Source organism: Nansenia antarctica, assembly GCF_963989245.1.
Source record: "Nansenia antarctica genome assembly, chromosome: 8".
Taxonomy (NCBI): Eukaryota; Metazoa; Chordata; class Actinopteri; order Argentiniformes; family Microstomatidae; genus Nansenia; species Nansenia antarctica.
Genome location: NC_137678.1, coordinates 13,753,433 through 13,811,832, shown reverse-complemented (window position 1 = coordinate 13,811,832; position 58,400 = coordinate 13,753,433). Strand labels below are relative to the sequence as shown.

At 43.0% G+C, this 58,400-nt stretch overlaps 2 protein-coding genes and 1 pseudogene across 3 annotated transcripts; 1 reads left to right on the top strand and 2 right to left on the bottom strand.

The window, feature by feature from the left end:
* Positions 1-8,846: 8,846 nt before the first annotated feature.
* Positions 8,847-10,764, bottom strand: LOC308163890 (thymidine kinase 2, mitochondrial-like; annotated as a pseudogene). Its single transcript has 5 exons — positions 10,721-10,764; positions 10,530-10,618; positions 10,077-10,164; positions 9,881-9,961; positions 8,847-8,933 (listed from the first exon to the last, which is right to left on the bottom strand). The product of its transcript is annotated as a thymidine kinase 2, mitochondrial-like (transcript).
* A 6,257-nt stretch (positions 10,765-17,021) lies between these two features.
* Positions 17,022-34,486, bottom strand: LOC308163672 (endoplasmin-like). The gene is made up of 18 exons (XM_080537853.1): positions 34,358-34,486; positions 33,233-33,341; positions 32,387-32,528; positions 32,044-32,160; positions 31,152-31,483; positions 30,352-30,463; positions 29,710-29,847; positions 29,184-29,300; positions 28,768-28,905; positions 21,437-21,514; positions 21,282-21,347; positions 20,486-20,755; positions 19,931-20,176; positions 19,652-19,788; positions 19,009-19,087; positions 18,469-18,624; positions 17,602-17,742; positions 17,022-17,181 (listed from the first exon to the last, which is right to left on the bottom strand). The coding sequence occupies exons 1-18, from the start codon at positions 34,404-34,406 to the stop codon at positions 17,155-17,157; spliced, it is 2,454 nt and encodes an 817-aa protein (XP_080393979.1). The 5' UTR covers positions 34,407-34,486; the 3' UTR covers positions 17,022-17,154.
* Positions 34,487-35,695: 1,209 nt separating this feature from the next.
* On the top strand, positions 35,696-53,555 carry LOC308163889 (putative tetratricopeptide repeat protein 41; the record flags this gene model as incomplete). The annotated part of the gene is made up of 15 exons (XM_080538067.1): positions 35,696-36,500; positions 36,724-36,901; positions 37,027-37,244; positions 37,601-37,764; positions 38,350-38,824; positions 39,152-39,391; positions 39,837-40,026; positions 40,192-40,370; positions 40,427-40,590; positions 40,957-41,206; positions 41,700-41,850; positions 41,991-42,140; positions 42,486-42,622; positions 42,940-43,066; positions 52,928-53,555. The coding sequence occupies 15 exons, from the start codon at positions 35,696-35,698 to the stop codon at positions 53,553-53,555; spliced, it is 4,056 nt and encodes a 1,351-aa protein (XP_080394193.1).
* Between the last annotated feature and the right edge of the window lie 4,845 nt (positions 53,556-58,400).

The window sequence follows — 58,400 nt, the reverse complement described above, 5'->3', positions numbered from 1 at the left end:
AATCATAATTTAATTATGTAGTCATAATATTATTTCGGCAATATTAAAAAGATCGGTTTTTAGTCTTGACTTTAACATATTTGCTGAGGTTGCATCCCTAATGTAAACTATTTGATTTAAAATGTAATAATGTGAAACATTCAATTATTCAACCCCAATACTTACAGTGTGATCAAAAGGTAGCCCAATCTGGCAACACTGACTGTAGTTTGGACTGTGTAATTGTTTTTACATACTGTTATTTGGCAATGACCTACTGACAATAACATAATGTAAGAACTAAAATGACTATTCCTTCAATTTGTATGGACAGTAGTTGTAAGATACACCAGCACTATCAAAAGAAACAGTTGATGGCAGTATACATGCAGCAGCATATCTTCTTCTTCTTCTTCTTTTTATTTGATTGGCGGTTGGCATTACCGCCACCTAGCGGACTGTGTGGAACCAGCAGCATATCTCCCTTCCCCTCTCCGGTGCGCAGTGTGGGCATGCAGGTATGTGAATGGCCCTGTGTTGTATTATTATAGTCCACTAGAGGGTAGTATTTGCTCAATGTACGTAATAGGCCTAGAACCTAGATGATGAAAAGAAATGGTTTGCTTGAGCTAAAATTGTATGTTGTTGGTGTGAAACAGGCATAATTGTGTTGATTATCATGACTTGAAACTGAACAACGTGATGTATTTTGCTATGAATAAAAAGGGTGGAGACTTGGAGAATGAAATTCTAAGCAGAATTCATGACACAGGTAAAAAAAAACAATCAAAGCCGAGATTCCCTTTACAGAAACATTTAATGGTTCTCGTGACAGGAAGTCCACTCTCCATAACCGGGTCAGTTATATTAACATATTTACAGTCATGTGGAATGTATAAAATGTATAAAATGTTCAATGTTCAATGTTCAATGTATAAAATGAACAAAACAAAAAAAACTGGTATGCGCTCCGATACGGTCTCAGGTACGGCTGGAGAAGCGTCACTCAACAGAGAGACGGAGACGCGGCCGCTCGCAACGCCCAGCGGCCCCGAGGCGGAGCTGAGCTGAGGTACACGGAGCCTCAGGCTCTCCCTCAGGCTGCTGACATAGCCCTGGAGGGGGAGGGAGGAGTTGTAGAAGCTGATGTACTCCGAGAAGGGCAGGAGAGAGAGGTGGACCGGCGCCTGGGGCTGGGGTCTGGGAGGGGGGCTGTAGTGGTGGACACTCTCTCCCCGGAGGAGGGCCAACATCTCGGAGGAGAAGTCACTCAGCTGGTCTTCCACGACACGGTCGACGCCTCGGGGAGGGGAAAGAAGTAGCCTAGTAAAAAGTAGGCTCAAAGCACTTTTATCCCAATGCACTTTTTTGTTGTAGGCCTACAAAGATTTTCTTTCAGCAGCTATTCAGGGAAAACAAAAACATTTAATTTGACTGATTTATTTTATTTATTGTGCTTTGTTGGTATAGACTGATGTCTGCTGGAATGTTCAATAAAAGTTTTTTCAATCTCAATTTCTTTCTTTGAGAAGCATGAATAAAAAGCTAAATGTATTTAGTTTATGCAATGATAAAATTAAAAACTGCCAATACACATTCGGTATTCGGTATTCGGCCAAGTGTTTCCTTAAATTCGGCTTCGGCCTCGGCCAAGAATTTTCATTTCGGTGCATCCCTAGTTCAGAGATATTGAGCGTCAAAGTTTTTACATTCCATTATGTTTTGTGAGATGGAACCTTTGTATTTTATGAATTACTGACAAAAAAATGTCAACATTTAAAAAAAATAACACCACACAGGCATTAATAAACACCTAATGGATCAGATTATGTAAAAAAAAACTCGATTTTTACAAAAATGGAGATAGAACCTTATAATTCTAACGTCACGATGTCAACAGCCCTACCGGTGTCAGGCACGGTGGTCTCCTCCATCGCTGTCCCCTGTGGTGCCTCAGACTCAGGCTCGGGACATTGGGTAGACACGCTGCGCGTTTCTTCCTTCGAGCTGTTAATATTTCATACATTTGCTAAGTTAGACGGATGGTCGACAGATAATCACTGTAATAACGTCGATATCACTGTAATAACGTCGATATATCACTGTAATAACGTCGATATCACTGTAATAACGTCGATATCTCACTTTAATAACGTCGATATCACTGTAATAACGTCGATGGCGAGAAGTTATCACAAGTCTGCTAGCTAGTCGGCTAACAGCCGCAGCGAGGCTCGCACAACGCAGACATTTGAAACATGACAGAACTTACCTCAAACTCATGTTTGACGACTGAACAACTTGGTCGCTAGGTATTACGCTGCAAATACCTGTCGAACACTGCTCTTAATGTGAAGCAGTAGATGTCGTTAGTTATAGTTATATAGTTATATATTTTCTGCCTACAATCGCATAAACTCCTGACTACAGCAGATTGCCTCAGGACGCATGCACTGACCTGTAGAGGCGGGGCTTCAAGAATTCGCGCCAAATGTGGAAGAAACCAAACAAATGGATTAGGGGATGTCGATCTTTTTGCAGTATATAGCTTTATTTTTGGAGCGGGTGTTGTTCGGTTGCGGATAGATAGATATCTTTAACAGTATTATGTACAGGATAAAACTATATTTTTGTAATAGTGCATTCAAATAAAATATTCAACCAATACATTAACCATACACCCCTATTAGGATCATATATCTAAAATCCATCTAGTTAACTCTTTGACTGCCAGCCATGTTCAGAGCGGAGAGCGCCATACTGCCAGACTTTTGGGGCATTTTCGCTGAACTTTGAAGACCCACCAAATATTATACCAAAATAATCTATTTACATGTGTGTGAACTATTTACAGGTGTGTACGTGTGTGTGTGTGTGTAAACGTATTTACAGATGTGTGTGTATGTGTGTGTAAACATATTTTTTTCCTTCTTCTGTGTGGTAGGCTTTGAAGCACTCTCCTGAGTGCAGGGGTACATGGCAGGACCTGCACCACATTCTGGTCTCGCTCCTTTTACCCCTTCGAATGCAGACCCTACATGTTCTTGCTGGCTGTGTGTTATTGCTGGTGGGCCTTAAGCGTTCCAACTCATGCCTGGCCATCCGGCCATCCAGCCTGCTGTCTGGGTCTCTGTCTTGCTGCCCTGGTTTGTCGGACCACCTCCCCCCCCCCCCCTCCTCCTCTCTCCCCCTCCCCCCCCCCTCCTCCTCTCTCCCCCTCCTCCCCCTCCTCCTCTCTCCTCCTCTTCCTCCCCCTCCTCCTCCTCTCTCCTCCTCCTCCTCCTCCTCCTCCTCCGCTACATAGGTTTTTTCAGTCCATGACCTCGCCACCCTCCTCATGAACTCCAAGTGTGTTTTGCACTTCCCCGGGTTCCTGGCCTTGTACAGGGGGTCCGTCGTATCGGAGTGCAATTGTTGAAGACGTGATTGGATAATAGTCCATAGACAGTCGCACCACCTGACGTGGGAGGTTCAAGGAATAAAGGGGAGGTGACATTGACCGAGAGTGACAGAGATCTCCTGCATACCAAGTAGCCATGTGTTACTAGGTGCCGTCTATGGCTTAATCACTGGTACAAACAATAACAAACTAAGCGCCCTCACGGGACCAAATCTGGCTCCTACACATGTTATTGGACTGATTTTCCTGCTTGGAAATACAGCTTATTTGATCAAAAGTATACTTGTGCTTTGTCTTTTCCTAAATGCCATTTATTTACATTTATTCACATGTTATTGGACTGATTTTCCTGCATGGAAATACAGCTTATTTGATCAAAAGTATACTTGTGTGAGAGTGCTTTGTCTTTTCCTAAATGCCATTTATTTACATTTATCATTTCTATCTTTATTAAGGCCCTTATGACTATTGGGAGGCTGAAGGCTGACCACGGCTCCAGGCTGCCCATGGCTGGGATAAACGCAGAGGACACATTTCTTCTGTGGACACTTGCATGCGTGTGTGTGTGTGTGTGTGTCACACTGTGAGACAAATAAAGTACCTGTTCCTGTTCTGTTCTTCTTCTGAAAAGTAGTTAAATATTTCTGAGGCTGGTTCTTTAATATTTCTATTGCTATTTATGCAAAAAGGTCTGATATCGTTGTACTATAGGTACTTACCTGCAAGTAATCTTGCACTTTATATCTGTGTCCCTATTTTTAAATAAACAAATATACCCCCATTGTTGCATTCATTCATATTCCACTGTGGAGCCATCCTAGCTTCTCATCTTTGAAAATATGGCAGTGGTGGGATTTGAACCCACGCCTCCGGAGAGACTGGAGCCTTAATCCAGCGCCTTAGACCGCTCAGCCACACTACCCCTTAGTCCCAGGAGAAGAAAGTCAAACTTCTTTCTGGCTTTAAGGATCTGATGAGGAAAGGGACTAGGCCAATAGCCTAGCAAGACGGGGGAGCTGAGTTTTTAAGCTGGAGAAGAATACTAAATTCTATTGATGGAGATCACAGTGCTATTAGTTATAAAATGCATAGCTGGTATTGGGACAGCTTCTCTAAAGATGGCAGCGGTGGGATTCGAACCCACGCCTCCAGAGAGACTGGAGCCTTAATCCAGCGCCTTAGACCGCTCGGCCACGCTACCTGACTGTAGGCCTTTTTAAGCTGAGCCTGCCACTCTCCCTTTTAATGGACTTTAATGGAGTCGAGAAAAGAGTTTGGAGATTTGGAACAAGGTCAGAATGAGATGGTATTCTGTCCTCTTTCGCTGTGGAGCCATCCTAGCTTCTCATCTTTGAAAATATGGCAGTGGTGGGATTTGAACCCACGCCTCCAGAGAGACTGGAGCCTAAATCCAGCGCCTTAGACCGCTCGGCCACACTACCCCTTAGTCCCAGCAGAAGAAAGTCAAACTTCTTTCTGGCTTTAAGGATCTGATGAGAAAAGGGACTAGGCCAATAGCCTAGCAAGACGAGGGAGCTGAGTTTTTAAGCTGGAGAAGAATACTAAATTCTATTGATGGAGAGCTGTGTTGGTCAGAGGGACAGGTGAGCTGTGTTGGTCAGAGGGACAGGTGAGCTGTGTTGGTCAGAGGGACAGGTGAGCTGTGTTGGTCAGAGGGACAGGTGAGCTGTGTTGGTCAGAGGGACAGGTGAGCTGTGTTGGTCAGGGGGACAGAGGGACAGGTGAGCTGTGTTGGAGAGCTGTGTTGGTCAGAGGGACAGGTGAGCTGTGTTGGTCAGAGGGACAGGTGAGCTGTGTTGGTCAGAGGGACAGAGTGAGCTGTGTTGGTCAGAGGGACAGGTGAGCTGTGTTGGTCAGAGGGACAGGTGAGCTGTGTTGGTCAGAGGGACAGGTGAGCTGTGTTGGTCAGGGGGACAGAGGGACAGGTGAGCTGTGTTGGAGAGCGTGTTGGTCAGAGGGACAGGTGAGCTGTGTTGGTCAGAGGGACAGGTGAGCTGTGTTGGTCAGAGGGACAGAGTGAGCTGTGTTGGTCAGAGGGACAGGTGAGCTGTGTTGGTCAGAGGGACAGGTGAGCTGTGTTGGTCAGAGGGACAGGTGAGCTGTGTTGGTCAGGGGGACAGAGGGACAGGTGAGCTGTGTTGGTCAGAGGGACAGAGGGACAGGTGAGCTGTGTTGGTCAGAGGGACAGGTGAGCTGTGTTGGTCAGAGGGACAGAGGGACAGGTGAGCTGTGTCTGTCAATTTCAGTGTCTGTATCCATAATAATTAATTAATAATAATTAACATCAATTAACTCTCTAACTGCCAAAGAATTCCAGAACACTCACAACCTAGAGTGCTTTATGCACCACTTTAAAGTATGTGGTAAGAAATAATAATACCTTGATTGGCTACAAAATGAAGCATCATAATTTATGCATTTTTGGTGAATAAAGTCACCTGTGGCACTCTGATTGGACAACTTCAGCATTAAATGATTATTTTTTAATATTTTTTTTCAGCATTTTTTTCAGCACTGTCAGCATTAAATGATTATTTTTTTTTACATTATTTTTTTTATGTGAAAGAGTCAGAGGGACAGGGGAGCTGTGTTGGTCAGAGGGACAGGGGAGCTGTGTTGGTCAGAGGGACAGGGGAGCTGTGTTGGTCAGAGGGACAGGTGAGCTGTGTTGGTCAGAGGGACAGGTGAGCTGTGTTGGTCAGAGGGACAGGGGAGCTTTGTTGGTCAGAGGGACAGGTGAGCTGTGTTGGTCAATTTCAGTGTCTGTATCCATAATAACTGCCAACGAATTCCAGAACACTCCCAACCTAGAGTGTTTTATGCACCACTTTAAAGTGTTTTATGTGGTATTTGCCTAAAAAGATTATAATACCTTGATTGGCTACAAAATGAAGCATCATAATTTATGCATTTTTGGTGAATAAAGTCACCTGTGGCACTCTGAAATGTTGACAATTTGGACAACTTTACTGTCAGCATTAAATTAGTTAAAGACATACAGCAGTTTGTTAGCGTTGTCATTGACAACCAGCACGAGTATCTTGTAGGTTGCTACTCAGGAAACGTGTAGTACGTTGTTTGAGTCAAATTGAAATAATCACACATCTTTAGCCGCTGATCTTTAACAGCTTAGCTAGCTAGCGTCTCGTTTTTAGACCCCAGATCGAGACGCACGTACCTCTCTGTTCCTTGTTCTTCCTGGGGATCTGAAAAGACACCGTCTTGGTGGGGTTGTTGGGTCTCATTTTAGACCCTAGGCTCAGCCTCCCTGGTCCTCCAGCTGGATCAGAGGCTCAATGTCTTTCGTGCCCAGATTGGGACTCGCCATCTTGGCTCAACGGAAACGTGCTGCAGAAAGCCAAAACAAATACATTAACAGCAAACGCGCTGCAAATACAGAAACGATACAAAGTCAAAAACACATACAACCCCCGACAACACATGCAACAAGAAAACGCTGCAATAGGCTAGGTGCACGATCTCCCTACTTCCTGAAAGGCTGCTGGTATGAACATATCCTGTCTCACTCTATTGGTTTAATTGATTAATCAGCTGTGCGGTAAACTGTTGGAACACACAGTGCACAGCTGATTAATCAATTAAACCAATAGAGTGAGACAGGATATGTTCATACCAGCTGCCTTTCAGGAAGTAGGGAGATTGTGCACCTAGCCTATTCACTTCACAACACAACGGAAGTGTTCTGACAACGGAAGTGTTCTCACAACGGAAGTGTTCTCACAACGGAAGTGTTCTGACAACGGAAGTGTTCTCACAACGGAAGTGTTCTGGGGGGGAACGATAAGTGGAACGGACCGGAGACGTATTTGAACCATTATTATGATTATGTCATGTCATGGTGAAATAACTTTACTTATTGTAAAGTTAATGGTCCACTATGTAGATTGTATCTTTAAACTAGTGCTAATGGCCATGATAAATCGGTAACCATCAAGGAATGAGATCACATGATGAAGAACGGTACATGAAGAGTGCTTTATTGGTCCAAACAAAGTGTTTTCTAAAATCTGCTGTAGGGAAGGACACTGGCCTTTATGTGTCTATTATATGTTTGGTTTGTTTATAAGGACATGCACTTTGAACTGCATTTCATTGTCCTGTACTCTGCAATGACAATACAGTTGAATCTAATCTTATGATCATGTCATTATGCCCCCTTATTCAGGTGACTTGAAGCTACCAGAATAATATAGCCAAAAATGTATCCCTATTACTATTGTGTCAATGAAAGCTATTTAAAATAGACACAATACATGAAAAGTCATGAACATGAAATATTACCTCCAAGGCATCTCATTCCCTGACAGCTACTGTTTAACTATTACAACCATTAGGAAGCTTTTAGAAAGCTGCACCTTTAATGCTTGGAGGTTCATTGTCTTCTCTTGCCTGTGAGCATAGTAGAAAGACATGGGACATAATGTTAATGTTAATGTTAATTTTTATTTATAATGCGCCCCCCATCCAACTTTTACATCGGCCCGGGGCGCAGCCCGGGTAAAGGAACAGATAAAGACAAGGACAAGGACAAGGAACACAGAAAGCAAACAGACACAGACTACTTAAACGAACATCTCAAGGGATACAATTTACAACAAATAGGGAGTAGACTTAGGGAACATCATTGACGAAGAGGTGGGTTTTTAACTTGGCTCTAAAGGAGTCCAGAGTGTGGGCAGACTTGATGGCGGAAGGGAGCGCGTTCCACAGGGTCGGTGCTATCACCGCAAAGGCACGGTCACCCTTCCTCTTGAGGTTGGTGCGGGGGACCCTCAGGCTGAGTTGGGCGTCGGACCTGAGCCTGGGCCTTGAGGTGGAAGACAGGTCCAGGAGGTCCTTGATGTAATAATAATAATAATAATTCATTAAATTTATATAGAATGAATGAATGAATGGTCTTTATTGTCATTGATATAGTACAGGTACCAAACAACGAAATTTGGGAGGGGGGGCTCCCCTGGTGCTAGGAAAAAAAGACACAATTACATTGTATATTGTTACTGTTTTGTTTTTAGACATTTACTAAAACAATAGCATTCTATTGAATAGTTTGTTTCTAGTCCAAAATTAGGAAAATGAATAAATAAACCTGCATTATAATAGGTTCACACAATGACTCTTGGTCCTGTTCTTGTAGTACGATTCCAGACTGCTATTCTGTCAACAAAATAAGTAAATGATAACACTTAATACATTGCTCCGTTGGTCAGCAACCTTGAAAGAAATATCATTCAAGTTTGTACTTCATTAATCTGTTCCTGCATATATAACATGTAACAGCAAATACAGTGCTAAAAACTTCAGATTATCTAACCAGTGTGTCTACAGATGTGTGTGACAGATCAAATTGAATTTGAGATTAGAAGTTAGAAGAAACTCTGGTTCTTCATTCTGGGTCTTGTTTGGACACTATGTAAATGTTGGTTCACACATTGCTTGCTGCTAAAATCTTCTCTCTGTTCTCCTCATACTGGTGAAGCATTTTTTGTAGGTCGTCGTCTGCTGAAATGACCTGGATGCATAAAAAGAAAATAAGACCAAGTATTCATAATTAGATACTTCATATTTGCTCTGAAACTGCCATCACGAAAACTGTTCTACCTTTAACCTCTTCTTATCCACCTAATTTTTCTGGTTTTCTGCTCGAAATGACATGCCCACAGTGAATATATAATATCTCCACAATCACAAGGGCCTTCATAATGATATTGTTATCAAATGAAAGCTAACACCTGTGGGGTGGCTGTAGAAGTGTCAGAATCAAAATCTATGTTACTGTGTCAGAGCAAATAGAGCTAGAACATTATAAAACATCTCAAATTCAGTCTCCGCCTAAAAAAACAACAGCTTTTACAGTGAATATCACCTTGGAAACCTGATAACGAAGCCAAAATCATCTAGGAATCAGTACTCCAGGGTCTTATTAGTACTTGTGCCAAAGTCGATGCTAGTAATGTGAGCAAATGCAACTTTGTACCTGTTTTAGTACAGGTATGTTTAGGCGGACACCTATATGTTTAGGCCATTTGGAGATATTTTGGCACCATCTTTGACCTTTGACCTTTCTCATGTATCAGATTTCTTTTTTTTCTTTTTTTTGGGGGGGGATTTTTTGGGGTTGGCCGACCAATGGTATGGAAATTCTGCGTTGAAACCGGACATGACACATTCTCCAGAAAACTGGATGTGACTTAGGCCGTGTTTACCGTCTCGGGAAAAAAATGGTGGCATCGTATAGCATGCAAAATTGTGAAAAAAATGTGATATCGATGAAGAGAATTGATCGAGGTAAACTCTTTATATCACTTCGGATGCCGATGGGGGTCCGTTGGCTCCTATGAGGTTAACTAGTGATGAAGAACAAGGATTCTTTGGCATGACCAATTAGTGGTTATAATAAGAGACATCAGGATATCATAAACGATAAGCGGCATTATTTGGTAGTGATTGATCACTCACAAGTACTGGGGCAGGAACTTTAAAAGATGTCTGGTTGATCAGCCAGTCTTCGTACAGCTGATGGGTCACCTCTAAATATTCCTATACAGGGGGTAGAAGGATGGTAGACAAAGGCAGATGATGGACACAAAACGTTGGGGTGAAGCCAACTAACCACAACATTAGTGGTGATTATGTATTATTCTTCAACTCTTACCAATGGAATAATCTTCTCCTCCTCTCTGCATCTCTGCATCTCTGCTTCAACCTCTCATAGCAGGTCTTAGGAGATGTCTGGAGGTAAACTACAACGGGGAAGAAATTAAGCCCTACTGTATATGAAGGTCCACAATCATAAACTAAGACAATAGAAGTGTACAGTATCAATAAGGCATAATGATGACAACTATCTTTGATGAGGTTCAATACGTTTCAGAAAGATACATCTAAGAATCTGTCAACTTGCTTTTTTTGTTGCTTTCTATCTAACTTAGAAAAAAAGAGTGTTCTGTGGCTGTTCCTGTGGGAGAACCTTTTGAAGAAACTTTTCCAACAGAGGGTTCTACATGGAACCAAAAGGAACCTTTTTTTCTAAGAGTGTAGCAGAGTATTTGTAACTATGCAAATAGTACTTGGTCAGGTCCTACAGGGACGTTTGTGGACAGCTTACCAATGAGATCCACAGGAATGGCAATGTTATGTGTGATCCACTCAAACCACTCACTAAGAACAGCATAGTCCACCTCTGGCATCTTCCCACTGCAGAGAACACAACATTCTCATGTCCTTCAATGAAACTGTAATGGACCCAAAGACCTGTCTCACAAACAGCAGTGCTGGAAACAATGCACACGCATGTACCTTCTGTGAAGATTCTCCACAAAGATGTACTTGGCACTGTAGATAGACCATCATTCTTAGAGGGGCTGACTGAGGAGCACAGAACAGACCATGATTATTGTGTAATGTATTTGTACAACTACATACACTGTGAGAAAGAGAGACCACCATGGATTAAGGGATCCATGAATTTTTAGGTATACCAGGAGATTTTTGAACGGAACTTTAAACCATCAGTCAAGGAGCTAAATCTGGGCTGAAACTGCGTCTTTCAACAAGACAACGACCCAAAGCATTCAAAGAAATCTACCAAAGAACGGCTCAGGATAAAGAAGATTTGTGTTTTGGATTGGCCAAGTCAAATTCTGACCTAAATCCAATTGAGATGCTGTGGCAGGACCTGAAGCTGGCAGTTCATGCCAGACACCCCTCAAACCTCACTCAACTGGCTAACTTCTGTAAGGAGGAGTGGGCAAAAATATCTCAAAACAGATGTCAGAGACTGATTAGTGGCTATACGAGATGTTTATTCCAAGTTATCGCTGCTAATGGAGGTGCCACAAGCTATTGACTGAAGAGGTTAACTTATTTTTGCACCTGCACTAATTTCTTTAGAATTTAGTTTTCCTACTACACACATGATTCCTTCTAAACCAACAACATATGGAATTGGTAAATATAAACCTCTGAGGTCAGATAAAAAAGACTGGTTCTGATTAAATAAAGATTTCATGGTAAAGACTAAAAAAAAATATAATTGCACAAGAGGTTCATATACTTTCAAGCAGCACTGTACATTTAACCATCCTCACATCAATCTAGTAACTACTGTAGGCTATGGTTATTGACAGTGTCTTTTACTATACATAGCCACAGTTCTACATCCACCATTAAACACAAAGACTAATAAACAATCTGTACAGAAGTAAATGGTCTGCCTATCTTAAATGTGCATTGGGACAAACTTGGAGGCTGCTCTCCAAAACAGTAGTCACTTAGAGATGACAGAGGTTGCTTAGTGCACAACAAGTTAAAACAGACAAACCTAACAGACTGGTTGCCAGTTAATGTTAGCTACCGCTACTAGCTAACCTGTCTACAACATTGGCCTTTACTGTGGATTCGCCATTAGTGGTTAATCGGTACTGAATAATTAAAATAAAAGTTGCCATTGTCTATGTTAAAGCTGATAAAGGTGTTCAAACACAAACGTGCCAAGTGAACGGCTCATGGACTTCCCTTCGCTGAAGTAATCATCACTGATCTGACATGATTAGTGATAAAGCAACTCCAACCTACATGATTTGGAACATATAGTGATTGCGTTTGGTATGACAATTTCCATAGGTTGAGGTTACTACACAAAAACCTGAAGAAGAAACAGCAACACAAACAAACATTATTTTGCAATGACATTTTACTAATTAAGATTTGTTTTTGTTTTCTATCCATCCATGGGCCAAAGGTTGGCATTGGACACGAGATAGATTCAGGTGTGGTCTTTCTTTTTTTTGTAATCAATTATGGTGTGGTCTTTCTTGAGGCCTTCTTGAAGGGCTTACACAGGCCCTTGCCAGAGCAGCGTGACGGCGAGTGGCTCTGTAGAGTCAGGTTCTGTTAGCAGGTGTGTGTGTTGCCGACCGGATCTGAGGCTGAGGCGACCCAGGCTGAGCCCAAAGGAAAGAAGAGGTCCAGGTTCGTCAGGTTCTTCAAGGTAAACCAGATGTTACTATACTTTATACATTCCTGTCCGAGTTTGACATTTAATAATCTCTGTAAACATTACGACCGTTCAATGTTATCTGTCATCGATATACACAATCTCCTCTCATACACAGTGTTTTAGGAGTTATGGTGTCTTACCAATTCCATTGATTAAAGATTGGCCTATCATGTAAACGTGGTACTTTGTTTTGTAACGCTTGTTTCTTTCACAGAGCTCCAAGAAAAGTCAGAGGGAGGTCAGCCCGGACCCAGAGGAAGAAGAGGAGCCCAAGGCTGGAGACTGCTTCTGTAATCTGTAATTCTATCTCGCTGGATAAAATTGGATGTAATTGGATAAAAGCGTCTGCTAAATTAAAATGTAAGACTCATAGAAGGCTAGCACTCACTCAAGGGTGAAATTACACAACGTTTGTATCCAGGAAAGTAGTTTTAATCACATCATATAGATCACTTTTAGTGACAGGTCTTTGGAAGATTAAAGTGAAAGACAGACTTTGTCTCCTGAACTCCTTGCAGACAGTGAGGAGCTGTTAGAGCTCTACCTAGAGGACGTGTTGAGGTACAACAAGGAGGCGGTGATGGCAGCGCTGCACACGCTGCTGCAGAACACGCTGAGAGACCAGCAGAAAAGACTCAAGGCAGGAAGTCACACACACACACACACACACGCATGAAATTAAACATCTTGCATCTTCTGCTTTGCGTTAAGTGTGTCTTATTAGTTCTAATGTGTGTTGTGTTGTCTTTGCGTGTGTGTGTGTGTGTGTGTGTGTGTTGTGTTTGCGTGTGTGTGTGTGTGTGTGTGTGTGTGTGTGTTGTGTTTGCGTGTGTATGTATTATGTCTTTGCATGTGTGTGTGCGTGCGTGTGTGTATATGTTGTCTTTGCATATGAGTGTGTGTGTGTATATGTTTGCATGTGCGTGTGTGTATATGTTGTCTTTGCATATGATTATGTTTGCATGTGTGTGCGTGCGTGTGTATATGTTGTTTTTGCATATGAGTGTGTGTGTGTGTGTATATGTTTGCATGTGCGTGCGTGTGTGTGTGTATGTGTTGTCTTTGCATGCGCGTGTGTGTGTGTGTAAATGTTGTCTTTGTGTGTGTGTGTGTGTGTGTGTGTAAATGTTGTCTCTGCGTGCGTGTGTGTGTGTGTGTGTGTGTGTGTGTGTGTGTGTGTGTGCCAGGTTGTGGAGGGTCTCCAGGCTGCCCAGGCTGTGTGAGCTCTGTGGTCAGCAGCAGCAGCAACATGGCCTTCAGGACAGCCTGTCTGGACAGCCTGCAGGTACACACACACACACACACACACACCCCGGGGGAGGCCGGGGGAGGTGCACACACACACACACACACACACCTCGGGGGAGGCCGGGGGAGGTGCACACACACACACACACACACACACACACACACACACACACACACCCCGGGGGAGGCCGGGGGAGGTGCACACACACACACCCCAGGGGAGGCTGGGGGAGGTACACACACACACCCCAGGGGAGGCAGAAATCGGAGGCCGGGCTGGCCTCAAACACGTTCCTCATGCGATGCCATGCATTACAATGAGCCTGTCCTCCGATTTCTACCTCCACCAGCCTCCCCTGCAGCACACAGGGTAATAGAACCTCGAACAGCAACAGAGAGGACTGTGTGACTGGTCTATGGTGTGTGTGTGTGTGTGGGTGGGTGTGTGTGTGTGTGTCTGTCTTTGTGTGACTGGTCTATGGTGTGTGTGTGTGTGTGTGTCTGTCTTTGTGTGACTGGTCTATGGTGTGTGGGTGTGTGTGTGTGTCTATGGTTGTGCTGTGTGTGTGTGTGTCTGTGTCTGTGTCTCTGTGTGTGTGTCTGTGACTGTGTGTGTGTGTGTGTGTGTGTGTGTGTCTGTCTTTGTGTGACTGGTCTATGGTGTGAGGGTGTGTGTGTCTGTGGTTGTGCTGTGTCTGTGTCTCTGTGTGTGTGTCTGTGACTGTGTGTGTGTGTCTCTGTGTCTCTGTGTCTGGGTCTCTGTGTGTGTGTGTGTGTGTGTGTGTGTGTGTGTCTGTGACTGTGTGTGTGTGTGTGTGTGTGTGTCCTCCGTAGGTGCAGGACACTCCTGGGTTGTCAGCCTCCCTCCAGCAGGCCCTGAGGACGGTGACGGCGGGGCGTTGTGTGTCCAGGAGCGCGTGTTCCTCTGGAGGGGTCAGTCTGACGCCTCCACACCAGGGGAGGCTGGGGGAGGTAGAAATCGGAGGACGGGCTCATTCTAATGCATGGAACGGAGGATGAGGAATGGCATCTGGAATGAATGGATGGACTGAGGAATGGAATGGCTTCAAACGCGTGTTGTTGTGTTTGATACCAACGTTCTTTATTCCGTTCCATGCATCACAATGAGTCCGTCCTCCGGTTTCTACCTCCAACCCCCAGCCTCCCCTGCTCCAGACCCTCTGTAGAGGTTAACACTAGAACAGCCGTGCGTTTTTACCTCCTAAAAGAGCCACTAAATGACCCCCTCTTTAGAATGGGAATCTGCTATTTACACACAACGACCACTAGTTGGCCGGCTTGTAAATTAGCCTGCCTCCTACACAGAAAAACTGCAAAATAGCTTTATACTAGCTTATCCTGATGTGATTTTGAAAATGTAAGGATACTGGGTGGTAGAACGCACATATCTAGGAAAAGTTTTTTTACTCACAGGCTCATGGCTGATTAAGTGTTAATGGATGGCATATATTTATGAGGTGTGATGTGTGTGGGTCAGTACTGATATGACGACTTCCTGTCCTCCATAGACAGATACACACGCTGGCAACAGCGGCCGCCCAGGAATGAAATCTGAGCACCCAGGGATGAACTGCCCTGAATAGCAGAATAGCAGACCCCTAGTGGTGAATGCATTGAATTGTTTTTCTAAAATGAATTTTGTGTTATTTGTAACGACTAAATATATATTAATCTGTATATTAATATTCATATATTAATCTGTATATTCATATAAATTCATATTAATCTGTGTTTAAATGTACATTAAAACCCTGAAACAATCTGCAAATGTTTTTGCTTTAGCTTTTGTTTTCATCTACTATTCTTATTTGGTATTGGCCTACTGATAATACTGATAATAACATGTAAGAGCTAAAACAACAGCTATTCCTCTAAGGGCCAGTCGTGTGTACCTGTAACAGAGACCTTTTACTCCCCTTTTCTTGATGTGTTTTCAGCCGTGGGTTCAAATCCACCTGAGGACATTACTGTCAAACAATATAACAGAGCACATGGACTTTCTTTTCAAAATGGATTGTATCCCATGTTCCATATTTTATAATAATAATAATAACTATTATTTGTATAGCACTTTTACTGCAAACGTTGCAGCTCAAAGTGCTTTAATCATTATAATCATAATTTAATTATGTAGTCATAATATTATTTCGGCAATATTAAAAAGATCGGTTTTTAGTCTTGACTTTAACATATTTGCTGAGGTTGCATCCCTAATGTAAACTATTTGATTTAAATATGTAATGTAATATATAATGTAATAATGTGAAACATTCAATTATTCAACCCCAATACTTACATTATCATCCAGTGTGATCAAAAGGTAGCCCAATCTGGCAACACTGACTGTAGTTTGGACTGTGTAATTGTTTTTACATACTGTTATTTGGCAATGACCTACTGACAATAACATAATGTAAGAACTAAAATGACTATTCCTTCAATTTGTATGGACAGTAGTTGTAAGATACACCAGCACTATCAAAAGAAACAGTTGATGGCAGTATCCGCTTGTTAAGTCTGACGTCAAAAGTGACGTTTAGCCATTTCCGAGTCCAAACCAGAAATTCCCCGCACCAGAGTACCTGTGAACTACAGCGGTAGAATGACAGTTTAATCGTTTTTTAGACTCGGATCTATTCATACAACAATGGACACAGCACTTTCCCGTTTTCTCCATATTGTCAGGGTATTTGAGCCTCGGAAAAGCGCTATATAAATATAATTTATTATTATTATTATTTTGGCATTTCGAAGACAGCGCCTAAGCCAACGTTGGACCCGGAAACACGTCACGACTTAACAAGCGGATACATGCAGCAGCATATCTTCTTCTTCTTCTTCTTTTTATTTGATTGGCGGTTGGCAACCAACTTAAGGCGCATTACCGCCACCTAGCGGACTGTGTGGAACCAGCAGCATATCTCCCTTCCCCTCTCCGGTGCGCAGTGTGGGCATGCAGGTATGTGAATGGCCCTGTGTTGTATTATTATAGTCCACTAGAGGGTAGTATTTGCTCAATGTACGTAATAGGCCTAGAACCTAGATGATGAAAAGAAATGCTCAGATGGTTGGTTTGCTTGAGCTAAAATTGTATGTTGTTGGTGTGAAACAGGCATAATTGTGTTGATTATCATGACTTGAAACTGAACAACGTGATGTCTTTTGCTATGAATAAAAAGGGTGGAGACTTGGAGAATGAAATTCTAAGCAGAATTCATGACACAGGTAAAAAAAAAAAAATCAAAGCCGAGATTCCCTTTACAGAAACATTTAATGGTTCTCGTGACAGGAAGTCCACTCTCCATAACCGGGTCAGTTAAATATTAACATATTTACAGTCATGTGGAATGTATAAAATGAACAAAAAAACAAAAAAACAACAGAAAACACGTATTGCCTAAAAAAACCACCCCTACCCTTCAGTGCCCCCACCCCACTTCAGCAGAGAGAAGATGGTTCAGTCTCACAGCTCAACATGTGTACTGGCACCCTGGAGAGAGCAAAAGGGAAAAGAAAATCAGTTAATCTTAATAAAGATGCTGGGGATGTCCAATGGACTTATCGCTAAGCCTCGCCCCCTTTGAAAACTTGGACAAACAAACAACGCTGACTGACCGACCGTGACTGAATGACATTCAATGACGTACAATGGCGGGAGTTCAAATTTCTGATTTACAAGTAAGTAATAGACATGTTTTTTAAAGATGACAAGAATATTTCGTCTAGAAGTTTTTCACCATCAGATAAGTTGTTTGTCCGAGTTTTCTGCCTGTAGTGACTTTTGCTGTGATATGATTGGACAATTTCTATTTTGGGGCGTGGCTTAGCGATAGGTCTATAGGTTAGACTAACACAGATGACATTCAGATGTTTTTTTTCAGTTTTATTACAGTCAGCCCCCCCATCTCACCGAATGCTTCTCTTCATCCTCATCTGCTTTCACTTCCTCCTCATCCTCAGCCACCTCTTCCTCTGCCTGTTCCTCCTCTGGCTCCTCCTCTGGCTCCTCCTCTGGCTCCTCCTCTGGCTCCTCCTCCGGCTCCTCCTCCACCTATGAAAGGTAAGGGAATAAAGATGAGCAAAATAAACACATTCATATCTCTCAATCGCCACCGTCCTCTTCACCATACCTGCTCTTCTACAGTGTAAACAAAGGTATTTTTCCATCCAGTGCCATACAGTAGTTGTTCATACCATTCTATCCGGCAGACGACACACACTTTGTGATGCAATGGACTCGATGAGAAATCCCCACTACTCTACACTAACCAGGTAGCAGTGGGGGATTACTCACCGAATCAATTGCATTGCAATATTTTGGCTTGACTAGTGAGCATGTCATTGATTTTCAACAACGTTGACATTTTTTAAAAACTTTTTTCTGAATGAAAGTCTGAACATTTTGATTGGTTGCCGATGAAGTGGAAAATGTTGAATTCTAAGAAACTGATTTCTCTGTAATTACATAATTATTGAGCAATATGTCCTCAGCGCATCCTGTTATTGTGATGTTGGAGAGCCAAGGTTATGGGGGGGCGGAGGGGGGCTGGAAAGTTGTGTCTATAAGAAGACTGAGCCCAGAGTAATAGGGCAGGCTATTAATTCTCTACTTCCCCTTGTTGTAACCAGTACTATAATAAAAGGCATTGTGTAAGCTGTTTGACTTGAGTTTCCTGTGCTCATTCTAATTACATATCTACATGAGAAACAATTAATCAACAACACTGACTTGCTCCCGCTTTCACCAGCTGCTGTCACATGATGCTACTGTACGTACCTGTTCGTTGAGGTCGATGTTCACGCTGAGCCGGAGCATGCGCTCTATCCTGTCTCCGTAGGCCTTGGTGTCGGCCAGCTGGTAACCTGACCGCAGGGTCGCCGTCTCAAACAGCACCACAGCCAGATCTGAGGCTGTCTGGTCCTCTGCATCACCCTGTGGGCGGGAAGACAATACATCAATAAATCACACTGTTAGAAATCTCATGATCCAGTTGAGTTGAGTAAGTAAGTAAGTCATGTTTATTTATATAGCACATTTTATAACGACAAAACAGCCGCCCAAACTGCTTAACAGAAAAACACTAGTAAAAGAGGACAACAGATAAAAAATACACTAAAACAAGGTGCAATACAAAATACCAGTGCAGAAATAAAAGTACAGAAAGTAACACGGAAAGTAAGAGTACACATAGGAAAGAAGGGAAAACAGTGATTTGTCTGAAAATCTGTGAATTACCCATCCCAAATGTTACAGTGTTAGGATTGTTCCATACATAAAGTTAGTACGAAGGCTAGGGTTCCAAATCAGTCAACTCACATTGACTCTCTTCAGCATCTCCTTGATGAGGGGGTGTTTGGGGTTGATCTCTAAGGTTTTCTTCTGGCTTGCATAATAACTGGAAAACAACAATAACATGTATTAAATACATAGTGATAATTATATACACAATATTGCATTGCTGTATTATTCAACAGGATACACTACATACATTGACGAAGGCTTCAGTATTATTCAGGATGTAGGAGCCATGAATATGATTTAAGGAGTATTTAGTATACTAGGCTAATGGGTTTATTGTGAGTTTATTTTCGATTGATTCACCATATTGAGACGTCACATGGTGATGGGCGGTGATTTGGTACGGTAATTTAAGCACCTGCGCACCTTGCATGGCGGTAGTGGAGAGAGAGGGGAGCGATGGGTCGCTGTATTTTTGTTGACTGCATATTATTTACGTATTGTTTGTTATTTTCTTATTTTGTTCGCTTATGGATTCTTTTTGTACGTTCACCTAGTTTGATTAACAATTCAATAAATTCTCTAAACGTACCTTTCATCTCAGCAAATTGTTTTGGGCGCGTCATACAATCATCAACCCAGACCTTGCTTGCGTCTCTCAGCGACTTTTTTTTACTATTTGACTCAATCTAGTCGCTACACAGGATGTGACGGTTCTTACTTTGTAGAGATGTCTTTTCCTGTCTGGTAGGCCTGTGCCTTCATGATCCTCTCCATGTTTCCAGACCAGCCGTACTGGCTGGCGACCAGGGCGCAGGGGGACTTAGTCAGCCTCTGAGAAAGAACAGCCTTCTCAATCTGCAGAGAGACAACAAACAGAAATAAACATCAATTTCGAAAAACTTAAAGCTCAATCAGCCATCGAGAAACATGGCATTTATGTTCATGTTCATATTTCCAAATAAGGGCTGTGATGAAAGGGACACTGATCTAAACTGACCTTGTCTTTCAGGGCGCTGTCCTTCATCCAGGTGGTGAGGGGCTCGAACTCCTTCTCCAGGGCCTCCCTGTTCTCTTTGGCCTTGTCGCTCTCGTCAAACTTGACGCCCTCCTTGGCCACGTTCTGGAAGCGCTTGCCGTCGAACTCCGGCAGGGCCTGGATGCAGTACTCGTCCACAGGCTCCGTCAGGTAGACCACCTCGTAGCCCTTCTTCAGCAGGTTCTCCACAAACGGAGAGGACTCGGCCTGAGGAAAAAGGGACGGGGAGGTAAGTGTTCTCCATCGCAAAATACTCGACCATGTTCTCTACTCTCCTAGACCCTGCTTCTGAAATGTACTCTCTCTCTCTCATTCTGTCTCTCTCCCTCTCTCTCTCCCTCTATCACTGTCTCTCTCTGTCTCTCTCCCTCCCCCTCTATCACTGTCTCTCCCTCTCTCTCTGTCTCCTCCTCTCTCCCCCTCTCTCTCTCTAGTGTAAATATACACTTTACAACACATTTATATATTTAAACACAGAACAGTGTTCATGTCCGTCACACTCCTCCTGACCCTCACCTCCTTTCTGCTGGTTCCAGCCATGAAGTAGATCTTGTCTTGCTTCTCCTTCATGCGCTCGACGTACTGCTCAAGACTGGCCAGCACTGTCTCACTGTTGGAGGTCTGGAAGCGCAGCAGCTTGGCCAGACGGGTTCTGTTGGAGTGGTCCTCGATCACTCCCAGCTTGATGTTGGTACCAAACTCCTTCCAGAACTTCTCCTCGTACTCCGCCTCAGCGATCTTCTTGATCATGTCCAGGGTCTTGCGCACCAGCTTCTTGCGGATGACCTGGCAGAAAAAGAAGACACGGGATAAGTATGTTGTCAGAAGAATGTTTGATCCCTGATTGAGACCATTTGATCTGTATTTGATGTGTTTGGATGATGTGTAGATACGTTTAGGTACAGGTTTATATATTTTTTGTATATGTATGTATGTAACTTGTATGTATGTATGTATATGTGGCTGTGAAGTATCCTTTGATTACAGTATAAGATGACTGTATGCATCCCTTGTGGATGTTAGTTCAGAGCTATGGGGGCATTTGATATAGCCTAACTCTTGTTTATTTATTTTATTTTATTTAACTCCTGTCATTTATATACTTTTTTTCCCCATTGGCAATAGGTGTTTGGTTGATGGGTGGATACATAGGGAAAAATAAAAAAAATATTCATTCATTCATTCCTTATTTGTGTTGTACTGTGTTCTACTTCCTTCTAATAAAATATTGTTTTAAAAAAAGAAGAATGTTTGATTGGTGGAGTGTTGAGTTTTTGTTTGTTCAAGAGACTGATTTGGAAGCAAACCTCACCTTCAGCAGTTTGTGTTGCTGGAGATTTTCTCTTGAGACGTTCAAAGGCAGGTCATCAGAGTCAACCTGATGAAACAGACCAGAGGTTTATCATTCAAATCCCCTTCTGTGTTTGAGGAATACAATTTGAATGATCTACAATGGATATTACTCACCACGCCCCTCACAAAGTTCAAGTACTTGGGCATCATGTCATGGAAGTCATCGGTGATGAAGACTCTACGCACAAACAGCTTTTAGGGAGAGAGGGAGACAGAGATTGAAGCTTGTTAATGACAGAGACAAAACTACTCAGAAAACTACTACTAACAAAACTAAGGCATATCCCCTGTTACTGTACATAGCACTACTTGCGATATATACAACACCATAATATCCGTATAAAAGAAAAGATTAGTATTGATTATCGTTATGATACTGTTGTAGTTTTATATCAAATATATTGAGAATTGAAGTCTGTATCTCTACATTCTGGGAAATCGTAGCTAACAATTCAGTTTGCCTGGGGACAGTGCCAATGACTTGTTGCGTACTTACTAAACTCTAGCTCTTCCTGTCACCACATTTGTTTGCTAAGATTAGTGATCTCATAAAGGGTGTCGACTTTGTATATAAGGGGTGTGCTCAGAGAAGGAGGAGGCTCTGAGGCTCTGAGGCTCTGGACGTTGCAAACTCTAGACTAGACTAGACTAGACTCCTGTCATGTAACTTCATAAATAAAAGGCTTCAAGCTAAGTTGATCAATCTCCTTGTGTTCAATTACGCAATATCACACGAGAGGGAGTGCTGTTATACCTCGTACCGAAGACAATCACAGCCGTGCTGATATTCAGTATAACAGCACGACCTCGAGTGTGATATTGCTTTTATACAACAGTTCTACAGCACAATTTATTAGTTAACAGTAATAAGCAACAACAGATTATGATTTGTTTGTTTATTTAATCATATATTTTGGCTCCGTCAACCAAAAAATGTTCGGCAACTGGACTGTTGCCTAGTAACCTGAACACAAACATCTGCAGGCTAGCTACTTTGTATTAACGATCATTTTGGAGTGATACATATAGTTAAAAGTCCCAGTTAGTCCTTGGGCCAAACCCCAAAATTGAACATTTCATTACCAAATTCTGGGCAAATTCTAGATGTGATTTTTTAATTCCTATACATCCCTAGATTATGTTTTGATATGATAGACCTTTTGGTTTGGCAGCTTATTAGTGGTTATCACCTCTTAAAGGTATGGAGTTTTGACAGAAAAAGTCCCCTGCCATATCTTGCTCCCCTTCGCATGATTCGCGCGTAGCTGTGCTGTGGTTGTGATAGAGACATGAGCCCTTTCATGTTCTTTATGCGCCTGAGTCTCCTAAACACGTAGAGACCAACCCCGAGTCGATTAATAATTCCTACGATGAGCTGTGGTAACTTTCCCGCACCTACCCCCTACCGGTGAATGCCTAATTTTTGCGGTTTTCCGGAGGTAATATGCGGTAGGTGCGGGAAAGTTATCATAGCTCAGCGTAGGAAGCTCTGAACGACTCGGGGTTGGTCTCTACTTGTTCAGAAGACCCAGGCGCATAAAGAACATCTGGCTCATGTCTCTATCACAAGCACAGCCCGAGCTACGTGCGACTCACGCGAAGGGGAGCAGAATATGGCAGGGCACTTTTTTTCTTCTTTTTTTTGTGGACCCGAATGCAGGACACTGAGGCAGATGAAAGGTCAAACCCATGGATGGGTACATTTATTGTTTTCAGAATTTTTATGTTTAAATATACAAATGATACATGATCTACTTAAAATATTTCCATAACTTTCCAGAATAGAAATCTAATCAGTAAAAAAAGATCTAAAACAAGCCTTTAGAATATGGATAATAAAACATACAATACATAACATAACATAAAATAAAATAAAAATCTTACTATACTCCTCTTACTGTATTGTCTTTATATAATGTACGTAAAGCACTTTGAATTGTCCTTGTCGTATGAAATGTGCGATACAAATAAACTTGCCTTGCCTAAACCCTTTTTGAAGGTTTTGTTTATGTCCAGGTTTCACATATCTCTGTAGTTACATGTTCAGTGAGTGAGTCTAGTTGCTGGTGACCGCTAGGACCATAGGCAGATGCCTTGTTGGTAAGTAATTTGTTCAAAGTGCTTAAAACAAATAAAGTGTGTGTTTACCTCCTCAAATAAATTAACTTAGCCCCAGCTAGATCCATATTAAGAGGTAAGTTACCTCAGGTAACTTTAGCTAGCAAGCTAGTTTAGAGTTAGTGGTAATGTATATCTAGCTGGTTAGATAACTACGCGACCTTGGGTTCCCTGAAAGGTGCTATATAAATGCAAGTTATTATTATTATTATTATTATTATTATTATTATTATAACTAGCTAGCTAGTTTTTTCCACCATAAATCATCTCCTGAAGCCACAACCATCTCCCACTACTGAGGCTACAGAGCAGCAATGTAACAGCTTCATTGACTTTTTCAGATCCAAGGTCAACAACATTCGCTCTCTGATGCCCAGCTCTTCCTCTCTGTCTCCCTCTGCTACCAACCCCTCGCCTGGGAGTTTGCCATCTCTCCCATGTTTCACAGAGGTTCAACAGAGCCACATTATGGAAATCCTTAGAGGAATGAAATCATGCACTTGCGCCCTGGACCCCATTCCCACTGCTCTGCTCAAGACATATGCCAAACTTGCCTTCCTGTCCAAGGTGCTAGTGAAGGAAGTTGCTTCCCAACTCCAGGATCACCTCAAACACAACAACCTGTTTGAAAGATTTCAGTCAGGCTTTCGCTCAGCCCACAGTACAGAAACGGCTATGCTAAGGGTGACGAATGAACTGCTGATGACATCCTCCTGGACCTGACAGCAGCATTTGACATGGTGGATCACACTATCCTCCTAGAGCGCTTCCACACCACCATTGGACTCTCAGACTCTGCACTGAAGTGGTTTCAGTCCTATCTCTCTGGCAGGACTGAATACGTCTCACTGGGAGGATGCAAGTCCAGACTTCTCCCTGTTACCTGTGGTGTTCCACAGGGGTCGGTTCTCGGCCCCATCCTCTTCATCACCTACATGCTCCCCCTCGGTCGTGTCATCACTAGGGTTGGGTACCGAAAATCGGTACCGGTAGGTACCGGTTACTTTACATTCGGTATGTACCCGTACCGAATCGCAAAGGAGATTTCGGTACCTCATTTCGGTACTTTTGTGTCCGGTGTCATGCAACAGTCAACCACACGTGACTTGAGTCGTGACGTGACATCGCCTGTTAAATTTCCAATCAGTGCGTGTCGTGGTAGTGAGGTGAGCAGTTGTGTTGAGAACTTAAGAAGAGTGAGTTTATAGTAAGTGTAGTAATATAGTTAGTGATTGTATTATTGTATTATTATTATTATTATTATTATCATCATCATAATCATAATAATATTATCGAATTTCGCTAGCTAGCCTAGCTACGAGGTCACCGAGAATGCCGAAGGCCCTAATGAAGCAGCGTTCTAAAGTGTGGCTGCATTTCACCCGACTCGACGAAAACAACGCGAAGTGCTCAAAATGCTTAAAATCCTTCGCACTTTATCGCTATTATGGCGATGTGCTGTGCCTATGGTGTTCCTCAGTCCAGCGGCAGTCAAATGCCGGTAGATTCGTGTCTTGTTCTCTCAGCACCGCTTCCTGGTTGACGACTCCCGTTGACAGCGGGGGGAGAGAAAAGTTTTACCAGGGAATTCGCTCCGCGCTGTGTCGTTCAGTTTCAGGTAAAGTGACGTGAAAACAATATTTGTTTACTTTATGTTTATAAATCTGTGCCATTAGACAATTATGTCAAAACAAAAAAAAAGTCAAAATGACAATAAAAAAGTCAAGAGAGGTGTCGTATTTTGCCAGAGAAGGCAAATATGCTGATCTTTTTGCAAAATAATTGCTGAGGTGGGAGTTTTATTTGTTATTTGAGTGTATATTTAACTGTAATATTATATATATATATATATATATATATATATATATATATATATATATATATATATGTATATTGTGCCTCAGTCAGCAGGAGTTTTATTTTCATTTATTTTAATTTGAGTGTATATTTAACTAATAATATTGTGCCTCAGCAATAAAAAAGTGAAAAGCTGTTTAATGTTGTCGACCGTGTTATTATTATATATATATATATATATGTCATTTTAAAAAATCAAAAGTACCGAATTAAGTACCGTTTTGGTACCGGTACCGTTTTTAAAGTATCGGTTAGGTACCGGTACCGGATAAAACCCAAACGATACCCAACCCTAGTCATCACCAGATATGGGATGTCTTTCCATTGTTATGCTGATGACACACAGCTCTACATTAAAACTGCCCCAAGCCCCTCTGCAGCCATGTCATGTCTCACCACCTGTCTTGAGGAGATAAAGGCATGGATGAACAACAACTTCCTTCAGTTAAACAGTAACAAATCCGAAGCTCTTCTTGTTGGCACCCCACACCAGGTTCAGTCTTCGCCCATATCACAGCTCACCTTCGAGGGTCAAGTCATCCCCTTCTCCTCCTCAGTCTCAAATCGGGGGGTTAGGTTTGACCCTCACCTGACCTTCAGTGACCATATAAAACACCCGTGCAAAACCTCCTTCTATCATCTCAGAAATATTTCCAAACTCCGTCCCACTCTAACCCTGTCAGATGCAGAGAACTTGTCCATGCCTTTGACTACTGCAATCCGCTCTTCATCGGGATTCCTGGCAAAAGCATACAGAAGCTGCCATACATCCAGAACAGCGCTGCCAGGATCCTGATGAGAGTTCACAAATACAAGCACGTAACCCCCGTTCTACACTCACTACACTGGCTCCCTGTCTCATTCAGGGTTGACTACAAAGTCCTTCTTCTCACCCACAAATGCATCAACGGACACGCACCTCCCTATCTACAAGAACTCATCACTCCACAAACCTCCACCCGCACCCTCAGGTCTTCAAACAGTTTGCTCCTCCAGGTCCCCAATACCAGGCTCCGCACCATGGGGGACCGAGCCTTCTGTTCGGCTGCGCCGTGCCTGTGGAACAGCCTTCCTAGCCAGCTAAGGGCAGTACAGAGCCTGTGGAACAGCCTTCCTAGCCAGCTAAGGGCAGTACAGAGCCTGTGGAACAGCCTTCCTAGCCAGCTAAGGGCAGTACAGAGCCTGTAGAACAGCCTTCCTAGCCAGCTAAGGGCAGTACAGAGCCTGGACTCTTTTAAGACAGGCCTTTGACTGTTGAACTGTGTTCATTCTTGTGATTTATTTTGTGTTTTTTTACTATGTTTTTAACTTATTATGTTTTTGTTTTTTTACTCTGTAGCACTCTGAGATTCTTTTGAATGAAAAGTGCAATACAAATAAAATGCATTATTATTATTTATAGTTAATAACACTTTAGTTAGCTAGCTAAACTAGCAAAGTAGCCTGTTGTGTACCCAGGCTTGAGACAGGGTTTTATATTGTAGTAATATTAATGTAACTTACATTCAATTTACAGAAGATTCCTTGTTTGTAGCCCCTCTAAGTTGTAATGAGATCTGCCCCAATTACTGCACCCTGACAATATTTTAGTTTAGAATAAAGTTGGTAATTTAATGTCAAACTAGATGTATTCCTCTATTTCAGAGACCCACATCATCAGCAGTAAGTGTAAGTCTAATGATGGATCCAACTTCAGGTGAATGCAGCAGCAACCTGCCAAGAAAGCGGCATGGACAGCATCATCCACTGCTCTGATGATGGACAGCATCATCCACTGCTCTGATGATGGACAGCATCATTCACTGCTCTGATGATGGACAGCATCATCCACTGCTCTGATGATGGACAGCATCATCCACTGCTCTGATGATGACTCGCACTCAAACCTGGTGTCACCCCAAAACCTGGACTCATGGAGAACTTTGTTGAGGGCGGCAGAAATCAGAAAACATCTCCCAATTTTGGACCACACCTACCACCGGACTCCATACACCTACAGCTTTCACTGCCTTGTGGGCTAAATAAATGTAACTGTTCATCTGCCTCCGCCTCAGTGTCCTGCATTCGGGTCCACTCCCGTACAGAACGTAGGCTAACACCAGTGGCGTAGCGGACGGGCCCGCAAGCGACGCACCGCGGGGGGGGGGGGGCAGCCACTAGGGGGCCCCCTAACATTGGATCCAAACTTTTTAAAAATATTTTAAAAAAAATATAAAACAAAGAAAATAAGTGGCCCTTCATTGTGTCAACCTTAATTTTAATATATAGGCCTATATTTAAAAATATATACATAGTTAGCTGTATCCAATAGCAACATGACTTTGACGTCACACGTAGGCAGTGAGACACAAGGAAAATGAGCAAGCGAAAATACCTCAGCGGTGCGCAAAAACGGGAACTTTCCTATAAAAAGGAACAAAATTCAGCGAAACTTCGAAAAATGTCATATTTTCTTTTACCCAATGCAGCTTCTGAGACGCAGGTATGGATGCGATTAGCACTGGGTCAGGGACAAACGTCGTTGATGCACCTGTTGCTAGCAGCACCACTGTGGAGGCCAGTGTTACTGCAACTTGATACAAGTACAATAAGCATTCTTTAGGTGGTGGTAGATTCTCTATTCGGACATTATAGCCGCTATATGTGGGACTGTCGGTCCGATATTGTAAAAAAATCTAATAACAAAATAATGTTTACGGAAGTACATGTCTCAAGTATTATCTCGGCGGTTAGTCGAGTGAAAGAAAAACAACATACAGATGATAATTCACACAATATAATACCACGAAAGCGTACAGCACTAAACAATAACATTTATTTGGGCAGCATCATACTCAAACTCAGGCAGAAGGGCAGGGTCCGGCCAGGTTCACAGTCACAGGCTGTCAGTGCATCATACAGGTACATAATTCAGCATGGTTAGGCTATATATAGCTGTTTCTTTTTCTATTCTACTATTCTATAGTACTACTATTCTATTCTAGTTTCTTTTTCTATTCTACTATTCTATAGTACTACTATTCTAACTCTGCATTTAGAATGTAGAGTGCATATTGCGAAATTTCGCAACGTCAATAACGCATCGGCCTCTAAAAAAACGCACTTTTTTCTCACAACCACAGCACAGCTACGCCTACGCGCGAATCATGCGAAGGGGAGCAAGATATGGCAGGGGACTTTTTCTGTCAAAACTCCGGTTTTGAAGAAAAGCACTCCATACCTTTAAGAGGTGATAACCACTAATAAGCTGCCAAACCAAAAGGTCTATCATATCAAAACATAATCTAGGGATATATAGGAATAAAAAAATCACATCTAGAATTTGCCCAAAATTTGGTAATGAAAAATGGTTTGGCCCAAGGACTAAGTGCTGTTATACTGTATATCGGCACTCATGGAATGCCTCGTCCAATCAAATTACTTGGTCACATATCAATAGAGAAGAAACCAGACTGAATCCACTACAATACCTTGATGAAGTCGTTCTTCTTGGTGCCGTACTCGTCGAACAGTCCTTTAGGAGCAGCGGCGGGCACGAAGAGGATGGATTTAAAGGTGACCTCGCCCTCTGCAGTGAAGTGGATGTGGGCGATGGGCTCGTCTGTGTCCTGTACCATAAAACAGAAGTCTTTATTGATACAGGAAACACAACAACCTCCAACTGTCATTACACCAATACAGACTTTGCCTTTTGAAGAGAACAACTGCTCGTTAAATGAGGGGAGTTAATACTTAACATATTAATTAAGAGACGACCATCTGCCGAATTAACATGGGAGTACAAACATCTGTTCTTGCTTTGAACAACCACTTAAAGTGATTAAGTATCACTAGCTGAGAGCGTCGGCTGGCTAAATGAGTCTGAATCAACTGGAGAGGCACCCACCTTGGAGAAGGTCTTGTAGAAGGCCTTGTACTCATCCTCCTCCACCTCCTTAGCTTGCCTCTGCCAGATGGGCTTGATGTCGTTCATCAGCTCCCAGTCCCACACAGTCTTCTCCACCTGAAGTCAGTCAGCGAGAGGGAAAGACAGAAATACAGTCATCCACAATAATAATAATAATAATAATAACAACTTTATTTGTATAGCGGTTTCATGCAAACGTTGCAGCTCAAAGTGCTCCAATCATTATATAATCATAATTTAATCATTTAGTCATTTAAAGGCAATATTAAAAAGATGGGTTTTTAGTCTCGACTTGAACATATTTGCTGAGGTTGCATCCCTAATGTAAACTGGCAGTGCATTCCACAATTTGGGTGCATAAAATGAGAATACAGCCTCACCAGCCTCACAATGACATTAACAACAATACACCGAAGCAAGCAAACCCAAAACAATAGAAATGTTAGGGGAGCCATTGAATCTGTTGCTGCCACAGTGGTTTGTCATAGGAAATGACATTGTTTACCTTCTTGGTCTTTGGCTTGTCCTCGTCCTTGTCCTCCCCCTCTTCCTCCACATCAGCCTCATCCTCGGTCGCATCCTCATCCTTCGTCTCTGCCTCTTTAGCCTCATCTTCATCAAGGGGCTCCTCTACTGTCTCAGTCTGAACAAGGAAATAAAGACCACCCTTAAGTTAATATGGCTGTGTCTCCATTTTAACTGTGGCTGTGTTCGAAATGGCATACTAGCATACTGCATACTAGCATACTCAATGAGTATATACTGCATACTGCCTACTAAATTCATAATAAGTATGCCAATACCAGCCGACCGTTCACACTGAAGTATGCATCTCAGTATCCCAGAATGCATTTCACACCGGCCGGCAGCAGGGTTTTTAAATCCTCCATTTTAAACCTCCATTGGCTAAAAGCTGTAATGTTGGTTCTACAAGTGTTAACATGTCATTTTATGAAGTTTTAATATGTTTTCAGGCGAGAAAGTATATATTCCCAAAATAACCCGTTTTTTTCCCAACTCTTTTTTTCTCCAAATCAGTGGTCATTATGTGAAAGAGACATTTTACAGAAGTGCTTTAATACTACAGGATATTGAGCCCTTTGGATAAATACATACGGCATGAAACAGTATTAAACAAATGACTCACCTTGCTGCTCCACACATAGATGGGGAAATTGATAAACTGGGAGTATTTGTTCACAAGTTTCTTGATGGTCTCCAGCTCCAGGTAGTCTGACGCCTCCTCTTTCATCACCAAACTAAAAACAAACGACATGTATTTTAGCCAGGTTAGAGATGGAGCCTGGTGTTAGTGGTTAGAAATGATGTCTTTCAACCAAAACAAAATTCCCATGTGTACTGCCTGAGTCAGACAGACTGCTGACACATTATCATTCATTATAATGAAATCAAATCGAATGAGGCAAATCGAATGAGGCAAATCGAATGAGGCATTTATTAGATCAGATTTGGTTTGACATTTGTGTCTCTGGCCAATTTCAACAAGGTCTTGTAACAACAATTCTAAGCACCCAGTAATGAGGTCAGAGGTCATAATATAAGAACTACTTTATAACACAGTTATCTGCCACTACATAGGCTACATGTATAACAGAGCAACAGCTGCACTATATCATACATGGACTGCACTTATAGCCTTTATCCAAAGCGGCCTCTCATTCACCCATTCACACACACATTCACACACCAATGGCAGCAAGCTACCATGCAAGGCGCCGGCCTGCTCACTGGGAGCAATTTGGTGTTTAGTGTCTTGCCCAAGGACACTTCGACATGTGGCCAGCCAGGGCTCGAACTGCCGACCTGCCAACCTTGCGATCATTAGACGGCAGCTCTACCTCCTGCGCCACAGCCACCCCACTCAACCTCCACTCATCTTCATTCTAGTATGAGGGGGCTAATAATGGTTGCCGCGGTTACACTTACGTGACAGTGGTGCCCCTGCCGAGTGTGTCACCGCGGGGGTCCTCGACGACGGAGAACTCGTTGGAGTCGGACTCCCAGATGTGCTGGGTGCCGTCGTTGTTCTTCGACGTCACGATGACTTTGTCGGCCACCAGGAAGGCGGAGTAGAAGCCCACGCCGAACTGGCCAATGAGCTCAGAGGTGGACTGGCCCTCCTTCTGCATGTCCGTCATCTTGCTGAGGAACTCGCTGGTGCCGGATTTGGCGATGGTGCCGAGGTTCTTCACCATGTCCTCTTTGGTCATGCCGATCCCCGTGTCGGTGATGTGGAGCATGTTCTTCTCCTTGTCAGACTGGGAGGTGAGGAGTCGATACAGGAAAACATTCCATTAATACCACCTTTCATAGTGCATACATAGTGATGTTTGGACAATTGTTTAAATCATGTGGGTCTTATAAGTCTATTCAAGTTTTTTTTTTTCTGAGTTCATTGACAGATAGTGTAGTGATTTAGACAGGAAGGATGGGTGAGAGAGAGAGGAGGGATGACGTGCATGACATGTCCGCAGCCGGAATCGAACCTGGAACCCTGCTTACCCGCTTCGCCACCTAAGCGCCCCATCTATGCATATCTTGACCAAAACAGAAACGCAAAATGTACAGTATTCCTCGTTTAGTGTGCTTACTCATAAAAGGAAAGTGCGCTGTGTACAGATGCAGGCGTTTGAAAGTCTTGGAAGTTTCGTTAAAATGCAAATGCTAAGATGTAAATGTAGAAGGGTCAGAGACCTTAAACTACTCTCTCGGTCTCAGGTTTCACTCCGGAAAGCTCAGTAGTGCGTGGCTAACAGGTGGAAATCAGAAAGAAAGGGCCGATCACAGAACGATCCCACACAGAGGTTAAATTACCCACCTTGATTTTCACCGTCAGCTCTTCATTACCGGTGAGCGCATCCTCATCGGTCAGGGACATCAACCGGATCTTATCCAGGGCGTCAGAAGCATTGGAGATCAGTTCCCTCAAGAAGATCTGAAAGCAGACAGACAAAAACAGGCAACATTAACACAGGACAGTTCACCTCATTCAAACGCATCATCAACAACCTGGTTTGACATCAATCTTGTGGCAGGGCACATTGGAAAAGTTCCAAGTTGATTGACGATTGAAATTGCTAAATTAGATACTGCAAAACCAGTACATCGATCTAACTATTTCGGCCGCACCCCACTTTGACGAAACGCTCAGAGACACTAACCTCTTTGTTCTTGTACAGGGAGTTGATGATCAGCTTCATCATCCTGTTCACCTCCGCCTTGAAGGCATGCTTTTCTGATTTCTCCCGGATTTCCTTTATCTGCGCTGCATTCAGACCGTCAAGCTGGATGGCCTCCTCTTCCCTTGGAAAACAGAAGGGAAATCAGGGATAAGCACAAACAAGGTACTCAGACTAAAGTTTTCCCCCCAAATGGATTATTTACAAGGGGTGCTCATTGCATCAGGGAAAACCCTTATGAAAATGGACTGCACTTATATAGCGCCTTTATCCAAAGCGCTTTAAAAACAGCCTCTCATTCACCCATTCAGACACACATTCACACACCAATGGCGGCAAGCGACCATGCAAGGCGCTGGCCCGCTCACTGGGAGCAATTTGGGGTTCAGTGTCTTGCCCAAGGACACTTCGACATGTGGCCAGCCGGGACTCAAACCGCCGATCTGCCAACCTTGCGATCATTAGACGGCGGCTCTACCTCCTGCGCCACAGCCGCCCCTTATGTTGTAGTTGTTAGCTATTTTAGGCTATTGCAGAGGGTCATGTGCACTTTGCAGGCTTATGGAAGGTCTGGGTGTCAAGCCAAAAATCAAACAGCATCAACAAATCTCATTCAGCCTTTGTCCAAATAAGAGCTGTGATGAATCTACATGGGGGGGAAAAATTGGTCTCCCTGTTGCTTGGTGCGTTTAAGGTCATGAGAGAGAGATGTAGTGTTTTGGAAAAAGAGAAGGAAAAGGAGAAGGTGTGTGTGTGGGGGGCTCACTGCACAAGAGTACTCTGTTTTAGAGGCAGAGAGATGGAGCTGAAATATTTAGAGACACGTACCTCTCGACTACCTCATCATCCGTCCGGGATCCATCTCTGCTTTTGCCCAGGTCCTCCTCCACTGTCCCATCAACGTCTACATCATCATCATCCTCTGCTCTGACGGATGCTATTGTCAAGAGAGAACCAGACAGCAAAGATCAGAAGCTATAAAAATAACGGCACACAGGGTAATCAATTCTTTATGCAAGCTGCTGCAATCTGGGCTCAGTTAACAAAAGGACATTACATTGAACACATCTCAGTGTAGAGCTATATTTGTTTGGTTCAAAGCTTTAATTTCTAGCCTTGAATGTTAATCAGTAACCGCGCAATCTAATAAAGAAGACAGATCCACTTTCATAACTTATATTGTCCCATGTAACGGGTCAAACAGTGGACCATAAAGTCGCATCTGAGGGTCTGAGCCCCAAGCCTTTTCAGGACTTTCCAGCCACTCACGAGACCTCCTTCCATAGAGGGCATTTATATCTCAGAGAGTATTATCAGGGGTTGTAGAGACAATATTCTCCAGAAAATGTTGCACCTATGCTGACTTGACACTCTCTTGTTTCCATTTGGCCGAACCTTGTGAATGAACTGATTAAAACTGCATAAAGCAAACACGGCTTGTATGGGTAGTTGTTATCAAGAGGTAGTCTAGACGATATTGCAGCGTGGGCAGAGGTGTGTGAGCAATGTGTAGCTAGTGTGGCAGAGTGGTGTTATGATGGACAACACCATTTGTGGTATAAAGCAGGAAATTGTACGTAATATAATCTCTAAAAAGCAAAAATCCTCCGTTGAATGGAAAATAAAGTATGCTCAGTAAGCATACAACCTTTTTAAACCTCCAGATATAAGACAATAAAAAGTGTATTGGGAGTTAGCTTGAGGGATAAGAAAGTACCAGAATCTTACTCATCAGTCTTGTGATGTCTTAAAGCTAATTGTTACCCCAAATATTATTGTTATTCTTCCATCAATAAACAAACTACCAGGCAGCATCAGTTTGCCATTCACCATAGCCTAGTACAGAATATTATTATTATTATTATTATTATTATTATTGTGTTATTATTATTCAGCTCATTCATAGAAAATAAAAAAGTTGAAATTGTAATACATAAAGCTGCGGATACTTACTGAATGCCAAAAGAGCGCAAAGGAGGCCCAACACCCACACTCGCTTCATTTTCAATAGATACAGTATTCCTGTTTTTTTCCCCGTTGACTGTATTTCTTTGCTCACCGGAAAAGTGCGTTTGGACTGGATTGAAGACTTCTTTGTCAGACAGACAGACTCCCGTTCTGGTGGAGTTGGACTGGACCTATCGCTGCTCCCCACGCACACAATGTATCCAATCGCAGAACCTTCCGCCTGTACAATCTTCCAATCGCAGCACATGTCCAAGTTTACGCGTCAAAATCGTGTCTAGTGTCTATTGGCTGAACAAAAAGATGAAAATAAATCATAATTGATAAAAAAGCTATAGTATCATAGCTGACAATTCTAACGGGTTTATGAAATAATTAATTTCCTAGCAATTGTGAATATTTGTTGGTCAAAATGGGTGGTGGATAAACTTCCGGGAATCTTCCTTGGAAGCTCCATACGTTTACCTTGACGACCACTGTTGCTAGGATGTGCCAGGCAGCCAGGACACCATCCAACATCACAACTTTAACAGGCGTGTAACCGTGAGAGATACAAATTCAGCGGCCCAATTCCCATAAAAAGTTCGTATTCCTGCTAATACCCCGGTATTCGCATCCACTTGACATGTGATGTTCACTTCCCATCATCCAACTTTAAGTTGAAAGTTCTTGTGAATATCCAAACGTCCATAACTCGGTAAATACATAACATCTTGTGCAAATCTCAGTCTTATAATAACAATTTATTTGATTTACTGTATGGAGATCTAAAGCAATGTCACAATATCATGGTATTATCTCTGTGACTGTATTTTATTTAATCATATGGGCTACGTGGTACAGAGTTGTTTTCTTATTATGGTCCTAACATTGCACATGTTCTAAAATATTAAATAACGTGCCAAAGATGTAATTACTAATTAGTGACAGATTTAGCAATTACACTATCCACTCACTATAGGGGATGGATGGATGTGTAAGTAAGTAAGTAAGTAAGTAAAGCTTTATTTATATAGCACCTATGACCTTTCATACAAGAAATGCAGCTCAAAGTGCTTTATAACAGGAATAAGAACATAAAGTGAATTTAAAAACATATATAAAAACATATACATGCATAGAATGAATATAAAAGCAGGGGAAAACAGTAAAAAGAAAAGGTAAAGATCTAACTTTCCATATCCCTATATGTGTGAATGTAGATGTCATTTCATTAATATCACACTACCAAATATTGATGATTACTCATCATTGTAACATTGCTTCATCTGATGATTCTGTTCTGTTCAGCAGTAGTACAGCAAGTCTCAGCCACAGAGGCCTGAGATGGACCCTGGGTGGGTAAGAGGCAGAGGAAGGTCCTCCTCCACCACCCCCACACCTCACACAGGTCCTCTCCGGCCTGTGCTGTGCTCTGTACCTGGAGACCTCCCACAGGAGTGGCGCTACCTGAGAACGCAGGTGTTCCCTCACCTGGACGCCCTCTGCCAGGCCCGAGGCGCCCGCTTCAGACCTTCAGATGTTCAGTGGGATGAGAGCGAGAGCCGACGCCCTTCTGACCCCATCTGCGATAGGCTCCTCCCACTCTCCTCCCAGCAGCTGAAGATCGGCCTCGACCTCATCACCCACTCCTCCTCCTTCCTCTGCCTCCTGGGCCATCGATACGGCCCCTTCAGACCAGAGGACGGCGCCCAACCTCTCCCAGACGCTGGCCCAGAGCGAGAGGCCCTCTCTGGGGTGGAGAGGAACCTGTGTGTTGCTGCTGAGGGAGGCTACCCCTGGGTCGTAACAGCGAGGTACCAGACATGCTCTGTGACGGAGCTGCAGGTCACCCAGGCAGCCCTGCTGGGAGACCCCAGACGATGCTTCTTCTACTTCAGGGACTATTTGCTCCAGGGGGAAGAGGAGGATGACGGTGAAGGAGGACAGAGGGCGGCATTGCTGGGTGCGTTCTCCAGACAGACAGAGCGTGAGAGGCTGAAGATGAGAGCGCTGAAGAACAGGATTGTGGACAGCCTACAGCCTGTTAGGTTCTTTAGAACACTCCAGGAGCTGGGGGACGCGGTGAAGAGGGACTGGAGTGTCCTGATCGAACAGATGTATGGCCCCTCCCTGGACCAGCGGGGATTGGGTCAGTCAGTTCAGCTAGTGTTATACAGTATATTTGTTGACTTGTTGATTTGTCAACTCAGCCCAGTTCAATGTAGTTCTATTCAGACCAATTCTTGCTTTGTGCAACTCAACTTAGTTCAATTCTATAGACCCTTTTTACTTGACTTTGACTGTGTTTTCCAGTAAACTGCCACATTTAAATGGCTTTAAATTAGTTTAGTATCTTTTAACTTTTGTTTTAGACCATCATCAGGACTCCCTGGATAGATGTTGCCATGACGGTGCTGTTCATGGTCTGTGTCGCTGGTTTGTACCTTCCACCCAGACCACGATTGTGGTGGAGACACTGAACACATTTACTCTCGGTCTCACCTGCGGTCCAGCACCCCCACCAAGGAATCCAACTGTTCAGTTTACAGGGTAAGAATGAAAAGTTACAAATGGAATTTAAAGATGACAATTAATTTGCTGTCAGTATCAATTTACTATAGCATAGTTTAACAGTTAGTAGATAAACTATACTTCCTGTTTCCTCTAACCCTCAGTAACCATGACAACGGTGATTCCGAGAGGTCCATCTTCCTGATCTGTGGTGAAAGGGGTTGTGGGAAGTCTTCCCTGGCAGCCTGGTGGCTTCAGGAATTCCAGAAGAAGAACCCTAAAATCCTGGTGATCCCTTGGTTCTGTGGAATCAACAACTCCAGTGTGGATATCAGATCTGTGCTGAGGCAGTTGACCATGGAGCTACGCCGGGCCCATTATGGTAAACACCAATACTTACCATACCCTACCATTACCTGAGTGATACCCTTTTAAGAACTTTCCCTTTGAATTCCCTGGCTACTGATGAATCTATCTGTCCTGATTCCTGCTCAAAGAAAGTATTATTGGCAAGGTTTACAGTTGAATATCCCCATTTATTGTAATAATAATAATAATAATACATTACACTTATATAGCGCTTTTCTAGACACTCAAAGACGCTTCTCTTCTCCATGTAACAGCCTCTCAATAACTATGTACTGTGCCTATAAAATAAATAGTACAGTAAACTCAAGCATCATGTTGATCGGTGTAGGATGTTGATTGACTGGTATGGGTTGGTTTGTGCCTCTGTAGGCAGCCAGGCAAAGTGGAGTGAGGGGTTGCAGGATCGGGTGGAGCCCAAGTCTCTCCATGCTATGGTTCAGGCCTTCACTGCTGCGGCTGCTCTCGGACCCTGTGTTCTGGTGTTGGACGGACTGGATCGGCTAACTGGAACCTTCGGACTCTCAATGCCAGAGGTAAAGACCTTCCTTCAGTTAGCCCTGACCTGACCACTGCATATTTATCAAACTGTTCATTATTTTGTCCTCAAAATCACAGTATCGTGCCATAAACCTATCCTCATTTGTTCCTGCCATACCTTCATATTGATCACATGCTGAAAACGGGAAGAGATGGAACAATTGAAACCCAGATAATAAAAATGTATAAAAAAAACATCTGCTTATATGTGACACATTGTAATGCTTTGGTCCTCATGTCGGGATCCGATGTAATGATCAGACTTTTCTTTCGAAAAATGTGAATATATTTCTGCGTTGTTGAAAATCAATGACACATCGCTAGTCAACTAACACAGCTTGTTTTGTGAGCCTGCTAACAATGTAAAGTAGTGTTACGTGTATAGTTAACTAGGTAGCAGTGGGGATTACTCACCCAATCCATTGCGTTGCAGTTTTTTGGCTTAACTAGCCAGTTTGTGTTTGATTCTCAACAACGTTGAAACGTAAGTCCTGTGTTTCAAACGAAAAGTCCGAACATTTTGATTGGTTGCCGACATGCAGACCAAATGATCAGACTGTGTCACATATTGTTGTGCTCAGGTGAAGGAGCTGCGCTGGCTCCCGGCCCCTCTACCCCCACAGTGTAAGCTGGTCGTCACCACCACCTCCACGGACCTCACCTACAAGAGCCTGACCCTGCGCCCGGATGTCTGCACCCTGCCCTGGCCCGGTCTGGTCCTGGACTTCTGGGTCCGCCACAGCGTCCTGCTCAAACACCTCACCCTGCCCTGCCTGGAACCTCCCAGAACCCTGCTGCAAGGGCTCCTGGGTAGGAAGCTCTGTCGCCTGCCGCTAGCCCTGGTGGCTCTGGCCAGTGAGCTGCAGACGTGCGGCGTTCTGAGGGGAGAAAAGGAGGAGGAGGATCTGCTGGAGGAGTACGTGGAGTTGAACTCGATGGCAGAGCTTTGGGCGAAGGTGATCCAACGCTGGGTCAAAGACTATGGGGAGGACCATGAAGGCGTGCCCTGCTGCCCAGCCAAAGAGACTGGACCTCCCTCTCAGGTGTTAAAGACAGGTAGACTTTTTTTCTCTTTGTTTCACAGAAACTGGACACTGCTTGCTTGAGCGTATAAGGGTTTCAGTGAGAACGGAGCCATGTTTGGAGGGAACTCCACAGAGTGCATGGGAGAGGAGAAGAGGGCGGAATCAGTGGGAAACCCAAACCCACCAGGAAGTAACATCACTTTTTTATCAGGTCACGCTCCCTCTTATCTCAAGGCTATTTATTGCCTGCAATGTCTTGGAAACATACAATATTTTTTTTCCCTGGCCGAACTGGTTTGGTAGACACATGAATGATAAATTACTTTTTCTAGCCACACTCCCTCTTCCCTCTCTCCAGAGCTCGGTGGCTGGGTGTGGGATGTCCTATGCCTGGTTCACCTCTCCCATGCTGGGCTGACTGAGGAGCAGGTCCTGGTCTTGCTGGAGGTTCTGGGACACCAAGGGTCCACGCGGGTACTGCCTCTGGAATGGGCCAGGTTCTGCTCTGCCGCCAGACCCTGGGTCCAGGAGAGACCCGATGGGGCCCTGAGCCTGAGCCACCAATCACTGAGCCAGGCCATGGACCTCCTGTTGTTGAGTAAGACTAACACACAGCACTCGAGTTGAGGGGGGATGAGGGGGGATGGCATCCCCCCCTGAAATAAAAACTGTCAAAATCATCCCCCTTCTAAAACTGCCATCCCCCCTTTCCATCCCTTATGTCATTTTATCAATGAACGTGGTGTTACTGCTATTTCAACATTTAGTTTTGCGCATATTGAGTACAATACTGTGGGCGAGGGGCCACACACACATGCAATTACATTTTTTACCAAGTCACTGACACTGAAGTCACTGACGCTGTGGGGATGCTAAAATTGTCCCCATATGATAAAATCCACCATCCCCCCTGATTTACAACTTGAATACGGCTAACACACACATAATATCCTTACTGTAAAACACTCCTAAGATATTGTTACTGTAGCCTTTTGACTTGGTTTACTTCAGCTCTGTCTAGTCTACCGTTTTGTGTTCCAAAGGGATCAGACCTGGGAAAGGCCCAGGGGGCTTGAGGAAGACCAGGCGGGCCTACCAACTCACCCTGGCCCAGTTCTTCCTGAGGCAGAGCAGGGAGCTCAGCGACTGGGCTGTGGTGCTGGAGGAGCTGCCCCGGTACCTGGAGGACTGTGACGTCTGGAGACAGACGCACGCCTTCCTCACTGATCCTGAGTAACAGCATGGATAACACACACACAGTTGACCAGGATATCAGACACACACACACACACACACACACACACACACACACAGCAAACACGCATGCACGCACATGCATGCACGCACACACACACACACACCATAAACACAAACTAAATATCATCTGCCTGTCCCCAGGACTGTAAAGCACCTGTCAACAAGCTGGAGCCAGTCTCCTCAGCTGAGGTCAGACGTAGTCAGGTACTGGACTCTCCTCATCCTCCGAGGCTACGAGCCGTACGCCTCCTACCAGAGCCTGCTGGGTGAGGAATGCCACCCTACTCCTCCTGGCCAGTCTACCACAGTGAAGGATCTGGGTAACTGCAAATCGATTATTAGGATTATTTGCTGAAGATAAGAGATAAGTGATGAGTGATGCTCAAGGCTTTTCCTGTTGTGCCTGTAGGGGCAGGTGGTCTGTGGGAGCCAGCTGTGAGAGGGAGAGTGGGGGTGTTTGTCTCTGAGCTGCTGCTCTGTCTGAACATGGAGGGGGAGGCAGAGCAGTTCCTACTGCAGGCCCAGACCACTCTCACACAGGTTAGACCCTCCACTCACTCTACAGAAGCGTGTCATGGGGCGCTTAGGTGGTGTAGTGGGTTAAGCGTCAACCATGTAACCGCAGGGTTCCCGGTTCGATTCTGGCCGCGGACATGTTCTGCTTGTCATCCCTTCACTCTCTCTCACCCATCCTTTCTGTCTATCTATCCCAACCCAGCAAATCTATTTATTTACAAGCCCACAAAGTTTCTTCTGGAACTTAATATTCTAGTTTGTCTTGTACACATACAATGTATGATAATACCATAGATTTGGTATATGAATAATGATAAATCTGTGTAAGGGCTTTCTTTTGACTATGAACTGCTTGCACTGAAATTACCCTCCCATTGTTTCCTATGTCAGGTAGACAACCAGGACACAGACAGTATGGTGTTACTGCTGACCGTGCAACACTGTCTGGCTGAACTCTATGTGGACATGGCTCATCTCAGAGAGGCAGAGACGTACTGCAGCTCAGCTCTGGAGGCCGCAGAGACTCTGACCACCACCTGCCCCCAGGAACCTGAGGGGCTCACACTTAGAAAGGGTACGCGTGTGGCCTGGGGTGGTCCAGTGGTCAACACCACGGTCGACAGTGCCCATGACGGCATGGGTTCGAATCCGGCCCATGCCCTGCTGACATGCCTCTCTTCCATACTTTCCTGTCTGTCTTCACTGTATCTGTCCAATAAAATAAAAAATATGAGTGGGACTGCCCCACTAAAGAAAAAAAGAAAAAAGGGTACGCGTCTACAGAGTGGGTGGTGGACAAGATGGGTCCCTAGCATCCCGATGGTTTTTTATTTGCCAATGTGGTGATATTTACATTCTCAAAATATATAGTGGGGGGAAATAAGTATTTGATCCCCTGCTGATTTTGTAAGTTTGCCCACTTACAAAGAAATGAACATTCTATACAGAACAGTCTATAATGTTAATGGTAGGTTTATTTTAACAGTGAGAGATTGAATATCAACAAAAAAATCCAGAAAAACACATTGTATAAAAGTTATAAATTGATAGCTGGACAGTGAAACACGCATACTGTCGCTGGACAGTGAAACAGAGCAAAGTGATAACGTCAAGTCACACACACCTCTCTGCAGGTCAGTTGCTGTGTATACTCTGCCAGCTGTTGTTTGCTGATGGCCGTGCCGAGGAGGCCTCTCAGATTCTCAGTGACATCATCAACATGGGACATCACAAAATCCACCTGTGTGCCGAGGCCACTGTGTCACTTCTCCAGGGGATACAACGGTACGAGGTGTACAGTATGTATATGTCGTAGGTTCAGCTGTGAACTATATGATTACTGGACCATTGTTTCGAAGCTATTTTATATTATTATGTGACAATTTAGTTCATCTTAGATTCACGGGATGGGGTTTATGTGACAGATTCAGCCTGCAAGACCCAAATGAGGCTGAGCACCACTTCCAGGTTGCCTTGATGATCCGACAGCGCTGGTATGGCAGAGAGCACCCTCTAGTGGTGGAGGTGGAAGAACACCTGGCCGACATCTGGGCAGAAACCATCAGTGGCACTGGGTGAGTCTGTGTCCTCCTCCTTCCTTTAGTTGTTCTGCCTCTCTTCCTTCTTCTTTGTTAGGACTAGTTCACTCATTTTATGCCCCCAAATGGTGGAATGCACTGCCAGTTTACATTAGAGATGCAACCTCAGCAAATATGTTCAAGTCAAGACTAAAACCCCATCTTTTTAATATTGCCAAGTTATGATTATATAACGATTAAAGCACTTTGAGCTGTAACGTTTGCAGGAAAAGCGCTATACAAATGAAAGTTATTATTAAGTTATTATTATTATTATTATTATTATTATTATTATTCACAGTTTTACATGTTCCTGTGTGTTGAAGTTGTGATTGTGTTCAGCTTGAGACAGAGCCAGGCAGTGGAGCTGTATCGACATGCGATGTGTGTCAAAGACCAGCAGATGGAGCTCTGCCCCGTCACCTCACCACTGGCTCAACCAAAGGGATGCAGCCTCGTACGCACCTTAGTCAAACTGGGTAATTATCTCTACATCACAACCAAGAGTAGTGCAACCTCCTCTCACACTTTGTTCTAAATGTGAGCCACTTTGTTCTAAGTGTGTGTGTGTGTGTGTGTGTGTGTGTGTGTGTGTGCACGTGCGTGCGTGTGTGTCTGTGTGTGCGTGCGTGTGTACGTGTGTGTGTGTGTGTGTGTGTGTGTGTGTGTGCGTGCGTGCGTGTGTGTCTGTGTGTGCGTGCGTGTGTACGTGTGTGTGTATGTGTGTGTGTGTGTGTGTGTGTATGTGTGTGTATGTGTGTGTGCGTGTGTGTGTGTGTGATGTTTCCTATGGCAGGCCGGCAGCTCTGCCTTGGCTCCAGTAAGGCAGAGAGGAGAGAGGCTGAAGGGCTGCTCCAGAGAGCCCTGGACCTGCGCACCCGCTTCCTGGGCCCTGACCACACCCTGACCACACACATACAACAGTAAGGCTTCTCAGACCACACCCTGACCACACACATACCAAGGACGTGCCGTCCATATAAGCAGAGTAAGCAGTGCTTACCCAACGAAAAAATAAAAAAGGACTGTGAAAATATTAAAATAAAAGTGCATGTAACCGTTTGTTTGTTTTCATTAAAAGAGTCGTATTTTAGGTCCCAGGGCAGCAGGAGTCATTCATTTTGACGTTGCATTTTTAGCGCCACCTGTAGGAGTAAGCACTTCCTACTCTGCTTGCATTGCGTTACATTATAAGCACTTCTCTCTTATGGAGGACCAAGTCTGACAAAATTAACAATAACTATATAGACACATAAATGAATGTATGAACAAATACACATACAAATACACACAGTATACCGCAATACATTTCTATATGTATTTATTCTTTTCCACATTTATTCTTTTTTTTCCACATTCATTCTTTCTTTTCCACATTGTTTTCCACATTCATTCTTTCTTTTCCACATTGTTTTCCACATTCATTCTTTCTTTTCCACATTCATTCTTTCTTTTCCACATTCATTCTTTCTTTTCCACATTCATTCTTTCTTTTCCACATTCATTCTTTCTTTTCCACATTCATTCTTTCTTTTCCACTTTATCAGTAATGTATGCAAATATATGGGGGCGTATCTTGCATGTTGTCCACGCCCCTACGCATTTTCATTGGTTGATACCACGCGTGACGTATGAAAGCAGCGACACTGTTATTACCACAGACGGGTAAGAGAGTCTATAGCCCTGTTCTCTCACAGCGTCTTTCTCCCTATAATTACCATGGAATATCAGCACTGTATGGGAGAACTTGGTGATAACCACAATACCAGTTGACTCAATAACGCTCCGTGCACACCGCGGACCGTGACCCACCGTTCTGGCGCAACCTGGTGGGATGGACTTGACGTACTTCAACGTGCGATGCAGATGCAAAGCTCTACTCGTGTTGCTAGCGAAGTTTCCCACAGAAGTGGGGGAAAAAACGTCAGATCAGATATATAAACGGGTTATTTTGATAAACTGGACACATTTTGTGAATATATATGGTTACTTTCTCGCCTGAAAACATAAAAACTTCATAAAATGACATATTAACACTTGTAGAGCCAAATTACAGATTGTAGCCAATGGCGGCCAAAATTGAGGATTTAAAATCTGAGGCGAGAGCTGAGGGCTTCATCACGTCTCGCGCAGTATCAACCAATGAAAATGCGCAGGGGCGTGGACAACATGCTGCATACATTACTGATAATGCATACATTACTGATAATGCATACATTACTGATAATGCATACATTACTGATAAAGCGAAAGACAATGTTGTTTTCACCTAGCTATTCACATAGAATAGTTTGTCTTTGTCATTGTCAGATGTGTATGCAAATATAGGGGCGTATCTTGGACGCACTCTACGCATTTTCATTGGTTGATACTGCGTGTGACGTGGTAAAGCACTCAGCCAAGATCCAGGTACTAACACGGCCCAACCCTGCTTAGCTTCCGAGGTCGGACGAGATCGGGCGTATTCAGGCTAGTATGGCCGTGAGCAACAGTACCATGACCCAAAGCATCCATAATACACAGCCTGGAACATTGTTGTTGATGTAACTTTATTAAATATGCGGGATAAAGCACTCTATTTGTGGGTAGAATATGCACAAGGTGTCCTGGATGAAGGGAGAAGTGTGTTTCAATGAATTCTAACTTTATTGGGAGCATATGGCACTCTATATGGGGCTAAAAAGTGAATTGGAACTGCTGCTCTCAGTCGATGTAGGCCTCCATAAATGGCTAGACGCTGCACTCTTGTGGGTGAAAATGGTAGTGACAGCCCAGCACAGCAAACCATCGATAAGACCCAGCCTGGAACTTTGTCAATGATGTAACTTTATTAAATATGCGGGATAAAGCACTCTATTTGTGGGTAGAAAATGCACACGGTGTCCTGCTTGAAGGGAGAAGTGTTTTTTCAATGAATTCTAACTTTATTGGGGGCATATGGCACTCTATATTGGGGTAAAAAGTGAATTGGAACTGCTGCTCTCAGTCGATGTAGGCCTCCATAAATGGCTAGACGCTGCACTCTTGTGGGTGAAAATGGTAGTGACAGCCCAGCACAGCAAACCATCGATAAGACCCAGTCTGGAACTTTGTCAATGATGTAACTTTATTAAATATGCGGGATAAAGCACTCTATTTGTGGGTAGAATATGCACAAGGTGTCCTGCTTGAAGGGAGAAGTGTTTTTTCAATGAATTCTAACTTTATTGGGGGCATATGGCACTCTATATTGGGGTAAAAAGTGAATTGGAACTGCTGCTCTCAGTCGATGTAGGCCTCCATAAATGGCTAGACGCTGCACTCTTGTGGGTGAAAATGGTAGTGACAGCCCAGCACAGCAAACCATCGATAAGACCCAGTCTGGAACTTTGTCAATGATGTAACTTTATTAAATATGCGGGATAAAGCACTCTATTTGTGGGTAGAATATGCACAAGGTGTCCTGGATGAAGGGAGAAGTGTGTTTCAAAAGAGTACCTGAACATTTCATTACCATCTGGGTGGGCAAATTCTAGATGTGATTTTTTTTATTCCTATACATCCCTAGAAAAGTCTGGGGAAATGCCTATTTTAAGTAGATAATGTATAATTTGTATATTTAAACTTAAAAATTCTGAAAACAATTACTAAGTAGCTAAGTAAGCAATCTAGCTGACTATGACTGGAAACGAAGTACTATCCAGTTAGAATTATAGAAGATCTAGTTGTGTTTTCCTGCTGGTCTCGCTGCCTGGGTTTGAACAGACTTGTGGTGACTAAAAATGGCTTTAAAAAATGCCTTTCCACCAAAGAATATATATATATATGCCATATATATGCGATATATCATACCTCCACTATGATTCATATGCCCTAACCCTTTTTTTAATTTTAAAAACATGCTATGTGGAATGGAGTGTCTGCTCTCGGCTGAGGGCTTCATCACGTCTCGCGCAGTATCAACCAATGAAAATGCGCAGGGGCGTGGACAACATGCTGCATACATTACTGATAATGCATACATTACTGATAATGCATACATTACTGCTAATGCATACATTACTGATAAAGCGAAAGACAATGTTGTTTTCACCTAGCTATTCACATAGAATAGTTTGTCTTTGTCATTGTCAGATGTGTATGCAAATATAGGGGCGTATCTTGGACGCACTCTACGCATTTTCATTGGTTGATACTGCGCGTGACGTGGTAAAGCACTCAGCCAAGATTACCTGAACATTTCATTACCATCTGGGTGGGCAAATTCTAGATGTGATTTGTTTATTCCTATACATCCCTAGAAAAGTCTGGGAAAATGCCTATTTTAAGTAGATAATGTATAATTTGTATATTTAAACTTAAAAATTCTGAAAACAATAAATGTACCCATCCATGGGTTTAGGGTTAGGGTTAGGGTTATACATTATATATAATTTGTATTGTAATCTGTAAAATATACAGACTTTTCCAGAATAGAAATCTAATCAGTAAAAACTAATCTAAAACTAATCTAAGCAAGCTTTTAGAATATGGATAATAACACATACAATACATACAAATCTTACTTACTCCTCTTACTGTAGGCTATTGTCTTTATACAATGTGTGCATATAATGCACTTTGAATTGCCCTTGTCGTATGAAATGTGCTATACAAATAAACTTGCCTTGCCTAAACCCTTTTGGAAGGTTTTGTTTATGTCCAGGTTTCACACATCTCTGTAGTTACATGTTCAGTGAGTCTAGTTGCTGGTGACCGCTAGGACCATAGGCAGATGCCTTGTTGGTAAGTAATTTGTTCAAAGCAAAAAAAAGTGTGTGTTTACCCCCTCAAATAAATTAACTTAGCCCCAGTCAGATCCATATTTAGAGGTAAGTTACCTCAGGTAACTTTAGCTAGCAAGCTAGTTTAGAGTTAGTGGTAATGTTTATCTAGCTAGTTACTAAGCGTCCTTATTACATTTATTTTGAACTTATATTCTCAATTGACTTTCACATTGATCTAATTACAGTTTTTCCCAATTGCTAATACACAAAAGCCAATTCTCTAAACCAAATGACCAGTTCTCTAAACACATTTAATAAAACTAGCTCCCATTTGCCAAAACCCTAAACACATTTCACATGAAGACACAATTCACAAAACACAATCTTCCTTTTCTCATAAGTCTAAACACATTTTGTCTTGCTAAAACACAAGTTGCAAAAAACTCTGCTCAAATTCTCAAATTAAAGCTCATGTGATGCAAAATGCTTGCCACAGTCAGCAAAATTTGAACACAATGAACACACCTGGCTTCATTCATTAAACATAACGACTCAAAATGTAAGACACTTGTTGCAAATGATTGTGGTGTGTGTGTGTGTGTGTGTGTGTGTGTGTGTGTGTGTGTGTGTGTGTGTGTGTGTGTGTGTGGTATAGTTCCATAAATAAATTTAAAAAACATCACACCCTGAACATTGTTTTCAGTGAGTATTGTTGTGTGTAATGGATCCTCTGTAGTGTTTGCATTGAGTTGTGATACAGTACAGTAGTGTACATGTTACGGTACATGTGGGAATACAGTACATGTGGGAAAACTAGGGTTAGGGTTAGGTGCTAGGGTGCTAGGGTTAAGGTTAGGGTTAGGATTAGGGGTAGGGTTAGGGTTAAGGTTAGGGTTAGACATGCCAGCATGTACCAAGTCACCCTAGCACCTAACCCTAACCCTAGTTTTCCCACATGTACCATATTCCCACATGTACCGTAACATACATACTGTATTTTCTGTAGATTTACATATTGTTCATATGAAACACACACACATCTATGAATGCCCAATACTCTACAGTGATATATTCTGAGAACAGATACTGTAAGGTTTCTAAAAATGTGCTTTGGCAGTTGTGAAAAAAAGAACATTCTCACACACTGAACATTGTGTTTTCAGTTGTTTTGTTGTAGTCTGTAATGATGCATATAGTGTTTACATTTTTGCAGGCTTTGAGCAGCTGTTTTGGTGTGAAAGTTTGAGTTTTGAAGAGAGAAGGTGTGGTTTTGCTTATGTAGCTTTAGAAAAGTGTGTTGTGTTGAGAGTTTTGGGAAAATGGAGGGAAGTTTTGTGAAATGTGTTTTAGCAATTGAGAAAAACTGTATAATCAAAGCTGTAAAGAAAATACAGGTGATGAACAAGAATAGAAATGAAAGAACCAAACTAAGATTGTTTTCGCCAATAGCTATGAAATACATCTCTTAAAAATGTCTGCAAATGCTGAATCACAAAACACGGACGGAATGTACACTGTTTTCACTGTCACTGTCGAAATACAGTATTATGTCTGAAAAATCTCAAATAATTCTGAAATAACACTGGCTACAATTGTATGTGCATGGGTATGCCTGTCTACACAACACATGAAGCACAGAATGTGACAGTGTGTGTACCTCAAATGTACTTTTTGAAGTTGCTGCATACTTTCTGTACAGAGCAAGAACATTAAGAAATGGTCACATCTAATGTCTTCCCAGGCAATGCATCTAGTCTATTTCATTTCATTGTATATATTCTGCTAATATTTTCTAGACATGTCAATATGATTACTGCAAATAGTGAAAATACCACCGCTCATCCATTATCAGACTTTGCTGAGGTTCTGGAACTGAAGAGTGTCAATAGAGTGCAAAATAACAGTCACTCAAACACTGTGCAAAAAAACAGTTTATTGTGAGCTTTCTGTCATATATGATAGGAATATGATTACTGCAAAAATGCACCAAATCATTTGGTTTTGAACGTGTTCTTCACCGTTTTGAACACAGTATGTTAACAATGAAAACATGTCAACTTTGTCGCTTTTATCACGTCACGCGCGGTATCAACCAATAAAAATGCGTGGGGCATCAACCAATGAAAATGCGTGGGGCGAGGACAACATGCAAGACACGCCCCTATATTTGCATACATTACTGATAATCGGGGAAAGAATGAAAGCTTGAATGTGGAAAAGAAAGAATGAATGTGGAAAACAATGTGGAAAACAATGTGGAAAAGAAAGAATGAATGTGGAAAACAATGTGGAAAAGAAAGAATGAATGTGGAAAAGAAAGAATGAATGTGGAAAACAATGTGGAAAAGAAAGAATGAATGTGGAAAACAATGTGGAAAAGAAAGAATGAATGTGGAAAAGAAAGAATAAATGTGGAAAAGAATAAATACATATAGAAATGTATTGCGGTATACTGTGTGTATTTGTATGTGTATTTGTTCATACATTCATTTATGTGTCTATATTTATTGTTAATTTTGTCAGACTTGGTCCTCCATACACCTGTAGGAGTAAGCACTTCCTACTCTGCTTGCATTGCGTTACATTATAAGCACTTCTCTCTCTGCTTTCCCTCGCGTACATTCGAATGCGTGAAAATGTCTTCTTTATTTTTTTCCGATGCCTCAGCCCGCTGTTTAATGTGGCCAGGGTAAGCATGCTTACAGCCAATCAGTAGTTCTTTCATTCCGATAAGAGCTACTGATTGGCTCTTATCACTTTCAAGTTCACTTAACATTTCACCTCTCGCCCGGCAGAATAGCTTATGCCAGCTAGCTCAAACGATCTAAATAATAATAATCAATAAGGATAACTTGCTTGATTTTGTGAATATGGACATTACTGTCAGCGACCTAAATGGATTTCGTAGACTGGACTGGACTGGAAAAACAGAACTACTGGCTAAATGCCGCCTGCTCACCGATCTTCACACCCAGAAAGGGAGAGTCGCTACAGCAAGCCTGGTATGAGCGGTTTATATGATTTATATGATTCGCGAGGCTGGTGATGTGTGATGTGATGTCAAGTGCCTGTGTGACAAAGTGTGAAAAGAAAGTGTGTTGTGAGTTTACTATGGAGGATGGAAACGGTGTGTGTCAGTGTTGTGCATGTGTGCGTTTGCGATGTTGAAACTGGACTTGTAGATTTCAGCAGGCTGGCTACTTGAAAAGATCTTGGTTCAAAAAAGATTGAACAATGAGCACCCCTGATATAGTCGAAACTGGCAACAGTTTTTTTGGTTTTTGGTAATCTGATCACAAAGTAACACTACAGTTTATTAGCGGGTTCTAGGGCATCAAAATTGCATTTCCTTGAAACTGCGTTCACTGATAGCGTGTATGTGTAATTATGTGTATTTCTATATCTTATGCTTACCCAATCTAAAAGCTCACGGCACGTGCCTGATACATACAACAGTAAGGCTTCTCAGACCACACCCTGACCACACACATACAACAGTAAGGCTTCTCACAGGAGCTCCTAAACTCATTTCAGTGTATTGTAGTAACCACTCGCTAGCGGGACAAGCTAATCATAATTCACAGCGTTCTAGCGCTTGTTGAAACACTGTTGTTATGTTTATTGGTACTACATCACCTGTGCCTCTTAGCAGGGTGATGACGTCATATAAGTGGGACGAATGGGAGGGAATGTTAGTATCGTCGGTACGAATGCAGAGCGTGAAAATAAAGCAGATGTTTTTTTCTCTACCTGCAAAACGACTACATCTGTCCTGTTGTTGCTGACACTCCAACAGCATATCAAAATACGTTCCCAATGCAAAAAGAGTTTTAGCAGAGCCTCATATTTCATAAAGCAAGCAATAATATATCAACATCCTCATGCATGCGCTCTACCAGTCAAAGACCCAGGAAATCATCGTGGACTTCAGGAGGAAAAAATCTGAGGTCCAGCCCCTGCTCATCGACGGAGGGAGCGTGGAGAGAGTCTCAACCCTCCGATTCCTGGGGGTGCACATACAGGATGACCTGTCCTGGAAGAACAACACAGCAGCCATCATCAAGAAGGCACAACAGCGGCTCTTCTTCCTGAGAGTCCTCAGGAAAGACCACATCAGACAGGAGATGCTGGTGGCCTTCTACCGCTGCGCAGTGGAGAGCATCCTCACCTACTGCATCTGCAACTGGTTCTCCAGCTGCACAGCCGCAGAGAGAAATGCGCTACAGAGAGTCGTGAGAACGGCCCAGAAGATCACCGGCGCCCCCCTCCCCTCTCTGGAAGAGCTGTACAACACACGCTGCCTCAGGAAGGCCTCCAAGATCTCCAGAGACCCATCCCACCCTGGGTACGAACACTTTGCTCGGCTGCCCTCGAACAGGCGGTACAGGACCATGTTCGCAAGGACAAACAGACTGAAGCTCAGCTTCTACCCCAGGGCCATCCAGGCCCTGAACACAGCAAAGACCTAGGTTCTGGGCCCTGGACAGTCTGGACGGATTGATGGCAGCTGCTGGATTGAAAATCAGGTGTAGTGCTGAGGCACAAATGTGTACATTTCAAGCCTGCAAACTGCAACACTTTAAATGAATGTGCAATAACACTATGTGCAATATGACAACCCTAGGGTACATAAGGTTGCAGAGAATAGGAAATGTTAGAATAGGTATAGCATAGCATAGAGTACAGCACAGTGTTTTATTTGTACAGTATAGTATAGTGGATAGTGTACATAGCCTTTATTTATGTAAACCAGCTCCTTTCCCTTCTTGTTTTTTTTTGTTTTTTTTTGTTTCCTAGCACCAGGGGAGCCCCCCCTCCCAAATTTCGTTGTTTGGTACCTGTACTATATCAATGACAATAAAGACCATTCATTCATTCATTCATTCATTCATACCACTGAGCTACATCCCCCCTATTATAGTGAAAATGCAATATTTCTTAAAGGACACTGTGATTTGCTTACAAACCTTTGAACCCATGAGAGAATTCCACTTATTGTCAGAACTATTGTCAGAGATTTGTAGTAGAGTGTTCTCAATGGTAAGTTGATTGACCACAGCTTTATGAAGGTGATGGGGTTTGAATCCATGATCTTTGGTTTACTAGACCAACACAGTGGTTTATGATTTTTAATATTATTTTATTTAAAATTATACTATGGATATTTGTTTACTTTTCAAAAAATGCCGGTTGAGAGAGGACGCTGGCGTTGCTTGTTTGCCGCTTTTCCGCCCGAAATCTAGGTGTAATTGCAGTATACAGAGTAGATTGTCCTACAGAGACACTTAGATTTATTTAATCTAAAAATTAATTAGACCCTTATACTTTCTTTTATTTCTTTTTATTATTACTACTCAAGCTTTTCAGTTTGTAAAGTGTCTTGTATGTATTATTATTATTAACACCTCATCACTTGGCCACCATGCCTCTACCGTGCTCCTCTAAACAGAGATTATCAGAATTTGCGAGTTTCCTACCAAGCACTGCTGTCTCATTTTCTTGTTGAGTATTCTGAAGGCTCAACTAATTTAGCAGAAATGTATAAAGCCACGGATGGGGTTTGATCCCATGATCTTCGGTTTACGAGACCGACGCCTTACCACTTGGCCACCATGGCTTGTTAGCTTCAAGCATTTCCAACAAGCAGGCGCTCATTAACCCAATGGGCTACATGAGCTGCAGCCCCGGTCCCGGCCACTAGGGGGCCCCCACCACCAAAGCATGTTTTTTTTGTTTGCGGTAACTTGGTCTTTTGTCCTTTCTGTTTGTCCGTAGCTGTTTTACATCATCAAAACATCCTGTGTTACATGAAACATTTAGTTGATTAAGACTTAAGAAAATATTTTTTGACAGTAGAGTCCTCAGGTGGATTCGAATGTCATACTGATGTTGACAATAGAGGAGGGTGTATATTTTTATCATATTATTGCAGTGCTCACAGAAAACCACAATTCCTTAATTAAATATTTCAGATAAAAAAAAAAGTATCTGACATGTAAGGTTTTTTATATACCTTAATTTTGAACTTTGTCCTCTTAGGGTTTTAAACACAGAGTTCAGACAGCCTGTGACCACAGGAGTCCCCAGGTCCAGTCCACTCTCCCACAGGAGCAGACCCAGCACAGTCACCCCCCCTCTCTACCCCCACCTGGGGTGGGACAGGCCCAGGAGCGTCACACTCACCGCCCCGGTCCTCCCTGGGAAGAGATCCATGTCAGCCCGGTCCTTCAAGGCCCACACTACTACTCAGCCAGAACTGGGACAAGAGAACCTAACACAGGAACCAGTGGAGAACCAGAACCGGAGTAGAATAAGGCAGAAACGACTTATTTCCTCCAGGCCCTGGCCCTCTGCATCCCAGACCACTGTGTTCGGGCCCCAGAGTGACATCAGCAGCCTGCTCCCAGCTCTCACACCTCCCAGACCTGCCTCCAGACCTCCTAGCTCCCGTTCCTCAGACAGAGCCCAGGCTCAGCAGCAGAGGGCAGGCTGGTGCCGCCTACCAGGGCGTTATCTGCTGGAGGAACAGAGAGTGGTGGCCCTGAACAGACAGATCGGCGGCCCCCTGGACACCCCCAGACATACCCTGCTGCTCAAACCCACAGGCCAGGGAGGAGAGCAGAGCTGCAACAAGCAGTGTGGGGCCCATTCCTCTGGGAGGCGCTAGAGAGAAGGGAAAGGGAAGGGACCCTGCCTGTGCTGTCAGGGTGATTGTAGTGTTAGTGTTTGATGTAGGATGAAGATGTTTTTAAACTGTTGCGCTTTTTACTTCTGTTGTTACATGTTGAGAGATGAAATAAATATATATATGTTATATATACTAGTTTCATTCAAATGAAATTATTCTTATTGGATGTATCATGAGCATGTTGTATGGAATGATGCACAGAAAGGGTCAGTTTGAATTAACAGTTTTTAAAGAGTTCCAAAATATAATTACTGATGTTGAGAGAAGGATGAAATAAAAAGTCCAAACTATTTGGATCCCAATACCAGTGTGTACTCATGTACTTTTCATATAATGTAGAATACACCTTGCGAAAGCAATACGTGCAGTACTTCTAGTAACCAGAAGAGAGTACTCTTATCAACTGAGTGGATGTCTGTCCATTTTTCTCACGATGGTTTGAGTGAAAGCAGTCCTGTGGAACGAAGTCCCCACCGCTGTCAGGACTGCAGAGTCACTCCCTGTCTCCCATGGTAGACTGAAGACCTCCGTCTCCTCAGGTTTACACCTTAGCTGTCCCTCCTGCAGCCTCCCCTTCCTCCTGTCAGTTGTGTTTATAACACACTTTTTAATTACAATATGTTACTGTTGTTTTACCCTGACTGTGTACTATTTCCTTTGATTAAAGTTTATTATTGCCGCTATTTATTTTATTACAAGTCACTTTGGACAAAGGCGTCTGATAAATGCCCTAAATGCAAATGTAAATGTAAGAAGAAAGATTTTTTTTATAGTAGAGAAACTGTACTGGGGGGTAGAGGGGATGGAGAGGTCTCAGGAGGGACAGTTAAGATGTAGCCTGAAGAGATGGGTCTCCAGTCTACGGCGGAAGATTGGGAGTGACTCTGCAGTCCTGACAGCAGTGGGGAGCTGGTTCCACCAGCGTGGACGCAGGACAGTGAAAAGCCATGACTGGGTAATGCGACTTCTGCATCCACATAGAGGTGGTGGTGCGTTTTTTATAATGTGAAATATGAATCAGGTGTCAAATAAAAATACTATGTTATTATTAACATCCAGGGCTATTCAGACAACATTTGGGTCTCAAGCCCCCAATGGCCAAGGCTAACGACGTGTCTGCTGTGCATGCATGTGTGCTTACATGCATCTCTCAACATGTCTGCTGCTGTAGGCTACCATTTGTGAACTGTACAATAAACGATGGGGTTTGTGAGGGTTTATCTTCAGAATCTCTTGCATTTTAATGTCAGAATCTCTAATCTCTAAAATAATTCTAGGTGACTTGTGTTGAGAGCACTTTTACAATGTATCCTCCGACTCAGTGGAAGGTTTAGTGAATGAACATTCCGCTAATGTAACAATAAATGCCCTGCTTTGATCAGTCTGGCACCACACCCACCTCTCCTAACGGGGCTCATTGGGATGCACGGCATGGCATGAACAGTGTTATCAATCACACATGTTTGATACCATCATTTCTTATTTCATTCCGTGCATTACACTGAGCCAGTTCCTCTGATTTCTACCTCCCTCCACCACCAACCTCGCCTGTAGAAGGAACAATGTATCTGGAGTCACTTACTGTAAGGATGAAAGGATATGAGACAAGAGATCCCTTTAAGGGGGGGGGGGGGGGGGGGGTGTCAAAGTACAGTCAACATCCCCACATAACTGCCGAGGTCGCCTTTGAAATGAATACACTTCATTCACCATACACCATTCATCATCCAACGGCTCCGCTGTGGAGGTCTGGTAGAGGTGGAACGACACAGCGTGTAGGCACAGAGAAGAAGTCGTCAGCTTTCCCCAGACGCAGAGCTGTGCATCCTGGGAATATATATATATATATATGTTACGGTACATGTGGGAATACGGTACATGTGGGAAAACTAGGGTTAGGGTTAGGCGCTAGGGTGCTACGGTTAAGGTTAGGGTTAAGGTTAGGGGTAGGGTTAGGGTTAGGGTTAAGGTTAGGGTTAGGGTTAGACATGCCAGCATGTAGGCTACCAAGTCAGCACCTAGCACCTAACCCTAACACCTAACCCTAACCCTAGTTTTCCCACATGTACTGTAACATATAGATTCGCCCATTTGACTATATATTTAAGCAATATCACACGAGAGGGAGTGCTGTTATACTGAATATCAGCCGGCTGTGATTCAGTCGTAGGTACGAAGCCGCAGTGATGAAGAAGGAATAGGCCAAATAGTAGCTGTGCTAATCATTCTAGCATTCATTCATTCAGTATCATTCAGTATCTTGGCAGACAGCTCCCATCCTTTATTCAGCCAGTTTGAGCTCTTGAGCTCTGGGAGGCGCTATAGAGTTCCCTTGGCAACTAGAAATAATCAAGAAGTCCTTCATTCCAAGTGCTATAAGCATCCTTAATTCTGCAAAGTGACCAACAAGACGGAAGCCACAGACATGAACTGTTTTGATGTGTTTCTAATGTGCAGCCCTGTCTATGCCTGTTGGTGTTTTATGTCGTGCTGGTTGCCTTCTGGCTTCTTGTGTTGATTGTTCTGTTTGGTGAGCCGAAGACAATTTTCCACCTTGGTGGACAATAAAGTTATATTCAATTCAATTCGATTCGATATTCAATTCAATTCAGATCCTAATGTGTTGGAAGAGTGTGAAGGTAAACTAAACTAAGAGAGTACGACACAGTCCAGTCCTTTGTGTTCTGTAGCCCTACAGTAGCTGTTGGTGCTCAGGCTCCATTCCAGTAAGCCCTGGTTCCCCTTCTGTTCCTACCCCACATCAGAGGCTTACGTCACTCTGGTCAATATGTATCCAGGTGGATTATACTACCCCCAAGTTATTTTGGGCCCTCATATCGCCTGGGAGAGCTCATATCCAGCTGCATAATCAGCAAGTTTGCACAGGGTGAGGACCCACACTCCTACTCTTCATCTTTTTTTTAAATAATTTTTAATCGTACCGACAGAAGAGGGGTTTTGTTTTCATAACTGGGCTTCACAGATCAGGGTTGACCCCCATCTGTGGTCCCCATTTGTCTTCTTCATTCCCCAACATCAGCTTCCATTAGTGGTGTTGTAGGAGCCATTGAATATGATTTATAGGGTATTTAGTATAAAAGGCTAATGGGTTTATTGTGAGTTTATTTTGATTGTTGGTTTATTAATAATAATAATAATAATAAATTATATAGCGCTTTTCCGAGGCTCAAAGACGCTGACGATATGGGGAAAACGGGAAACACAAAAACAACAAGCAACAGATAACATGAGCACATAGAACACAGAGTTAACGAACGGGGAGGGGGGTGGATGTTTAGGGGACATCTACATAGGGGAGATGGTTAGGGGTTAGGGAGGTTGTATGCATGTCCAGGGGGGATGGAGGGTGGCGGGGTTAGGGGAGATGGTTGCTGTTGTTGTTATTGTTTTGATCACAGTATTTCAGACTTTCCGGAAGTCACATGATTATGGGCGGTGATAGTCTGAGGTTAATTTAAGCACCTGTTCACCTGTATGGCGGGAGTAGAGAGAGAGGGGAGACAAGGTCGATGTATTTTTGTTGACCGCATATTCTTTACGCATTGTTTGTTATTTTCTTATTTTGATCGTGTATGGATTCTTTTTGTACGTCACCCAGTTTGATTGTGCTATTCAATAAATGCTCTAAAACATACTTTTCATCTCAGTGAATTGTTTTGGCGCAATTACCAACCCAGACCCTGCTCGCGTCTCTCAGTGACTTTTTATTTTTGGCTCTATCTAGTCACTACAGGCGTGGTTATGGGTCCACACTCGATCAGGCTTATACACACACTCATAAGGCTTATATCAGGCTTAGAAACATACTTATAAACTGTAGACAATTGACTATCATCCCCAAGCACACCCCATGTATACAGACTACCTAAACCTTCAGTCACTTTAGTGCCACCGAGTGCAATACATATACTGACATATATTGACATACAATAGCTACATCCTACTGTACTATTTTATTTATTTTTACTATTTGTACTGATAATTTGTACTGATAATTGTATCCTGTCTTATTTGTCACTTATGTCTTGTACTATTGTAAAACATTTTTGCCATGAGGGGTCATTTGACCCCTGTGAGTAAAAAAAGTTATATCTTTGCATTCAATCAAATTTCAGGACCTTCCTTTCATGACTTTTCCTAGATATGTGCGTTCTACCACCCAGTATCCTTACATTTTCAAAATCACATCAAGATAAGCTAATATTCTGTGTAGGAAGCAGGCTAATTTACAAGCAGTCGTTGTGTGTAAATAGCAGCTTAGCATTGTAAAGAGGGGGTTTGACCCCCGAGGCGGCTCTTTTAGTAGGTAAAAAGGCACGGCTGTTCTAGTGTTAAACTTGAAAACTTGAGTTAGTTAGGTTTGTCCTAAGGACAGCACCGTTGTCCCTGGGTCATGTGTCAAGTCAGGTGGTTGAATAAGGGAGTTGAGCTAAGGACATCATTAGGCCTCCGGCTCCTTGCTTGATAAACGATAATGACACATGAGTGGTGCATCTGGATAGGGAGAAATGGGCTGGCACATACGGCAGTACCATTGAAAGGTCCAGTCCAAGATTGATCAAACCCAAGTCTACCCCACAATTTGTTTCAAATGTGTCGCTGCCTGTTCCTACAAGATTTTCAAATTAGACGAATATCGAATGATTTGAAAGCTATCTTGTTGGTATTGCGCATTCACAAAGTATTTGGTCAATGACAGCTGGCAATGTGTCCTCCACTATTAGAAAAAAAAACAATAAACATCAGAAGAACCCTTATAGGTTCCATTGAGAACCGTCTGTGGAAAGTTCTACAGTACATGGA

Coding starts and splice junctions, on each gene's coding strand:
- LOC308163672 (XM_080537853.1), bottom strand. CDS start 34,406: ATGAAGCGAGTGTGGGTGTTGGGCCTCCTTTGCGCTCTTTTGGCATTC. Junction 31,484..32,043: donor AGCTGACGGTGAAAATCAAG/GTGGGTAATTTA, acceptor CTCACCTCCCAG/TCTGACAAGGAGAAGAACAT. Junction 29,848..30,351: donor TCTATGTGTGGAGCAGCAAG/GTGAGTCATTTG, acceptor TTCCTTGTTCAG/ACTGAGACAGTAGAGGAGCC.